This window comes from Cornus florida, unplaced genomic scaffold (genome assembly GCF_030987335.1).
Source record: "Cornus florida cultivar Cherokee Brave unplaced genomic scaffold, ASM3098733v1 CherokeeBrave_3.0.0_Hap2_Chr08, whole genome shotgun sequence".
Lineage (NCBI taxonomy): Eukaryota > Viridiplantae > Streptophyta > Magnoliopsida > Cornales > Cornaceae > Cornus > Cornus florida.
The window spans coordinates 51,856,386-51,928,474 of NW_026775578.1; the positions used below are offsets into that span (position 1 = coordinate 51,856,386).

The 72,089-nt window shown below is 36.5% G+C and overlaps 2 long non-coding RNA genes and 2 pseudogenes across 2 annotated transcripts; 1 reads left to right on the forward strand and 3 right to left on the reverse strand.

Annotated features, from left to right (window-relative positions):
• Positions 1-31,483: 31,483 nt before the first annotated feature.
• Positions 31,484-32,597, reverse strand: LOC132270248 (origin of replication complex subunit 6-like; annotated as a pseudogene).
• An 884-nt stretch (positions 32,598-33,481) lies between these two features.
• On the forward strand, positions 33,482-37,566 carry LOC132271706 (uncharacterized). The gene is made up of 3 exons (XR_009469773.1): positions 33,482-33,829; positions 34,726-34,773; positions 36,630-37,566. It is a non-coding gene; the product is annotated as an uncharacterized LOC132271706 (long non-coding RNA).
• A 3,268-nt stretch (positions 37,567-40,834) lies between these two features.
• LOC132271708 (S-adenosyl-L-methionine-dependent uroporphyrinogen III methyltransferase, chloroplastic-like) lies at positions 40,835-48,307 on the reverse strand (annotated as a pseudogene).
• A 7,379-nt stretch (positions 48,308-55,686) lies between these two features.
• Positions 55,687-56,134, reverse strand: LOC132268650 (uncharacterized). The gene is made up of 2 exons (XR_009469328.1): positions 56,000-56,134; positions 55,687-55,734 (listed from the first exon to the last, which is right to left on the reverse strand). It is a non-coding gene; the product is annotated as an uncharacterized LOC132268650 (long non-coding RNA).
• Positions 56,135-72,089: the final 15,955 nt, after the last annotated feature.

Here is a 72,089-nt window from a genome sequence, read left to right on the forward strand (position 1 = left end):
GCACAAACAAAACAACAACTAGCAACAAGCAAGTATCAATCACTTCTCCTCTGTAACAAATCAATCAACAACAATCCTCCACATACATTGATCCCATACCCCTATGCTTTCAACAATATGAAGAAAAGTAAATTGCCTCCACACGGGCTCACGATTTATCTAAGAATTTAAAGACTTGCTTCCATGTGGGCCGATAATTTAACTAGAGATAGAGTTAGAAAAGCTCACAAAGGGTCCTTAAGCAACTTCAATTTATTTTTCAATTTTTGCCTTGGCTTTGCTTTACAATTTTTTTTAGATTTTTAGCTTTTTATGCTTAACTTAGTTTGCTCATTTGCTTTGAATTTCCCTTTGCTTTACTTCCTTGGCTCAATGCACCTAGCCAATTAAGAACAAACATAATAAGGAACCAAAATAAAGTAAGATAAAGACAAGATCAAAAGAGTACTAATTCCTAATTGATTTCCAACATACGACGTTGCCAAAATCCCCGACAACGGCGCCAAAACATGGTGTGCCTCGTCGTTAATGTACCCAAAGTTACAATGAGGTGTGTAGTATGACCAAGTTTAAATTTATAGAATGCCACTACTACTACTAACTAAAATATAGCAAGAGTGAGTAGGGATCGTCCTAAGGGATATGAAGTATATTTTACTTGGAAAGTAGGTCGAATGATCAAAAGATGGTTTGATTGGTTAATTAAATTACAATTTAAGCTAAGTAAATGCAATGTAAGGCAACTAGAATAAATGGAGTGTAAAGAATATAAGGGAAAGGTCTTGAGACTTAGAGTTCACCACTAAGCATTAACTTTCTAGACATTCAATGTTTGATGGATTAGGGGGATTATATGTTGTAAAGGAGAGTGTGTGCCATTTGTTGAATTCTCAAGCATGGATGGCCAAGTAAGCATACATTGTCTAGCTAAACTAATGAATAGCACAACATATCAAATCAAGCCATTATTCCTTCCTTTAAGTCCACAATCAATGCACATCATCAAATTAGAGTAATATTCTACTTGCATTTATAAGCATGGAACATCAAACAACAAGTATGGATTGTCCTCCTATCTAAGAAAGTAAGTCCATTACACTACAACTAAGCTAGTGACATAAAAATTAAAAAAATTAAACTAAGGAGGAAGCACAATCCATCAAGAAATAAGTATGAACCATTAAACAAATCATAAGAGTAGTCTATATAAGCAACATGCCTTGACCATCACTAGATTCATAGTATCAACACACATAGACATATATCAATATCACAAAATTTAGAAACAAACACATGAACATTCATCCTAGTATACATAGACATATGGATAGAATTAAATGATCAATTAAAAGTATTAAACCACACAAATTATTGTAGAAACAAGATTCATATTTATAAAAGATGTCAAGACAAACATTACAACACAAATCCCCTTTAATTACAAAGCATTAATGTCTAGGAGGCATGCTTAGGGCTATCTCTTACCCCAAGAGAATAGTTTAACCACTCATTGATGTTGTCATCCAATCCTCAAGAGCTATCTCCATGGTAGAAATGGTCTTCTTCTCCTTGGTGGAAACCTTAAATGAGTGGAAAAGCTCTCTCAAATGGTGTGTATTTCTCTCTCTCTAATCTTTAGACTCCTCTAACCTCTCTCTTCTATCTATGGTTGTATATATGGTTCCAAATGGCTAAAATCTTTATATAGGTAGCTCAAATATTATACCCAATGGTCAGACCTCATGCACTAGGACCTCCAAATGATTGAACCACGAGCATACATTTTAATTGGCTGGAACTCTGTTTTTCTCGTACTTGAGGAGGTTCGATCGATCACAAGGTTGCTTTGATCGATCAAACTAAGGTGGCACCTTTTTGGAATAAAGACAAAGCTGAGATATTTTCAGGATATTTTGGGAAAATGACAAAAGTGGTAGGTGGGGATAAGATAAAAAATGTTCGATCGATCGAAGGAGTGTTGGATTGATCGAAAAGGGAAATTTTCTGAGGATAAGGACAAAAGGTATCCATCTTGGCATGGTTGGAACGATCACTATGTGATCGATTAGAGCTTGGTTCGATCGATTGAAGAATGCTGTTTTATACCATTTTGCCTCCACTTTACTTCTTTCTTCCACTGAGCTTGAGATTGCATCTTTTATGTTATAATTCAGCTAAATTGACTTATTTTGGGGATAAGTGCCTAAAAAGGAAAATAATATGAAATTAGACTAAAATGGGAAAAGAAGATAGAATAAGGTCTTAGAATGTTTAAGCTTAAGGGGTTTAAATGCACACTTTTCAGCGCTTATTAACAACCTATCGCAAATTAAGACTGGACTAGAACTCTTATTTTGTTGTCTTTTGTATAGAAACATGATCATGTACCTTTTATAGAAATAAAATAAAAAATAAAAATTAAGTGTAACTTGTATAGTGTTGTTATGGTAGAATTTGTGTAAATAAATATATTTCATAAACTGTAACTTAATGTAATTAAAGTATTTCCTTGGTTAGAGGAGATGTAAGAATGGGACATTTTGTATGTATGTGTTGATTTTAGGGATGTTGTATATTATTGTATTGTGCGTTGGGATAGGATAGATTAGTTTTGAGGTCAAGTGAGACCATTGCATTTTATATGTATTTCAGCAGGTTGTAGTAAGACTTTTTCTGTAGAAGTCATGCCGAAATTTTTATTTTTATTTTTTTTGGGTCATTACAAATTTGGTATCATAGCTTTAGGTTCAAAAACCTAACAATGACGGGTAGTGGCTTGCCTAGAAGAGTAGAAGGTTGACCTGCGTTGATTACGTGGTTGTGTTTATGTATTTACCATTTTATGATGCATGCTTACTTGCTACTTGTTTATACGTTTACAGTTTTGGAGGCATACCTATTTGTTAAGTGCTTACGTGTTTAAATACTAAAATTTTTGTTCCATGGCCATGCATGTGAAGTAGTTATATGATCCAACTATGAAAATGAAATGGGAATGTATTTGAAAGTATGTTATACGTGATAAGATGGCAAGCTATGAGCACGGTTTGTGCAAATGTGTCGTATATGAAATGATGATGAGGATGGAAGGAATACTTAATTTCACGTAATAATTTAATGGACTTATTGTTTAAACTTCTGTGATAGGACACAGTCGTGTCAAGGGTTATGCTTCGGTTATTGTATATATATACATATAAAAGTATGTCTCGTGTATATACCTATATTCTTATGTGTTTATGCGGTCGAGCATGGGATGGTTGTGTGAGTTTTGACCTGAGTAGACGAGGAGTTCGGTTGCGCCAGGGTTGTTGGGTGCCAGTTCTTATCGAACAAATGGCTTGGTTTTTTAGCTCGTGGATTGATTTATTTGGTGTGCAGCCATTTTGATTTTCTTGTTTCATTTGTGTAGTGCTTAGTGTATGACTTTAGAATGGGTTATATTTCATGGCATAGTGACTGTGTTGTGTGTGAGTTTTATGCATTGGTGCATGGGTTTCTTGTGATCGTGGGGGTCAGGTGTGCAAGTGATAAGTGTGAAATATTGCATATTTAAGCGCCCTTAATTACATTAGTTAAGTCCATTATTTGATCTGTGTAAATAGATTAACTACATTTTTATGTTTCTATGTCTTTGCAGGTCTTATTACTAAAAAGGAATAAGAATAAGGTTTTTTAGGTTTTTGGAGCACAAGTCATATCGGGCCTACATATCAAGTGGTTTTCAAGAAGAAATGACCTAAATAGGCGATGGAGGCAACCAGAGCTAAAGAAAGAAGAATCCAAAGAAGCATGCCTCGTGTCCTGATGCAAGAACTGGCTTCTGGACGCCACCTTTTAGTACCTTGTGTCCGGACGCCAAACCATCAGGACCTCGCATCCTGACGCCATTCTTCTCATTCGGATGCATGACCACGGGCCCCGATTTTGTTCTATCTTGAGCAAAAATTCAAATTTTAAACGAGTTATTTTATTCTGAAACTCATGTAAGGATAAAGGAGGGGCAAAGGCTTGGATCAAGCAGTTAGTTTTGGTCTTTGAAAGGCGATTATGAGGGAGAAGATTTTTTAGGGTTTTTGGCTAAGTTTTACAACAATTGTGAAAGGAGGGAATTTCTTTTCTTTTTTAATCCTTGAGATTACTCCCATATCCATGAGAGGCTAAATTCCTTACTAGGGAGTTGATGTAACCTAGACCAAGTAAACATATGTTAATTTGTATTTCAATTTGGAGATTTTTGTTATATATATTCAGTTTCATAAATTAGAAGTATTTACATTGAATTGATGTATTTTACATTGAATTGATGTATGCTGAATATATATTTGTGTTGATTTGTTATCTTGTCTTACAAATCACATTGATACAATTATACACTTGATTTCCTATAGTGACAATGGGAAAGAATTTATGGAATGGTTAAATTGACGTGTAATTAAGTATTTATATAGGTTATGGTTTAGGAAGATGGACTGTGCTACACCTTTAGATTAATGTAGTTAGGTAGATGGTCTATACCAACTGAAGATAATATATGATATTTAATTGATTTCATGTGCTGTAACATACCATTGAAGGACCTCGATAGGCCATGTCTAGGGAAGATGGTTCATACCACAACCTAGTTTAGGTAGATGAACCATGCTAACCAAAAATGGGTTATGCTTAGTCTTGAAATGTATGATCTTCTTGACGATGTTATGGTAGTTTTATGCTTCTATTCTTCATTTTATATATACAATTGTTTATTCCCAAGTTAAGTGCAATTTAACATGTTTATGAGGTTGAGGTGAAGTCAATTCCCTAGCCTCCTCTTTATAAGTTCAATCCATTCTAATCACATTATTTACTGTTTTATGAAATTTAAATTCATAACTTAAGTGACAAACCAATCGAATTGTCATCTCTGTTATCAAATTAGGAAGTAATTTTACAATTCTGTTTGCCATAAACTAGCAATCCTTATGGTTCGACAACCCCCTACTATAGCATTAATCTGTAATGATGAATGTGCTATTGTTATAAGTGGTATTTTTTAATTGATACACATTTGTGCACATCAACTTTTTGGCACCGTTGCCAGGGATTGCATACGGTTTTGTAATCAGAATTTAAAAATTACTTTATTGTTTGATTGTATATATATTTTCATGTTTTTGATGTTTTTGTGTTACTAGGGACTAAAGACTTTCCAGGAGATTTAATTGTGAATATTGAAGTCTTAAGGACTTTAGGTAAGTTTTTGAAGTTCCGCCCTTGTCGAGACTATTGCAATTTCTTGTTTTATTCAGAGCATAGGTCCTTTTTGTGGCCAATTTAATCTGTTTTCATTATTGTTGAATTGAGGGGAAAAGGGATCAATGTATGTGGATGTATTGGTGAAGGGTTCTTGTGATTGTTCTGATTATTGTGTTTGATAGTTGATGATAGTTCGTACATCATCATCTTTACTACATCTTGAGGAACCAATTGATATTGCTTTACTTGAAAGAACTCTTAGGCAACAAAGAAAGAACCTTAGGGATCTCGAAGCTATAAGAGAACTTGAAATTGAAGTAGACAAAATGGCTAACGAACATGATAATCTCGAAAATGTTAATGTTGAAAATGAAAATTTAGCACCAATGACTTTTAGGGACCACTTTGTACCCTTTACATACACATCTCCATCATGCATTGTCATACCCAATGTTGAGGCTTATCATTATGAGATCAAATCTACCACAATTCAAATGCTTCCAACATATCATGGGTTTGATAATGAGGATCCTTATAAACATCTTGATGAGTTTCTGGAAATCTACTCCACCGTCAAGATGAGGGACTTTCCCCAAGATGCATTTCGTATGCTTCTCTTCCCATTCTTTTTGAAAGATAGAGCAAAATGTTGGTTGAACTCTCTTATTGTAAATTCCATCACTTCATGGGTCCAATTGCAAAAATATTTTCTTAAAAAGTACTATCCAGCGAGTAAAACTAACCAAATGCGTCGATCCATTCTTAGCTTTTCCTAAATTGATGGGGAAAGATTCTATGAGACATGGGAGAGACTTCAAGATTTTCTGAAGAAGTGTCTGCACCCCTAAATTCCAAAGTGTGAATTGATGCAAGCCTTCTATGATGGTTTAACAGAATCACATAGACAATTAATCAATTTTCGTGTGGGGGCATGTTTATGTCCAAAAATTCAGATGATGCATGGATTTTACTTGAGAACATAAGTGAAAATTCTATGCAACATAGTTCTCGTAGAGTTTCTACATCTAATGTGGTTAAACCTTCAAATTCGTGTCAACCACGAATTCTTAGGGAAGAATCTTCTCAAGTGGATGCCATAGCCCACAAAGTTTTTCAGCTTGTGGCACCACACCTCGCATCTTCTCAAAATTCTTCATCTAGTGCTATGTGTGCACATTGCACAAACATTTTTCATAATGCAGAAGATTATCCCATACCAGAGCAATTTTATGAAGGTATGCCAAAATAGGTTAATGTTATATTCTCTCGCCCTGGAAATAATCCTTATTCCAATACATACAATCTGGGTTAGAGAGATCATCCAAATTTTTTGTGGAGGCAACAAGCCCAACAAAATTCATCATTTCAAAGTTATAGGCAATCAACTCAATCTAATTCTCAGTCCATGAACCAGCCATTTTAAGCTTCTTCAAGCTACCGTCCTCCTTTCTATAATGCAAATTTTTCTAATTAAAATCATGTTCCTTCTCAACAGTCCCAATTGGATAAGCTAGTAAACTCCAATAAGCAGATAATGGTTGCCATTAGTGGTAACTGTGCAATTGGTTAATACTCATTCCCAATCAATAGCCAATATTGAAACCCAACTGGGACAATTGGCTAATTCAATAAATAAGCTTCACAAGAAGGACACAGGAAAACTTCTAGCTCAACCTGTGGTGAACCTGAAAGGGCAATATATGATTAATGAAATCACTCCTCCGAGTGGATCAAATCTTGAGCAAGTTTAAGCAATCACCACACTTCGGAGTGGAAGAATTGTGGACAATAAGGTTGATGAAAAAGTTGAAACCCTTGCTCCCAAGGATTCAATTTCTTCATCTAAAAATCTGAAAGTTAGTCCAGAAATTACAAATTCGCTAATCCAAAATGTTGAGACATCTTATGAGCCTAAGGCTCTTATTCCTCAATGCCTAATAGAGTCCACACATTTTGGGAAAAAGGGCGATAAAATTCTGGAAATGTTTGAAGTCTTTAAGCAAGTAAAGATTAACATTCCTCTCCTTAATGCCATCAAGAAAATTCCACCTTATGCAAAATTTTTTAAAGATTTGTGTACTCAAAAACGCACTTCTAAGAGCAATATTCCTAAAAAGGTGAGGTTAACTAAGCAAGTAAGTACTATCATTCAACATAATACACCTCCAAAGTTTAAGGATCCGGGTGCCCTGACAATCTCATGTGTCATTGGAGATAATGAGATAGAAAAGGCCCTCCTTGAGTTAGGATCAAGTGTAAATCTGATTCCTTACTCAGTATACTTGCAACTTGGCTTAGGAGAACTCAAATCCACTTCGGTTGTCTTACAACTTGCGGATAGAACTGTAAAGCAACCTCGTAGTATCATTGAGGATGTATTTATCAAGGTTATCCTTGCTCGGCCTTTCTTAGCTACGGCTAATGCTTCAATTAATTGCTGAACGGAGGTGATGGATATTTCTTTTAGAAATATGAAGGTGAAGCTCAACATTTTTAGTGCTTCTCAACATCCTCAGGGGGAATATGAGTGTTTCTCTTTTGACATCATTGATGAAATGGTTCAAGAATCTCTCCTATTTATTTTAAGTTAAGATCTTCTTGAAACTTTCTTAGCTCATTTTGATTTCGAAAATTATGACATTGATCAATCTATTAGAGAAGTCAATTATTTGCTTGAAACCAATGCAATCTCAGACTTTCCTTCTTGGAAAGTACCAAAGGAACCTCTTTTATTAATTTCCAGCATTCCTCATGTCCCTTCATTGAAATCTCCACCTCAACTTGAGTTAAAGCCACTCCCAGTTAATCTCAAGTATGTATTTCTTGGTGTAAACAAAACTCTTCCGGTCATCATTCCAACAGATCTTTCCAAAGACCAAGAAAACAGTCTTTTAGAAGTGCTACAAGAGCACAAAGAAGCTATTGGCTAGTCGGTGGCTGATTTAAAAAGAATTGACCACTCTATTTACATGTACCACAATCTTTTGGAGGAGGATGCCAAACCTTCCCGAGAGATGCAGCGTCAGTTAAATCCTAACATGAAGGAAGTTATCATGAAAGAGGTAATAACGCTATTAGATGCGGGAATCATCTACCCCATCTCAGATAGCAACTGGATAAGTCCCACTCAAGTTGTTTTAAAGAAGTCCGGCCTCACTGTTGTTGAAAATTCAGCGGGAGAACTTGTGCCACAACGCACCACCACTAGTTGGCGTGTGTGCATAGATTATCGGAAACTAAACTCTGCAACTAAGAAAGATCATTTTTCACTTCCATTCATTGATCAAATCCTAGAAAGGTTAGTTGGCCAAAGTTACTATTATTTTCTTGATGGTTATTCTGGCTATAACCAAGTGGCTGTAGATCCTCAAGATCAAGAGAAGACTACCTTCACTTGTCCTTTTGGAACTTTTACTTATTGTTGCATACACTTTGGGTTATGTAATGCACCGGCCACTTTTCAGAGATGCATGATGTCCATATTTTATGATATGATTAAAAAATTTCTTGAAGTATTCATGGATGACTTTTTTGTCTTTGGATCTTCTTTTGACTCTTATCTACATAATCTATCACTTGTGCTTCAAAGATACAAAGATACCAATCTGATTTTAAGTTAGGAAAAGAGTCACTTCATGGTACAAGAATGGATTGTCTTGGAACACATTATCTCTAAAAGAGGGATTGAGGTCGAGAAGGCAAAAGTTGAATTAATTCATAACATTCTTCCTCCCTCTTCGGTGAGACAAATTCAATCTTTTCTTGGCCATGCTGGTTTTTATCACCGTTTCATCAAGGATTTTAGCAAGATATCTTAGCCTTTATGCCATTTTCTTGAAAAGGACACTAACTTCAACTTCGATGAAGCATATTTGGAAGCTTCGTTCACTACTCTCTTCTGCCCAAATCATGAAACCACCTAATTGGTCTCTTCCCTTTGAGCTCATGTGCTATGCATCCGATTATGCATTAGGTGCTGTTTTGGGCTAACATGTGGATAAAACTCCTCATGCTATTTACTACGCTAATAAGACCCTCTCAAATACTCTAATGAATTATACAATAATTGAAAAGAGTTGCTAGTAGTTGTTTATGCCTCGAATAAATTCCATTCATATCTTCTTGGATCCAAGGTCATTATTTTCACGGATCATGCCGCGTTAAGACATCTACTTGCAAAGAAAGAGACAAATCTTGATTCATTCATTAGATACTCTTACTCCAAGAGTTCAATATTGAGATTAAGGACAAGAAATGAATTAATAATGTGGTTACAAACCATTTCTCTAGGCTTCTTATTGAGAACACTTCTGATTTTTCTCCAGTTTATGATTCCATTCCGGATGAGTAACTGTTCCAGATTTCTAATATGTCGCCTCCTTTGTTTGCTGACATTGTTAACTATTTTGCGGTTAAAAAAATTCCATCAAAATAGTCTAAGCAAGAGAAAGACCGATTCTTCGCTCAAATAAAAAATTTCTTTTGGGAAGACCCGAAATTGTTCAAGTATTGCCTGGATCAAATAATCTAGAGATGCATTCCTGAATTTGAAATCCAAAATATCTTGAAATTATGCCATACTCTTGAATGTGGTGGACACTTCAGTGCCAAAAAGACTTCATCTAAAGTCCTTTAAAATGGATTTTGTTGGCCTTTATTATTCAGGGATGCTTACAACTTTTGCAAGTCTTGTACGCGATGTCAAAAGCTTGAGGCATGTCTAAAAGGGACATGATGCCATTGAACTCCATTCTAATTATTGAAATCTTTGATGTCTGGTGAATAGATTTTATGGGACCATTTCCATCTTCATATGACTATTTTTACATTCTCCTAGCGGTGGACTATGTATCTAAATGGATAGAGGCTAAGGCGACCATAACCAATGACCACAATGCAGTGGTCCAATTCATTCAAAGAACATATTCCGTCAGTTTGGTACACCTCGAGCACTTTTAAGTGATGGAGGATCTTATTTCTGCAATCGTTATCTTCGATTTGTTCTCGTTAAGTACTCTGTCAATCATAAGGTTGCCATGCCTTACCATCCTCAATCAAGTAGCCAAGTGAAAGTCTCAAATTGGGAAATCAAGCATATTCTTGAAAAGACGGTTCGACCGGACCGCAAAGATTGATCATTACGACTGAACGATGCGCTTTGGGCCTACCGAACTGTGTTTAAGACACCAATTGGCATGTCACCCTATCAGATGGTTTACGCTAAGGCATGTCACCTTCTGGTTGAATTAGAGCATTGAATGTTTTGGGCCATAAAGCAATTTAATTTTAATCTTGATTAGGCTGGCTCTAACAGAAAATTGCAGGTCAATGAGCTAGAAGAAATTTGGAATGAGGCTTATGAAAACGCCAAAATTTATAAAGCAAAGATTAAAGTATTCCATGATAAATATATCATTAATAAGTTTTTTGCTTCAGGTCAAAAAGTCTGGCTTTTCAATTCCCAATTGCAACTCTTTCCAAGGAAGCTTCGTTCACGCTGGGAAGGTCCTTTTTTAATCACTTCTGTATTCTCTTATGGTACAGTCGAGCTACAAGACCCAAAGAATGGGAATCTTTTTAAGGTCAATGGTTAGCAACTTAAGTGTTACATTGACAACCTAGTCCCGGTCAGATATGTGGATTCCATCATCTTGACAGATTCAATTTATGAGGACTAGAAAGATTCTCATATCATCTAACTATCGACGTTAAATTTAGCACTCCAAGAAAGCAATTCTTTCTATTCCAAGCTTCCTTATTTCCTTATTACTGTAAACCAAAAATCTCTAAATATGCCTATGTAGAAACTTCACTTTGCATTCTTCAAGAATCATTTAGGTTTCCATTCCAGTGGTCATCGTGGGTTTTTATAATCATAAAAAGGTTTTGGTAACATTTTTGGGAGTCTTCAAGCAACAATCCATTAAAAGAACTAGGCACATTCGCGTCCAGACACAGGAACTCCCATCCCGACGCTAACCCTTGAAGCATCTTGCGTCCGAACGTAGGAACTAGCGTTAGGACGCTAACCCCTGGAGCTCCCGCATCCGAATTCCAGCTCCGGTGTCCAGACGCCATTCCATACATAGTATCCCAACGGGCATACAAGTTAAAGAGAGCACTCCACTACAATTCGCGTCCGACCACTAGTTCTTGCGTCAGGACGTAAAGGCCCAATTGGAGGAACCCGAGCCCAGCTTTGTTTGTATAAATTGCCCCTTTCATTATATAATTGCACTTCCTCCCTTCCATCTTCACACCCTATGTATCCCACCTTCTAACCCTACTTTCCCCACTTTCTCAAACTTGTTTTTCACCTTCTCCATCTCTGTTAATTATCAAATCTTACTCTTCCATCATCATTAATCCATCAAAGAAGACAAGGTTTAAATCTCCAAATTGAGGTAAGTTCTTTTTTCTTCCATCCTTCAATTCTTGAATATTTTATAGAGATTAGAACTTGATTTTATGGGAGATTGATTTATTAACTGAGGAATTATTGTGCTTTAGTTCTAGATTCATGCATATTTGATTCAAATAATCTAATCTTCACAAGTGTTCTTTACTTTTCAGCCTTGCACATCTCATGTTCGACAAAAGTCTAGAACCAACTTCCTTCACTCAAATGGCCTCTAATTCTACTTCTAAGTGTCCTCGCAAATCCAAGGGGTCTTCTGAGGAAATTACTGATCCGGATTGGTTTAAATGGCCCCTTCAATTTGAAACTACATTTGATGTTTGGAATGTCTTTTTTAGGCATGCTGACATTGATTGGGCAGTCGAAAATCTCAGGAAATGTGGACTAGCATCCATATTTCAACCATGTCATAATGTGGTTAATCCTCGCTTAGTTCGTCAATTCTACCAAAATCTTTCATACGAACCTTAGGGACCAACTAAGCTTTCAACTGCAATTGATGGTACTATACTTTCGTTTATGTTGGATGATATTGCAGTTACAAATGGATGTCCAATCAACTCCCCAGTTGATGTGGACGGTCAGCCTCTTTATGCTTCCCTCCCGAATATTCTTGATTTATTGGATGACCTAACAAATGTTTTAAAAGAAGTAGCACATGGCAATCTCAAAAGCTTAGATAGCACCTCACCTAAAAGGTCCTTTGTGCCACCCCAGACTTGGTTCATTCAGGTTCGATTGGCTACGAATGTTCTTCTAATTGGCAAACCTACAGCACATAACAGTGTCCTCTTGGATTTTCTCTTTTCAGTAGAAAATGACTTTTGGATTTCTATTCTAACTTTGATTATGAATCAAATTTTAAAGATCTATACCAAATTGATTGTTCGCAAAAAGGAAAGCTCCTTAACTTGGTCATTTCCATTTCCTTATCTAATGACAAAGATGATTAAGGACCAAGGGTTTGTGATTCATGTAATGAGAAAAGAGAAACTTTAAAGAAGGTTTATAATTTCAAAGATTGGAAAGAGCAACTTCTTGCTCACACTGGTGCAATCACTGAATAATCATGCTCTTGGAAGAGCTGACACTTCACCCGCTATTTTATAGGGCGAACTAATTTTTTCTTTAGTTTTTATAGTTCATGCTATTTATTTATGCTTTGTGTGTTTTGAATAATGTTAGGATTTAGGCCATGTTTGGCATAATAATTGCGGGTGCACTTTTTGATGTGCACATATTTTGTTTTTCTTTCCCAATTTTGAATAAAGCATGACATATTACTTCATATTTATATCTTTATATATGTCTATGCTTTTACACTTGGTATCTAGTTTTTGTGCACAGATTATAAGGTCAAAGTTTGGGGGAGAGAAGTTTAGCTTTTTCATTGCGACTGGTTGCACTGAAGTTATTATCTCGCACTCGGTAGTTTCTCTCCTTTTACACTTCTTTGCATGCTTTATTTTTATACTTGTTTTCATTCATTGAGGACAATGTCTAATGTAAGTTTGGGGATGTTGAGAGTTAGCTATTCATAAGCATATTGTCATTATTGAGTATGGTTGAATTGTTTAGATATAGTTATAAAAAAAAAAAAATGTATGGTTAGGCAAATGATTTTTGGTGTTGTTGGAACTAAGTTTGGGGAGAATTTATGTAATTAATACAACTTGTATACTTATATATGATATCAAGGAAATATTGAAAGTTGCTAACATGATTGTTCAAATGAAAAAGGTCCATTGCATGATTTAAATGTTTTATTTTGGAGTCTTTCATCTTTAAGTGACTTCACAATGCACATTGAGCACACCGAAAATTGCATTCCCTTCCTTGTGGTTTTACTTAATTGGCTCCCTGAATTAATAGGTCATATGAATGAAATAATCCTTGGCATAAAAAATAAAAAAAATATAAAAAAAACTGCATTATGTCAACATGTCAACTAATTAAAAAGGAAGACAAGGAAAGAATGTAAGATGTATGATTAGTTTGAGTTCGAAGCCTAGACATTCCGAGTTATTATGCCCGTGGGAGTGTCTTTACACTTAACGCCCTAAGACTATCTGGTTTGGGAGTCGTTAGCTCAACGCTTGTTACATGGGGTGATTAGAGAGCTTAAGGAACTTGGACATTGCACATGGTCATACATAAAAAAATAATAATAATAATAATAAAATACAAAATGTGTTCAAATAAATGCATGCCTTGGATTATGATTTCAAAAGATAAATTAAGGATGGGAAAATGTTGAATGAGCCATAAAAGGGTTAGAAGTGCATTTTAAAAGAAAATGAAATTTCGGTTTACTTCTAAGGAACTTGAGATGAAATTCTATTATAAATGAGATGTTGAAGATCATGTATGTGGACTAGTTTGTTGATGCATGAATGCTGAAAATTGAATATTGTTTTAAGATGTCATTATATGCATACTAGTTGTAGTCTTCTTGATAGAGTCTTTCCCCAAAATCATATGTTTCAATGTATACTAAAATGAGCCTTGTTGCTTAGTGTTTATGGGTATCATTTCTGGTAAACCCTCATGAGCCTTCACTCGTCCTCTAGAGATACTTAAGTGTTTAAAAGGCTTGTTGCATATGCTAAATGTAATCGTCACTTCCACGAAAGAGGACAAGTCTGTGTTTTAATTTTGTTTTGCTAAGGGACTAGCAAAATTTAAGTTTGAGGGTCTGATAAGTGTCAAATATTGCATATTTAAGCGCCCTTAATTGCATTAGTTAAGTTCATTATTTGATCTGTGTATATAAATTAACTACATTTTTATGTTTTTGTGTCTTTGCAAGTCTTATTGCTAAAAAGGAATAAGAATAAGGTTTTAAAGGTTTTTAGAGCACAAGTCATATCGGGCCTACATATCAAGTGGTTTTCAAGGAAAAATAACCTGAATAGGTGATGGATGCAACCAGAGCTAAAGAAAGAAAAAGAAGCCAAAGATGCATGCCTCGCGTTCTGACGCAAGAATTGGCGTCCGGACGCTAACTTTTAGTACCTTACGTCCGGATGCAAGATTTGGCATCCAAATGCCATTCTTCACATCCGGACGCAAGACCACGGGCCCCCATTTTACTTAAGTCTAATTTTATTCTATCTTAAGCGGAAATTCAAATTTTGAACGAGTTATTTTATTCTGAAACTCATGTAAGGATAAATGAGGGGGAAAGGCTTGGATCAAGTAGTTAGTTTTGGTTTTTGAAAGGAGATTATGAGGGAGAGGATTTTCTTAGGATTCTTGGCTGAGTTTTGCAACAATAGTGAAAGGAGGGAATTTCTTCTCTCCTTCAATCCTGGAGGTTGCTGCCATATCCATAAGAGGCTAACTTCCTTTCTAGGGAGTTGATGTAACCTAGACCAAGTAAACATGTGTTGATTTGTATTTCAATTTGGGGATTCTTATTGTATATATTTAGTTTCATAAATTAGAAGCATATAAATTGAATTAATGTATTTTACATTGAATTGATGTATGTGATTATCATTTGAATATATATTTGTGTTAATTTGTTATCTTGTCTTAGAAATCACATTGACCCAATTATACACTTGATTTTCTATAGTGACAATGGGAAATTATAGAATGGTTATATTGGCATGCAATTGAGTAATTATATAGGTTATACTTAAAAAAGATGGACCATGCTACACCTTTAGATTAAATGTAGTTAGGTAGATGGTTCATACCAACTGAAGATAATCTATGATATTTAATTGATTTCATGTGCTGCAACATACCATTGAAGGACCTTGATAGGCCATGTGTAGGGAAGATTGTTCATACTATAACCTAGTTTAGGTGGATGAACCATGTTAACCAAAGATAGGTTATGCTTAGTCCTGAAATGTATGATCTTTTTGACGAGTTGTGGTAGTTTTATGCTTCTACTCATCATTTTATATATAAAATTGTTTATACCCAAGTTGAGTGTAATTTAACATGTTTATGAGGTTGAGGTGAAGTCAATTCCCTAGCCTCCTCTTTATAAGTTCAATATATTCTAATCATATTATTTAATGTTTTATGAAATTTAAATTCGTAGGTTAAGTGACAAACCAATCGAATTATCATCTCTGTTATCAAATTAGGAAGTAATTTTACAATTCTGTTTGCCATAAACTAGCAATTCTTGTGGTTCGACAACCCCCAACTATAGCATTAATCTGCAATGATGAATGTGTTATTGTTATAAGTGGTATTTTTTAATTGGTACACATTTGTTCACATCAGCGAGTGAGGGTTTTGTGAGAAAGGTATGATCTTAGGAGGTTAGCGTTTGTGACTTGGGTCACGGTTTGGTGCAGATGTTCTTTTTGAACTAGTTATGGCAGGTGTGATAGAGGTTATTTAAGTCACGAATGTAATATATGGGTTGTAAATGTGTATTGCAGGTATTCTGGTACGGTTTAGGAAGCATTTTGGTTATGGTTAGTCGAGAGGTGATTCCTATTCCTGGAAACTGCAGGAATGCGTTATGGGTAATTGACTCTCGGTAAGTTGATTGCATGGCTCAGTCGATGAGCAGGGTTCAGGGTTGGTACGGCTGTCTAGAGAGTCTCGAGGTGGTGTATAGTGGTTAGTTTTAGTCGTGTAGAGCAGGATTGCACTATAAGGTAGGTTGAATGAGGTCATTGAAGTGCTCGGTCATTTGCGGGTGAAGTGATTATTAGTAAGTATTATATTACCAAATGGACTATGTTTTGGAAGTTGAAAGTTATGGGTTGGAGTTGCAATTCAAGTTGTGTCTGAGGTATCAGGAGATAGTGCTTGGTGTTAAAGATCAAAAAAGGTAGACAGACGATTGGAATGATTGGGACCTGGGTGATTCCATAGGTTTAATTAGTAGCCTATTTGACTTTTTTCAGGGCCAAGGGTGTTCTGAGGAATGGTGCAAAGTAGAGATAATGATGTTGAACCTAGGGCATGAAGTTTTATTGTTTAGGCATGTAGATTGCCTTTGAAATAGTTGTTTGAGTAGCCGGTTAAACGTTAGTAATTGATTGCATCATTGATAGCTTTAAGGAGATAGTTGGGTGTTAAGTATTTTGGATTTTTGTGCTCATTTTGTTTTGAGGATTTGTCGGCACGGCATTGCTGTATGGATGTTCTTTTCTAGTGGTAAATAGTGGTCATTGTGGGGAGTATCGAGAGTAATGGTTATTTTCTTTTGTTATGATGGTAATATTTTAAGGATATTGGAAGAAATCTCGCTTAGTAGTGGCTTGATGGTCTGGTGGGATGATAGGTTTGAACCGTTGTTTTAAATAAGTAGCAGTGAAGGTGTTATGGTGTGATAATTAGTGTTGAGGAGCAGAACGGTTTAAGGTGTGATCTGAATGTGGCTTAGGGATTATGAGTTGTTTATTGTATATTTTCTAGTAAGTGATGGGATTGTGCGCCAATTAAGGCGATTGTGGTCAACTTAGTCTTTAGAACCCGAGAGAGAAGTGTTGCCATATAGGCATTTTTTTCTTTTGTAAATTCAGTGGGTTGCTATAACTGAGGTCACGGGTATTGTGAGCATGGTGTTCGAATAAGTGTCACCCAAAAAGGTAGAGATGGAATGGATGGTAAAATGTTATTTTATGGCATAGGGGTTTTCATAGGGGTTCTAGGTAATACGGGACGCGGTGTCCGAAGGGCTATGATAGTTTCTAGTGTTAGTATGTTGTGAGCATTTATGATCTTGTTTGATGGATGTGTTGTGAGTTGCATCTTAGTACTCGACGAATAGGTGCTCTTATCTGATTGGTTTTGGTTAACATGGGTATTACGACGTAGCATATACGAGGTTCCGTGTTAGTAGTGTTTGACGGTTCGTTGGTGGCGAGGTCGCTTGGAATTGAGGTCATAAATCTGTATGTGTTTCTAGTTGGTTCTTCTCCTTGTGTGTGAGGAGTTCACTTTATCTCAGGCGAGATTGGGTGTCCACGGTTGAACGATTGGTAAGTAACGTGTGATAGGGTGTCGAGTGCATTCAGGTGCAAGTCGTTAGTCCCTTGTGAGAGTGGGGTTTGTTACCCTTTCCATTTGTTCTAATTTTGGTAAGGGCGTTGTTTATCATAAGTTTTGTCCTCCATTTAGGGGTTGCGTGCGTCCGTGGAAGAACGGACTTAGGTGTGGTTTGTGATGCTATTAGAGTTCATCGGTAGAGGTTTTTTTAATTTAGTCGACTTACTCCCACGGAGGGAGATGAAGTCATTGGTTTTTAGTAGTGCTTGTTATGGGAGTGGTCTTGATTGGTGGAATGTGAGGCGCGGGTTACCAAATAGGATTGTATGTTTCTGGTGTGTAGTACTAGCGGTGATGGCTAGGTAATATGTCGTGAATGGCTGTTTGAGGATAATTAAGTAATGTGATATGAGTCATGTACTCGGATGTTTTTATAGGCGCTTGATTCGAGCAGTGTCTTGAGGACAAGTGTCGGTGTTGTCTTAGAATTACGTAGAGAAAGTGAATGTAGGACTATATTAAGGAATAATGGGATGATTGACTTTGGTTTTGAGGTTTTGGGCATTAGATGGTTGTAGTGTGTATTTTGACGAGGTAAGACATGAATCGAGTAATGTTATGAGTTGTTTACCTAGTATGGGTGTTATGAGGAAATTAGAGATCTCCCGTACTGGTTGATGAATGTGACATTTGGTTCTGTGTCATTTTTAGTTTATTATGAGTTGTATGATTGAAGAATTATTGAGATTCTTAGAGTTGGTATGTGACTGCATAGTTATTGAGGTTATGTACAGCAATGGATGGATAGTGAGTGGATCTCATGGTTATTTATGGACTGTGTGAGACTGTGTTTAAGGTTTAGACCTGAGGACATGAATGACGTCTGTGATGAGATCGGATTGAGGATGAGAATGGCCTGGCTAACCATTTCTCCTGAGTCAGTCCATCTTTAACACGATGTTGGTTCAAAGGTCCATGATTGTTTTAGTTTGTCAGGAATAGTGAGAGCACGAAATTACGGGTTATGTCGGTGTGACAGTGTGGATTCGGGTGGTTATCTCGGGTAACGAGCTGTGTTAGGTTAGACTAAGTGTCTGATAAAGGGTTTGTGATACGATCATTGATTATTAAGGATCTTGTTTTGAGGATTTGTGTCCAGGATATACAGGATAGTATGTTTTATTGTTCCAGTGACTCATGATTATGTAGTCATTGGGAAATCTGTTATTTTGTCTTCTTGAAGTTGTCTAGTGTAATGATTGCCAAATGGTGCGGTTGGTGGTTGCTTGTACTGATATGTGGTGGTGTAGCTGTGTGTTAAGTGGCAAGTGTTGGTCTGATAGAGATGTGTAGATCTGAGTTGAGCTTAATTGTGAGATAGACGGGGTTCCTCATTTGGAGTCTTGTGTGTTCTTTAGAGGATGAGTCGGGCTTAGATGTTGTCATGTTCGGTGGTTGGACGACCATTCTTCTTTCAGGCTTTGGAGCCTTTCGTGGTAGTGTTGAGTGGACCGATGTTCGTTTTGAATTGAGTATTGTGTAAAGCGTATCTGTTGGTTTTGTGTTACAAAGTTGTGAGAAATGAGTACCCTCATAGCGTGGAGAGCATTAGGTTTCAATGGTAATGGTTTCTAATTGCCTGGTTATGTCTGGTGTCAAAGATAATAATATTGGTGAGTTTATGGTCTTGGGGTTTTGTGAGGTTTCTTGGGAAGGTGTGCGGCTGTGAGCCTCTTTTTTTAAGTAGGGTAAATTTTGAGGATAAAATCTTTTAAGGAGGGTAGATTGTAATATTTATGTTTTTTTACCATTTTTCATTTTCCATTTTTTGAAATTTTCTGAATTTTTTAGGGTAATTTTGTTTTTTCTCGTTTTGCGTGCTAGACACCGTGGGGTGTGCCAGGTGTGTCCGAGAGTTGGTTGGGGCATTTCTTTGAGTTTAGAACTCTTGGACATGTAATGGTTGCCAATTCAGCATTTTTTTTGCTTTTCGGGACGGTCCAGGGTGGGACCCGCTACTAGGGTTATTGCGTACGGAAGTTTTGTTTGGACCCAGTTGCACCTCATTTATTTTATTTTACGTGTTTTATGTGGTATGTATATGGTTAGTGTATATATATATATATATATATATATATATACACACATTGTGATGGGAAATAAAAGTTAAAAAGAAAAAGAAAAAGAAAATCTTTTAATGGTGGGACCCACCATCATCACATTTGTGGCCAAGAGGCCAACTTTGGCCTCACATTTCTCTCTCTCATTCTCTCTCCCTGGCACTCTCTTCATCTCACACTTTCTTTTCTTTTTTTCTTCTTTTTTTTTTTTTTTTCTTTTTTTGCTTCAAAACTTCAATCTTTAATTCCCTCTTCAATTGTTGGAATTTTGGGGTGCCCTTTGCGGCAAAAGGGAGAGCACAGCGATATCTATGCATTGATGTAAGCATTCATCATTTGGCCAACCCTAGGAATTTTGAATTTATGGACCCATATGGGGGTTTTTGCATCTAAGTGAGGTAGGAGTTTTTAATGCATAATTTCTTGCTCCTTTATGAATTTTCCTTCTTGAATTATTGTCTAGCATGTTAATTATGTTGATTTTTCTTTTAAAATGATTAAATTGTTGTAAACAAAGTATGTGACTATATGTTTAGTTGAAATTACATGAAATAGCATGCTTGTATGAATTAATTTTATGTCCTAATGCTTACTATGCTTATTTATTTTTGAATGTAAGCATGTTGTATTTTTTTGGAAATTAATGTAAAGCATGCTAAGTGGTTTAAACTTGAATTAAATGCATGATTATGAGTATTGGCATGGTATAAAATGGTATAATGCATTTATGCATAAGCATTGGGAAGAAATGAGAAAATGATTTAAAAAGGAAAGAAAATGATTTTTGGGAAAAAGGTTTTTGACGAAAGGTTTTGTGAAAACTCGGATGCCAAGGGGGTACCGAAAGTCCGTGGCGTTAATGTGACCTAGAGGGAATTAGGGAAACCCCCTAGTGTGGTTGAGCTATCTGGCCCCAAATGACGCTGCGGGACTACCATGTGATGTTTCTGTTTTTTTTTTTTTTTTGCTATTTTTTTTTCTGGAATTTCTATTTTTTGCAAGGGCATTTTCGTCTTTTCTTGTTTGCATACCGAACACCGTGGGGTGTGCCAGGTGTGTTTGAGAGTTGGTTGGGACATTCCAATGAGTTCAGGACCATGGGAAATGCAAGGGCTAGCATTTTGGCATTTTTTCTTTTCTCCGGCTGGACGGTCCTGTGTGGGAACCGCCACCCGAATTGTTACGTATAGGGTTTTTGTTTGGGTCCATTTGCATCATAATCATTTTATTTAATGTGTTTTATATGGTTGTAATTTAATATGTGTATATACATATATAATTATATGTGTGGTGGTAATTAATGAGAAAAAAAAAATTCTTTTAAAAAGGGGTGGGACCCATATTTTTTTTTTTTAGAAATGGGCCAAGAGGCATTTTTTTTTCCTTTCTTTTTTTTTTTCTCTCTCGACGCAGGTTTTTTTCTCTATCTCTCACTTTCCTTTTTCTTTTTACTTTGGCTTCAAATTTTCAAACTTTGATTTCTCTCTTACCTTTGAGAGATTTTTGGTGCCGTTTACTGCAAATCGAAGAGCCCGGCGAGATCTATGAGTTAATATAAGCAATTCCTTGTTTGGTGCACTCTAGGGATTTCGAATTTTTGGACCCATTTTGGGGGTTTTCATCTTTCTTGAGGTAGGGGTATTTAATCTACAATATCTTGGATTTTAGTGAATTATTCTCTCATAATTTGTGCTATAACATGTTTAATTTGTGTATATTTCATGAAATATTTACTATATGTTGTATATGAGATATGATTATATGTTAGTTGGTGTGTAATGAAGAACCATGTTTAAGTGATAATAATTTCATGCCAATTGTATTTTAAGTGCTAAATTTTGTGACTTAGAAGCGTGATGTATATTTCTATGAATTTTCTGTAAGGCATATATGGTATAAATATTTGATTTGCAAGAAATAAATTTCTCTATTGGCTTAGCTTTGAAATGTATGAAAACACTCATGCACTCCTTGGGAAAGAAATGGGAAATAATGTTTGATTTGATGGGAAAAAAAAGGTGGTTTTTGGGTTGAAGTTTTGATGAAAGGTTTGCAAAAGCCTGGTTGCCTAGGATTTGCCTATGGGTCCGTGGCGTTAGTATGACCTAGAGGGAACTAGGGAGACTGCCCTAGCATGGTTGAGTTAATTGGCCCCAAATGACGCCTTAGAGTTGCCTTGTGGTCAGGGAAAGTAAGCCAATCCTTCTCTCGTGCCGCTATGGAGTTGCTATGGGACGGGTTGCATTAATGGTTTGGAAAAATGATGACGAAAAATGTTTTGAAAATGGGGAGTGACATTGCATGACACTATATCCCATAGTATGGCATATTTTATTCATGACTTGGATTATTAATGTTGCTATTGTGGTTATGTTTTCCTAGAAGTGGTATGATCCCAATTTCTTTATTCCTATTCCTTGTTTGGATTCACGGGGTCACAAGAGGTGTGCCTTAGGCACCTCCTACCGAGCTTTATGCTCATCCCTTATTTTTAACATTTTCAGGTCAAGAAAAATATGTGGCGGACGACGATCCACCACAAGTTTAGACGGGATTTGGAGATCTACTTACTTTGCTATCTTTTGTATTAGAACTTTAATATTTTGTAAATGTAATCTTAACTATTTTGTGAAACTTTAGTTTAATTAGTACAATGTTGTAAGTTATGGACTTTTAAATTTTAACTATATTTCATGGACTATAACTTGATGTAATTAAAAAACATTCCTTATAAAGGATTATAGGTCTAAGTAGTAAACTGATGATTCTATGTTTTGAAGGAATTGGAGGAACGGGACTATTTTTATATGTATGTAGTTATTTTGGAAATTGGTATATTATTTGCTTTGTGCGTTGGGACATGATAGATTAGTTTTAAGGCCTAGTGAGGCCATTGCATTTTTATGTATTTCAACAGGTTGTAGAAGAACTTTTTCTGCGAAGGTTATGCCGATTTTTTTTTTATTTATATATATATACTTTATTATTATTGTTATTATTATTATTATTATTATTATTATTATTTTGCTATCTTTTTGGGTCATTACAAAATTTGATATCATAGCGATGGTTCGAAAACCATTAGGACGACGGGTAGAGGCCTACCTAGAGTTGTGTGGGAAGTCATTTGCATTGTCTATGTGTTTTTATTTTAAAGTGCTTAGTTGCCTAAATAGCATGCTTATCTACTTACATACTTACGTGACTACGTGCTTATGTGTAAAAGTGCTTAACCGTTTGCGAAATGCACTTACTTGTTACATATTTAAATGTTTAATGTTTTGAAAGGCATGTCTATTTGCTAAGTGCTTACGTGTTTAGATGCTGGTATATGTAAATGAAGTGTATATGTTAAGTGAAAGCATGTTTATTTGTTATGTGCTTCCATGTTAGGAGACTATGACTTGATTACCCATTATAGGCTTAAGTTATGATGATGGTGTCGTACGTCATTTATGCTTAGAACTGGTTAGTATGCAACTTTATACACAATTTTGTGATGGGTGTACATGCTTGGGAAGGGTATAGTTATATAGGGTGAGTTGTTTGGTATGCTCTTAAGTGTTGTGTCTCAGTTTTGAGTTATGTAAGTGTCTAAAGCTTTGAGTTAGGGTCTCATGATTGTGTTGTATTTGACTTTTTCTTGCCATTTTTAGAGTCATGCCTCCGAAGAAACGTAGAGAAATAGATGATGATGGGAGCACGACGAGCTCTTTGATGGGACCTTTGGTTAAGAATTTGGTTGAGGCCATGACAAACTTTGTACGTGCAGTAGTCATAGAGACTCAGAGGTCGATGGTACAGTCGGAGAGAATAGAGGTTAGGGACAGTCCGGGAGATGGGGGCTCGTGGAATTAGGTTAAGGAGGTGGGGATGTTGTCCGAGAGTCATGTACGAAAGATGCTAAAGGGTGATTCATTTCATTCTCCCGTTGTTTTTACGTCACCACTGGAGATATTCCCTAAGGTCGAGAAGGCTTACAATAGGTACAAGCAATCAAGTCATTGGAGAGCAGAGTGCCTTTGGAGTCGGCCTAGTTCTGGAGTTTGTTTTATATGTGGTCAGCCTGATTATAGAAAGAAAGATTGTCCCAAAAGAGGTAGGACTCCAGTTGGTGGGGTAGGTTCAGGGCAAGGACTGACTCAACTTTCAGTATCACAGTCTAGCATTCCACTTGGAAAGTCACAGGAATGGAAGACTCAAGGTAGTATAGTCAGTCTGGTTGTTACTCCTGTTGAGTCACCAAAAGGATCCCCTGTAGTCAAAGGTATGTAATTGCATTTATTTCTAGCATTATATTGATATTTTCTTTTAGTCGGTGTTTGGTCTAACGGGTATCGGGGGTAGTGATGATAATGACGATAATGTTGGTATAGAGGAATCTGTCAATTTATCAAGATGGTCGTTTGGGATGTGTGACTCGAGTGTCCAGTTAGATACCAATGAGAGACCATTGTTTTGTAGTCGTCGTGGAGTGCAATTTGTGTGGTTGACCGTTTGGGTGTGGTGTCTGTTTCCTTCTTAGGGACTGTTTCTATAGATTACCATGTATAACTCTTATTCTTGTAGCGGGTTATTGATTATAGTGTCGGGTATCATGAATGATATGTGTTTTCATGTAGAGTTAGCGTCACTTTAGAGAGAAAGGTTGGTTAGTGGAGGCTTGTTGTTTCCAGGGGATTGGAGTTTGTGCAGTTATTTTGGGAAGGATAAGAATGGGAGTGTTGGAACGTAAGGTTCTTATATTAGCAGAGTGAGTCGGTTTAGGGGTGACCCTAATATTCGGGTAGGAAGTAGTGATTGGTTGTTGTCCATAGTAGGTTTGTAAGGTGGTTAAGCATTGTGGAAACAATTTTAGCTTGTCATTTTTCTTAGACTTGGTCAAGATAGTGCTGCCATGTCGGTGCACCACTCCTTGTGAGGAGTCGGTAGGTTGTGGTGATGATTATTAAAACGTTGTGCACTGTATAGGTGTTAAGGTTTCCTTGGGGAGTTGTAGTGGCATGGATTAACGGTAGGTCATCGTATTCACGTGATGGAGGTTGGGAGGACTTCTTCTTAGATTGAGTAGGATGGATATCCTGGGTAATATTAAGCATTATTATGTTGCATATGTTGATGTCTTTACATGGAGCATTTATTTTGTTTCGCTTTATACTGTATTATTTTCTTTTATTTTATTTGTGCATGGCATTCTTGGCATTTGGTGTGCACGTATTGTATATTGGGTTTGGTTCTTTTTGCATTAGCATTTTAGCATTTCATGTACAAGGTTCCAGTGTTGATTGTGTATGGCAGTCTGTTAGTGGTGAGATAGCCTAGAATTGAGTTCGCAGTTTTGTGCGGGTATCCAGTTGGTTCTTCTCCTGGTATGTAAGGAGTTTGGATCATCTCAAATGAGATTGAGTGTCCACGGTTAGACGATTGGTGAGTAGCGTGTGACAGGGTGTCAGGCGTATTTAAGTGCAAGTCGTCAGTCTCTTGTGGCAGTGGGGTTCGTTACCCTTTCCGTTTGTTCTAGTCTTAATAAGGACATCGTTTGTCGTAAATTTTGTTCTCTATTTAGGAATTGTGCGTGTCTGCGAATGGACGGACCTATATGTAGTTTGTTGTGCGGTTAGAGTTCACCAATAAAGGTTTGGTTGAATGGGTTGACTTGCTCCCATGGAGGGAGGTGGAGTCTTTGGTTTTTGTAGTGATTGTTCTGAGAATGGTCTTGACCAGTGGTGTGAGAGGCATGAGTTATCGAATAAGGATTGTGTGTTTTCAGTGCCTGGTAATAGCGGTGATGGCTAGGGGTGTGTCGTGAACTGTAAGTTTGAGGATGATTAGGTGATGTGATGTAAGTCATGTACTTGGCTGTTTTTTTTAGGCATTTAACTCGAGTAGTGTCTTGAGGACGAGTGTCGATTGTGCCTTAGAATTAGGTGATTAGAGAAAGTGAATGTGGGATTCCGTTGATGAATAATAGGAAATATTGACTTTGGTTTTGAGGTTTCAGGCATGAGATGGTCGTACTGTGTATTTGAATAAAGTAAGAATTGAATCGAATGATGTCATGGAGTTGTTTACCTGGTATGGGTGTTATGAGGAGATTAGAGATTTTTTATACTTGTTTAGGATTATAACGTTCGGTGCCGTGTTGTTTTTAGCTTTTTACGAGTTATATGATTGGGATTTTTTTTAGAATAGGTATGTGACTGTATAGCTGTTGGGGTTACATAGAGCGATTGATTGATAGTAAGTGAATCTCATGGTTATTTTGTGGACTGTGTGAGATTGTGTTTGAGGTTTAGACCTGAGGACGGGAATGACGTCTGTGTTAAGACTGGACCGATGATGAGAATGGTCTGGCCAACCATTTTTTCTAAATCAGTCCCTCTTTAGCACGATGTCGGGTCAAAAGTTAATGATTGTTTCAATTTTTTAGTGATAGTGATAGAATGGTACTGGGCGTTATGCTGGTGTTGTAGGGTGAATTCAGGAAGTTATCTCGAGTGACGAAGTATGTTAGGTAGGACCAAGTGTCTAATCCACTTAATTATTAAGGATTTTTAAGAATTTTTGTCCTGGGTACAGGATAGTGCGCTTTACTAATTTGGTGACCAATGTTTATGTGGGAATTGGGAGATTCATTATTTAGTCATCTTGAGGTTGTTAAGTGTAATGATTGTTGTATAGTGCAATTAGTAGTTGTTGGTGCGGTTATGTGATGGTGTGGCTACGTGTTAGACAACGAGTGCTTGGTCTGACAGAGATGTATAGAATTGGGATTTTGTGTATCCTTTAAAAGATGAGTCGTGATTGGATGTTATCTTATTCGGTGGTCTGGTGACCGTTTTTCTTTCAGGTTTTGAAGCCTTTCGTGGTAGTGTAGAGTGGACCGATGTCCGTTTTGAGTTAGGTGTAAGGTCTAGCTGGTCTTGTGTTCTGATGTTTTAAGTGATGAGTACCCTCATAGGGTGGTGAACATGGGTTTTTAATGGCAGTGGTTTCTAATTGCCTGGTGACGTTCGGTGTCAAAGGCAATAATGTTGGTGAGTTTATGGTCTTGTGGTTTTGTGAGGTGTTCTCAAGAAGGTTTGTAGGTATGAGCCTCCTTCCTTAAGGAGGGTAGATTTAGAGGAAGAAATCTTTTAAGGAGGGTAAAAAAGGGGTAGGACCCGCATTTTCTTTTAGAAATGGGCCAAAAGGCATTTTTTTTGCCCTCATTTCCTTTCTCTTTTTTCTCTCTCCATGCAGGTTTTTTTCTCTCCCTCTCTCTCTCACTTTCCTTTTTCTTTTTACTTTGGCTTCAAATTTTCAAACTTTGATTTCTCTCTCACCTTTGAGAGATTTTTGGTGCCGTTTGCGGCAAATCAAAGAGTCCAGCGAGATCTACGCGCTGATATAAGCAATTCCTTGTTTAGTGCACTCTAGGGATTTCAAATTTTTGGACCCATTTTGGGGTTTTTTATCCTTCTTGAGGTAAGGGTGTTTAGTCTACAATCTCTTAGATTTTAGTGAATTATTCTATCATAATTTGTACTATAACATGTTTAATTTGTGTATATTTTATGAAATATTTATTATATGTTGTATATGAGATGTGATTATATGTTAGTTGGTGGGTAATGAAGAATCATGTTTAAGTGATGATAATTTCATGCCAATTGTATTTTAAGTGCTGAATTTTGTGACTTAGAAGCATGATAGATATTTTCATGAATTTTTTATAAGGCATATATAGTGTAAATATTTGATTTGCAAGAATTAAATTTCTCTATTGGCATGGAATTGAAATGTATGAAAACACTCATGCACTCGTTGGGAAAAAAATGGGGAATGATGTTTGATTTGAAAGAAAAAAAAAAAAAAAAATGGTTTTGGAGGAAAAGTTTTGATGAAAGGTTTGCGAAAACCCAGTCGCCTAGGAGTTGCCTATGGGTCCGTGGCGTTAACTGGGCCCCAAATGACACCCTGGAGTTGCCTTGTGGTCAGGGACAGTTAGCCAATCCTTCTCTCGTGCCGCCATGGAGTTGCCATGGGACGGGTTGCATTAACGGTTTGGAAAAATGATGATAGAAAATGTTTTGAAAATGGGGAGCGACATTGCATGACACTACATCCCATAACACGGCATATTTCATTTATGACTTGGATTATTAATGTTGTTATTGTGGTTATGTTTTCTTGGAAGTGGTATAATTCTAATTTTTTTATTCCTATTCCTTGTTTGGATTGACTGGGTCATAAGAGGTGTGTCTTAGGCATCTCCTATTGAGCTTTATGTTCACCCTTTATTTTTAACATTTTCAAGTCATGGAAAAGAGGTGGTTGACGATGATCCACCACAAGTTTAGAAGGGATTTGGAGATCTACTTATTTTGCTATCTTTTGTATTAGAATTTTAATATTTTGTAAATGTAATCTTAACTATTTTGTGAAACTTTAGTTTAATTAGTATAATGTTGTAAGTTATGGACTTTTAAATTTTAACTATATTTCATCGATTATAAATTGATGTAATTAAAGTACGTTCCTTGTAAAGGATTATGGGACTAGGTAGTGAACTGGTGATTCCATGTTTTGAAGGAATTGGAGGAACGGGACTCTTTTTATATGTATGTAATTATTTTGGTAATTGGTATATTATTTGCATTGTGCGTTGGGAGAAGAAAGATTAGGTTTAAGGCCTAGTAAAGCCATTGCATTTTTATGTATTTCAATAGGTTATAGAGGAACTTTTTCTGCGGAGGTCATGCCGAATTTTTTTTAATACTTTATTATTATTATTATTATTATTTTGGTATCTTTTTGGGTCGTTACATACCGAGGGTCAGGGACAGTGGCCAATCCTTCTCTCGTGTCGTCAAAGGGGTATTGAGGAGTGGGTTACGTTAATGGTTTGAAAAGTGATGACTGGAAGTGATTCTGAAATGGTGAGTGACATAGCATGGCATTGCATTTCATGGCACGACATTATTTATTTTTAGCCTTGAAATTGTATTGTATTATTCCTCGATATAGCATGATCCCGTTTCCTTTTATTTCTATTCATTATTTGGATTCACGGGGTCACAAGAGGTGTGTTTTAGACATCTCCTATGAGCTTATGCTCACCTCATTGTTTTAACATTTTTTAGGTTTGGGGAAAGAAGTGGCGGGCGATAACCAATCGCAAATTAAGACTGGATTAGAATCCTTATTTTGTTATCTTTTGTATAGAAACATGATCATGTACTTTTTATAAAAAAAAAATAAATAAAAATTAATGTAACTTGTATAGTGTTGTAATGGTAGAATTTGTGTAAATAAATATATTTCATGGACTGTAACTTAACATAATTAAAGTAATTCCTTGGTTGGAGGAGATAGAGGAACGAGACATTTTGTATGTATGTATTGATTTTGGGGATATTGTATATTATTGTATTGTGCGTTGGGACATGATAGTTTAGTTTTATGGTCAAGTGAGACCATTGCATTTTACATGTATTTCAGAATGTCGTAGTAGGACTTTTTCATGCCGAAATTTTTATTTTTATTTTTTATTTTTTTTAATTTTTTATTTTTGGGTCGTTACATGTAATGAACCTGAGAAATAATCTCCGTACTCAACAACTCCTGTAGTGGGTCCCACCTAGGACCTCTTGGCCCGAAAAACAAAAAAATACTCAAATGACAATTATTGCATTTCCAAAAGTTCTGAAGTCAAGGAAATGCCCCAACCAACTCTTAAACACACCCAGTATACCCCACGTTGTTCGACATGTAAAACGAGACAAGATAATAGTAACCCCGAAAAATTAAAAAAATTCCAAAAAATAAAAAATGACAAAAATCATAAACATTACAAGAATGATGGTTTCTCTTTGTGGTTCTAGGCACTTCCTTAAAATCATACTAACTTAGATGCATGAATACTGATTCTAGCTACAAACCATCATTCTCTTTGAGAAGGACATGAGGTACAAAACAGTGAGACGAGTGTTTCTAGCTACAAACCATTTCATTCACTATAACAATTATGGTCTCTGCCAGTATTTTTATTTGTTGTCAAAAGTAAAAAAAAAAAAAAAAAAAATGATGCCATAACTACTTGACAGCATTTATGGCAGCATTTGTATTTTATGTAGTCATAACCTATGTTGCGATTAGACATGGCAGCAATTGTATCTACTGCCATATATGAAAAACATATGGCAACAAATATAAATGCTGCGAGAAATGACACTTATTTTTAAAGATTATAACAATATATTTAAATGAAGCAATTTTAAAAAAAAAAAAAATCAAATTTTTATAATCATCAATTCATTCATAAACCAAATTTACTAACTAAATAAACCCAATCCATAATAATGACACTTAATTTTAAAGGCTATAACCATATATTTAAATGAAGATAATATAATGTATGGACGGTAATTTGCATTCTGTACTTAACGCAGGGCTCTCAAATTTCTATAATCAAGTCACGTCCATAATCCGCCCAATACATAGAAATTGATAAAAGCACCATTAGAGCAAATTAATCAACCCTCAAAAAGTTTTGTTTTTTCAAAAGTATAGAAAAACCGGTGTACTTCCATCATTTCTCCTCTCCTTGTGAGCACTTGCAGCAAAAAAACGAACAAAAACTCAATAGCAGAAGAAGAACAATGCCCCTCACAAAGCATCCACTTCTTGGGTAACAGGAGCCTCCTTCGCAAAGTTGAGTCGAGCTTGCTTAGTGTGCTTACTAGGAACTGGAGAAAACAAATGAGATATAAGAATCAGTTATAGTGTCATTGACATATTGTGGCAATGGTAACGTGCAGATAAGAAAGAAGGAAAGAGCTTCACCATCTTTTGCTTTGCTTTTGCTATTAGATGAAAGTACAGTGGATTTCCAATCCTCATAAGCAACTTTCTCCACTCTAACACCATATTCAATCCAATTTCGGGAAGTTGTCCGCATCCTAGCAGGACATAATCCAATTTGACAGCTATGGGTGTTGACAAATGGCAATGCACATAGAAGAGAATAAGGGCCCTGAAGCGATAAAGGAGATGCTTTTGTCCTCAACTTTATTTGAAATGTTGGTTACTTTTGTCAAAAAGGAATTGGGCCATCTACGGAGGTAGTACAATATCTTAGTGTCATTGGTAATTTGTACGTGGTTTGGTTTACTGAAGCTTTTCACATGTTCAACTGAAGAAGACCTGAATCAGATATCACTATTTTCTAAACAATTTATGCCCGTGACCAACAACAATAACATATGTTTGCTTTCTTCATCTTGGCAAATTAATTCATTCAATTATGCTATTATTAATGAGGATTATTATAAAGATTTCACATATAAAATGTAGTTTTTTTTTTTTTTCCCCATTCCATCTTCTGTATTATATTTTTCTTTTTTATTACTAACATGACTAGATTACAGAGGATGGATTTATGGTTTCAAATAACACATTCTTCTTCTTTGTAGTTTGCTCCATCCATGGTCAGGCAATTGAGATTTCATATGATCCATGGTCAGGCAATTGAGATTTCATATGATGCCTTAGTCTTCTCTGTCACAACCTTAAATCATGATTAGTTAATGGTCATCAAAATGATCACACAACCACTTCACATAAAATCTTGTCATGTCATCAATCATGATTTCAATTTATCCCCAGTACCCCCACTTCAGTCAGTTCCTTCCCATCAATGACCTATTGTCCAAGGTCTCATTTTGTACTTATGTTATATATAGTTGGCATTTTTTTTTCCTTTTCTTTTCCCACTATTCTTGCCAGAAACCTGACACTAATTTGAACTGTTTATAAGCGGATAAATATGTCTGATACCATCTACTAACACCAAAAAGAAAATGCTTTATAAAATAAATGGCCAAAAGAAAAAAAAATGGAAAAAGTGCTTTAGCAAATAAATAATAAGAATCAAGATTAAAGATGCTGTGCTTGTGAAGTACCTCTTTTGCATCATTAGACAAATAACCACCATCCTCAAATGTTCTTTTCTCAGGCAATGCATCTAGCAATTCTGTGTAATTGATGAAAACGAGGTCTAAGTTTCCGAAAACACTATAAAGAGGTAATAATCATTACTAAATCACATAAATGAGCACTGGAATATGCATATGAAGGTTGTAAGCTTAAAGAAAACCAAAGCAAGTCATACCTCGGTTCCCTTTCACATCTCTTGGATCTTTCTTTTCCTTTGATATCCCAAAAACATCATGACACGGGTCCTTCATGGATGCAGAGAACAGCAGATCAAATTTGACAATAAAACATGATAAGAGAGCCAAGAAAAATATAGTGCAGAACAATAGATGACAAAAATGAAACTTAGAGTGCTTCTTACACTGGAAAATTCAGATTCTGATGTGCCACAGAGTTCGATTAACTTAATTTTGTCTACTTTGAGCTGAGTATTAAGAAACAAGTAAGTAAAAAATACTGAAAGGTTTTTCAATTGTTCTTTCCTCCACAGACACATACTAAACCAAAGAAGCAGATAGTATTAGCTACCCTTGTGTCTTTTTGCACACAAGTAGAATGCCATGCCAATTCTCTTATATCAAGCTGATTCCTACAAAACAACACCAAGCCTCATTTTACACAAATAATACAAACATCTATATATCTATATATATGTATGTGTATGTAACAGTAGTGATTGAGAATAAAATGAAGCACTGACTTGACACCAAGGCCATTCTGCAATGAATTGAAGGATCTAATGTAAGCCTTCTCAGACACACAATTCTGTACAAACAGATCCAGTTTGGTTCCAACTTTCAATACAAAACCAATGGAAACAAATGTAGTGTCACAGCTCTCAGTGATTATAGGATTGTCACAGTCTCACTCATCACTGTAGATTTTAATTGGGGAAGAAAATAAAAAGTTAACTCCACCTAAATTGTGTAGGGTTTCGCTGATCCAACAAACAGATGGGATTAGAGTATCCAAGCAATATTTAACATTTCTGAATTATGTGAATAACTATGATCTTTCCACCATGGAGCAAGAGAATGATGCGATCTGTTCTGAGGTTTATTATTTAACAACTTATTCTGTCACAATAAGGCCACTACCTGTGCTGGACTTGCCTACACATGATGCTTATGGGAGTGGATCATTGTTTGGAGCAACGTTGAACTCTTCAACTGACAAGCGCGAGAGCATCCACTTTGTGCAAAATAAAGTGCCTCACATTACTGTTTACAAACAGTTTACAATTCAATCACTATGTAATACAGACCTGATGGAACTCAAAATTACCGGCCAGGAAAAAAAAAACAATATTTATTAACACATTGATAGTAAAGAAAAATGCACATTTAACAGGTGAGATGCCGAAAGAGGGAGTAATGAAAACTAAACCAAAGTTAAAAGCATGCACCTACTTAAGTACTAAACCCATGTAAGAAACACATGTAATGACAATTGATAAGACATACTGAACCTGAAGCTTTATATGATTAGATATAAACAAATTGTGGCCATTGATGTGTGACAATAAATATATTCTCTGATCATTTCTCACCCCATGTTTCTCACAATGTCTTTGCATTGCAACCAAAAATGCAATATTTGTCAAATAAACATGAATGTCCTAGTTTAGATCTAAAATATATGGCACTGAGCATCATCTTCATCTTTCTTTGTGTGTGCAAGAGACTGTAATATTTGCAATATATATATATATATATATATATATATATATATATTTATATTATGGTGGAAAAAAAAAATTAAAAAGGGTGGATTTTCTTAGTGGTGGGACTCACCACTAAGATTTTTGTTGGCCATTAGACCATTATTTGGTCTCATTCTCTCCCTCTCTCCCCGGCAGTCAGCTGCTTCTCTCTTCCCCTTCTTTTTCTTTTTTCTTTTTTCTTTTTTCTTTTTCTTTCGATCAAGTTTTCAAAGCTTGATTTTTCCCACACCATTGAGAAATTGATAGTAGTACCTTAGGCAATGTTGAAGAGCTCGTTGTGGGCTTCTTATTGATCGGAGCAATTTTTAGTTTGGAACACTTGGGATTTCGAATTTCTTGGGTTTGAATTTCAAGATTTTGGAGCTTTTCTACAATTAAGAGGTAGGGGTATTCTAATTTGTAATTTCTTAGATTTTTGTGAATTAATTCCCTAAAATTGAAGTATAGCATGCTAGATTGTAAATTTTTCTTGAGAAATTGCCATGATGCTAGATATATCATGTGTATCTTTATGTGTGTTATGTGTAAATAATATATGTGTGTATGATTTGTTAATTGGATATGGAAAGTATGTTTTGTGATTATGTCCTTATTTTATATGTGTAATTGTCGAAAATTTGTTGACTTAAAGCATGTTATAAATTTATGAAAAAATTATTCTTTAGTATGAAATGTTGTTACGGTTTGATGATGTGAAAGTTATGGTAAATTATAAAACATAAAGCATTCATGCATCCATTGGGAAAGAAAAAAGGGAAGAGTATTTTTTTTAAAACCAATGGAATTGTTATGGGGAAACGTTTCGAAAGTGTTTGTGAAAAACCGGACGCCTAGGAGGCACCTAGTGGTCCGTGGTGTTAGTGTGGTCTAGAGGGGAGCTAGAGAGAGACTCTAGTGTGGTTGAGCTACCTAGGCCCAAACGACGCCATGGAGGTGCCATATAGTCGGGGAAAGCTAGCCAACCCTCCCTTCGTGACGCCTTGGAGGTGTTTTAGGTCGGATTGCACTAACGGTTTGGAAGTTGAAACGGTATTGTTTCGGAAATAGGGAGCAACATTGCATGGCATGGCATTGCATTGGCATACATTGTATATTTGGTGGTTATACGACTTGCGTATGTATTTGTTGATTAAATCGTTACTTTTCTTGTTTTTCCTAAGGCATGATCCCATTTACTTCTACTCTATTCCTTATATAGATTCACGGGGTCATAAGAGGTGTGCCTTAGACACTTCCTACTGAGCTTTATGCTCACTCCATCATTTTAACATTTTCAGGTCACGGGAAGGAAGTGGCGGATGACGTTCCTCCACAGGTTTTGACGGGTTAGTGGACTGTTTTGACATATTTTGTAACTATGATCTCATTTTATTATTATTATTATTATTATTTATAAACCCTGGGATGACACGTATATTATGTATTGACATATGAAATGACGGTAATGTTTTTAGTTGACCTCGGATTCGAGTAAGGACCCGGTTAACGATTCGGACCCTCGGGTTCGGGTCGTTACAAATTTGGTATCAGAACTTTAGGTTCGAAAACATAAGGACGATAGCTAGTGGCTTGCCTAAAGGGGTAGAAGGTTGACCTGCGTTGATTATGTGTTGGTGTTTATGTACTTGCTGTTTTATGAAGCATGCTTATTTGTTACTTGTTTATATGTTTACAGTTTTGAAGGCATGTCCATTTGCTAAGTGCCTACGTGTTTAAATTGCCGATATATGTAAATGAAGTGTTTATTGTTTTGAGAAGCATGTTTACTTATTACTTGCTTATGTATTACGGTGTTGAAAGACATGCTTTCTTGATAAGTGTTAACATATTTATGTGTTTAAATGCTAACATTTGTGTTACATGGCCATGTATGTGGAATAAATTGAATAATTATACATGATCCAACTATGTAAATGAAATGTGGAAGTATTTGAAAGCATGTTATACACGATAAGATGGAAAGTATGTGATACATGACGGTGGCAAGCAGTAAGCATGATTGGTGCAATTTTCTTTTATACTAATGTGACAAGTAATGAGCCTGATATATGCAAGCATGTTTCGTATAGTATTGCGGGTTTTATTCATTTTGCATATGTATATATCTATATTCCTATATGTTTATGCGGTTGAGCATTAGAGTGGTTGCTAGTACGGTAGAGTACTTGTCACGACGTTGAGGGTTGTGTAAGTTTTGACCTGAGTAAGAGAGGAGCTCGGTTGCTCCAAGGTTGTTGGGTATTGGTTCTTATCAAACTACAGGTGTTGACTTCTAGCTCGAGGATTGAGCTAGTCAGTGTGTAGTCATCCTGATTTTCTTGTTACATTTTGTGCAGTGCTTAGGGCACGACTTTAGAATGGGTTCATATTTCATGGCATGGTGTCTTTGTTGTGTGTGAGTTTCATGCATCAGTGGATGGTTTGTGTGACCGTGGAGGTTAGGTGTGCGAGTGAGGGTTTCGAGGGAGAAAGGTATGACCTTAGGAGGTTAGTGTTTGTGACTTGGGTTACGGTTTGGTGCGGAGGTTCTTTTTGAACCGATCGTGGTAGGTGTGACAGAAGTTGTTTGAGTCATGAATGTAGTCTATTGGTTGTAAATGTGTATTGCGGGTGTTCTGGTGCGGTCTAAGAAAGTGTGTTGGTTACGGTTGGTTGATGGGGGATTTTCCATTTTGAAAAGTTATGGGAGTGTGCTACGGGTAATCGACTCTTGGTGGGTCAATTGCATGGCTCGGTGGATGAGCGGAGTTATAAGTTGTCATCGTTGTTGAGAGAGTCTCAAGGTGATGTATAGTGGACAATTTTAGCTGTGTAGTATAAGATTGGACGATAAGGTAGGTATTATGTAATCATTGGTATGTTTGGTGGTTGCAAATGAAGTGATAGATGGTAGTTACTGTGTTACTAAATGAACTGTGTTTTAGGAATTGTAATCCGTGGACTAGAGTTGAACTTTACGTTGCGTATGGGGTATGAGGAGGTAGTTTTTTTTTTTTTAAGGATTTAAAGAGATAGACTGATGATTGGAATGATTGGGACGAGGGTGATCCCATAAATCTAGTTGGTAGCTGATAAGCGCCGAATACGGTATATTCAAGTGCCCTAAATTACATTAACAAAGTCCATTAATTGATTATTTTATATAGATTATCTCCATTTGCATGTTTTTGTACATTTTCAGGTTAAATTGCAAAAAGGAAGCAAAAATGATGCCTTGTGGAATTTTGAACAAAAAGGGTGCCAATTCTGAATTTCTGGCAGCAGTAGAACCTGACTTTTGTCGCCATTTTTGACCTAGAAAACTCAAGAACTGGACTTCGATCATAGCATAAAAGATTTAGAGCTCTGAATCAGCTTTCCAAATCTTCAAGCGGTTCGTCATTTGGAGTTCGGAGCAAAGAGTTATGATCTTCTTAACAGAGGTACGCAGAACTGCCTGGCAGCACTGAATTACTGCCTTTCTCCCCATTTTCGACCAACCAGACTTGAGAATTGGGTCTTCATCAAAACATGAAGTTTTTAAAGCACTGAATCAACTCTCCAAATCTTCAAACAGATCGTCATTCGGAGTTCGGGGCACAAAGTTATAGCCATTTTACCAAAGTAGGTCAGTGCTGAGCAAGAAGAGCATGTTGCACATTACACTAATTTAGAGTGCTCGAGACCACCCTTCGAGTGCTCGAAATTCTGGCAGATTGCACTCAGAAATGGCTCAATTTCAGCCACTTGCACATTGGTTTCCTCAATGCCATCTTCCTTCTTTATGAAGTGGTTGGAGGTGTTCCTTGGAGGAGAGAGAGCCTTGACTTGAGCTTGATAAGAGAGAGGGAGGACCACACATTATCAGGATCCTATATTCTAGCAAGATAGAGGAGAGAGAAGAGGGCAAAGAGGGGAGTTCTTCAAGCAAAGGAAGGAACACGAAAATGGAGTCTTGGATGGAGCTTCTTCCTTCTTCTAGCTTAGCAATGGGTAACTAACTCTTTCTCTAGGGAGGTGATGAAGTCCCTCCCTTGTAAGCATGTCCTAGGATAGTCTATTTTGGGGATTTGCCATGTATATTTTATGGTCTTTTCATAACCAAGAGCACCTCATTTGTTGTAATGAATGTTGATACATGTATGGATGATTTCTTTAAGTTGATTATCTTGTTTTAGATGATGTCTTAGAGTAATCATATTGCTTGAGTTTTCATGGTGAGAGTGGAAGTAAGGTTATGAAATGGTTTCATGGCATGTTGATAGGTGACTTTGATAGACCATTGCTTAGGAAATCCTTTGATGGTGTATGCTTAATCTCTAAATCCATGTGCTTTATCATTTTGTCAAGAACTTGATAATCTCTCATTTAAGTAAATGTGTATAAGCTACAATTTAGTTAGTTAGTCTAAGCATGTTTATCCTTTGATAGATTATACTTGTTTGAGAACTAATGTACCTCTTGATTACTTACATGGCAACCATGTGTTGCTATGTAAGTCTTGACCATCATATGTTGCTTTTCCCCCAATTTAGGTCTAATCTAGCATATGTATAGGGATGGAGGCGGATTCACTTCCCTAGTCTCCTCTTCTTAATCTTTTCATCCTAAATTCCTTGCAAATTAGTGTTTTATGCACTTTGAATTTCTAATTTAAGTGACAACAAACAAAACCTCTATGAACACCCCTTCATCATCCTAAGAATGACTCTAGACACTTAGGTTGCCTTAGACTAGCGCAGTCCCAGTGGTTCGACTTACCCGACCAATAGCCCTATTTTACAATGATTCGTGCTATTGCGAAGGTTGATGTTAATTGACCAACCGATCAGTAGCCCCATTTGACTTTCGTCAAGATCAAGAGTGTTCTGAGGAATGGTGAAGAGGAGAGGTAATGATGTTGAACCAATGGTGTGAAGTTATCTTACTTAGGCACGTAGATTGTCTTGTGAAGAATGGTTGGAGTAGTCGATTAAGTGTTAATGATTAATTGTGTTGTAGATGGTTTAAGAAGACATTTGGATGTTGAGCATTCTGGTTTTTGCGCTCATTTTTCCTTTGGGATTTGTCGGAATGGTATTGCTGTATAGAGATTCTTTTCTAGTAGTAAGTAGTGGCTGTTGTGGAAGGTATCGAGAGTAATACTATTTTTTTGTTATAATGGTGTCATAGGTTGAATTGCTTGGTGGTGACTTGGTGATCTGGTAAGATGAAAGGTTTGAGTTGTCATTCGAGGATGATGGTAGTAGAGGCGTTATGGCGTTATGTTTAGTATTGAAGAGCAGAATGGTTTGGGATATGATCAGAGGGTGAATTGGAGAGTATGAGTTATTGGATGTTGTCGGGTAGGTGATGGGATTGTGCGCCAGTTAAAGCAATTGTGGTCGACTTAGTCTTTGGAGCCAGAGAGGACGATGTTGCCAGATAGGCACCTTTTTCTTTTGACGAGTCAGTGGGTTATTGTGACTAAGGTCACGAGTGGGGTGGGCACGGTGATTGAGGCAGTATCGTCTGGGAAGATAGTGATGGAACAGGCAGTAAAGTGTCATTTTATGGCATTGGGGTTGTCATTTGGGAATGACGAGATGCAGTGTCTAATGGGTTGTGATCGTTTCTAGTGTTGGTCTGTTGTGAGCATTAATGCTCTTATCTGATGGTTGTGTCATAAGTTGTATTTTAGTACTCGACGAATGAGTGGTAGAGATCTGATTGGTTTTGGTTAGCATGGGCGTTACGGGGTATCATATGCGATGTTTCTGTGTTGATAGTGTATGATGATCCATTAGTGGCAAAGTCACCTAGAATTGAGTTCGTAGTTCCGTACGGGTATCCATTTGGTTCTTCTCTTTGTGTGAAAGTAGTTTAGTTCATCTCATGTGAGATTGGGTGTCCATGGTTGGACAGTTGGTATGTAGCATGTGACAAGGTGTCGGGTGCATTCAGGTGCGAGTCATCAGTCTCTTGTGAGAGCGAGATTTGTTACCCTTTCTGTTTGTTTTAGTCCTGACAAGGACGTCGTTTGTCGTAATTCTTGTTCTCCATTTAGGAGTTGTGCGCGTCCGCGGATGGACAGACCTATGTGTGGTTTGTTACGCTGTTAGAGTTCACTGGTAAAGGTTTGGTTGTAAGAGTTGACTCACTCCCACGGAGGGAGGTAGGGTCTTTGGTTTTGGTGGTGCTTATTTTGAAAGTGGTCTTGACTATTGGTGTGTGAGGCAGGAGTTGCTGAATAAGGATTGTGTGTTTCTAGTGTATGGTACTAGTGGTGATGGCTAGGGATGTGTTGTGAACTGTAAGTTCGAGGATGGTTAGGTGATGTGATGTGAGTCATGTACTCAGATGTTTTTATAGGCGTTTGATTCGAGCAGTGTCTTGAGGACAAGTGTTGATGTCGCTTTAGAACGTTTGGTGCTGTGTTATTACGAGCTTGTTGGGGTTGTATGATTAAAGCATGATTGGAATTTTTAGAGTAAGTATGTGACTGTTTAGCCGTTATGGTTACGTAGAATGATGGATTGATAGCGAGTGAATCTCATAATTGTCTTGTGGACTGCGTGAGAGTGTGTATAAGGTTTGGACCTGAGGACAGGAACGACATATGTGTTGAGACCGGATCGATGATTAGAATGGCATGGCAAACCATTTCTCCTGAATCAGTCCCTCTTAGCATGATGTCGAGTCAAACGTCAATGATTATTTCAATTTGTCAGGGATAGGGAGAGCACGATATTGCGCGTTGTGCCGGTGTGATAGTGTGGATTCAGATGATTTGTTTTGGGTGACGAAGCGTGTTTGGTAGTACCAAGTGTCTGGTATAGGGTTTGCAGTTCGATCATTAATTATTGAAGATTTTGTTTTGAGGATTTGTGACCTGAGTACAGGATAATTTGTTTTATTATTCTGGTGATTCATGATTATGTAGTCGTTGGGAGATTCATTATTTAGTCATCTTGAGGATGATAAGTTTAGTGATTGCCGCTTGGTGTGGTTGGTAGTCGTATAGGTATGTAATGTTGTAGTCAAATGTTAGGTAATGAATGTTTAGTTTAATAGAGATGTGTAAATTATAGTTGAGCTTGATTGCAAGATAGACGGGACTCTTTGCCTGGAGTTTTGTGTGTCATGTAACGACCCTAAAATGATACCAATTATATAAATAAATAAATAATCGGCATGACCTCTACTGAAAAGGGTCCTATTACAACTTGCTTAAATGCAAAAAAATGCAATGGCCTCTCTTCGACCTTCAAAACTTATCTAATATGTCCCAACACACAATACAAATAATATATTTCAACATCCCTTTCATCCATTCATTATGCCTCGACATAGTTCATCTCATGGTGGAACAACCACATACCATTTAATCCAAATATTATAATTACAGTTCCAAAAAAAATATGGTTAAGATCAAAAGTCCATGTCTTATAACATTTAGACAACTTATATTAAAGTTACAGCCCATGAATATAATTACAATAACAAGAGTCCATAAGTCTCCGTACAGAATACAATATGCTAAGTTTTACAAAAATAGTGAGACTTGATACAAAAACAACAAAATAATCTTCTAATCCATATTAAGCCTGTGGTGGAACGTCATCCGCCACTTCTTTCCCATATCCTGAAAAATGTTAAATAATAGGGTGAGCATAAAACTCAGTAGGTGGTACCTAAGACACCTCTTGTGACCCTGTGAATCCAAATAATGAATAGAAATATAGAAAATGGGATCATGCTATGCCATGAATAAATATAACAAATTACAAGGCCAAAATGGACAATGTGATGCTAAGGAATGCTATGCCATGCATGTCGCTCCCCATTTTCAAAATCATTTCCATTCTCCACTTTTCAAACTGTTAGCATAACCCATCCCTTAGTGACTCTTCGACGACACGAGAGAAGGATTGGCTATTGTCCCTGACCTTTGGTAACTCCGCGGCGTCATTTGGGGCCAGCTAGCTCAACTACGCTAGAGTGATTTTTCTAGTTCCCTCTAGGTTATATTAACGTCACGGCTAACTCCTCGGCGACCGGGTTTTTCAAAAAAAATTCTTTAATCAAAACTTTATCCTAAAACCCCTTTTTCATTCACTTCAAATCATTTTGCCCTTTTTCATGCCCAATGCTATGCATGAATATTACATGCGCCAATATTCTGAAAATGAAGAATTTATACTACACAAATTAACATGCTTTTTTATAGTAATTTCCAACAAGTTAATAAACACCATAGGCATGGAAATTTAACACTTAAACATATTTTTCATACAAATCAATTAATACACAGAATCATAGATTTCATACATAACAATTACATCATTTTAAAGGCAATCAACTCAAATTAAGCATGTTTGACAACAAATATTGAAAAAAATTCACAAAGGAACAAGAAATTGGGAATTAGAAACCCCTACCTCACTTAGATGCGAAACCTCCAATTTTGTGCCCTAAATTTCGAAATCCAAGGATGTTCTAAATTGAAATCAGCTCCAATCAAAATGAAGGACTCAACAAGCTTATCAAATTTGCCTTAAGTGGCAAAATCAAATTCCCAAAGTAGAAGAGAGATCAAGCTTAATTTGACGTGGAAAAGAAAAAGAAAAAAAAGAAACCAGTGTGAGAGAGAGAGCCTAACATGAGAAAGTGAAGAGAGAAATGAAATCAGCCCAAAGTGGCCTTAAGGCCATTAATCTAAATAGCTTGTGGGTCCCACCACAAAAAAAAAAAAAAAAAATCTCACCTAACATTAATATATATATATATATATATATATATATATATATATATATATATAATATAAACATTACATGTCCTTTTAGGGAGGAGTTGGGATTGGATATTGTCATGTTCGGTGGTCTAGAGACCGTTCTTCTTTCGAGTTTCAGAGTCTTGCATAGCAGTGTAAAGTAGACCGATGTCCGTTGAGAGTTGGATGTAGGGCCTAGTTGGTCTCGTATTCTGATGTCGTGAGTAATGAGTACCTTCATAGGATGGTGAGCATTGTGTTTTTGTGGCAGTGGTGTGTGATTGCCTGGTGACGTCCGGTGTCAAAGGTAATAATGTTGGCGAGTTCATGATTTTGGGGTTTTGTGAGGTGTTCTCGGGAAGGGGTGTGGTTGTGGGCCTCTTTTTTTAAAGAGGGTAGATTTCGAGGACGAAATCTTTTAAGGAGGGTAGATTGTAATATTTGTGATATATATGTGTATGTATGTATATATATATATATATATATATATATATATATATTGTGGTGGGAAAAAAAATTTAAAATGGTGAATTTTCTTAGTGGTGGGACCCACCACTAAGATTTTTGTTGGCCATTAGACCATTATTTGGTCTCATTCTCTCCCTCCCTCTCTCCCCGGCAGCCAGCTGCTTCTCTTTTCCTTTTCTTTTTCTTTTTTCTTGTTCTTTTAATCAAGTTTTCAAAGTTTGATTTTTCCCACACCATTGAGAAATTGATAGTAGTACCTTAAGCAATGTTAAAGAGCTCGTCGTGGGCTTCGTATTGATTGGAGCAATTTTCAGTTTGGAGCACTTGGGATTTCGAATTTCTTGGGTTTGAATTTAGGGATTTTGGGACTTTTCTACAATTAAGAGGTAGGGGTGTTCTAATTTGCAATCTCTTAAATTTTTGTGAATTAATTCCCAATAATTGAAGTATAGCATGCTAGATTATAAATTTTTCTTGAGAAATTGCCATGATGTTAGATATATGATCTGTATCTCTATGTGTGTTATGTGTAAATAATATATGTGTGTATGATTTGTTGATTGGATATGAAAAGCATGCCTTTGTGATTATGTCCTTGTTTAATATGTGTAATTGTCGAAAATTTATTGATTTAAAGCATGCTATAAATTCATGAGAAAATTCTTCTTTAGTATGAAATGTTGTTGCGGTTTGATGATGTGAAAATTATGATAAATTTTGAAGCATGAAGCATTCGTGCATCCATTGGGAAAGAAAAAGGGAAAAAGTATTTTTTAAAAACTAATGAAATTGTTTTGGGGAAATGTTTTCGAAAGTGTTTGTGAAAAACTGAACGCCTAAGAGGCGCCTAGTGGTCCGTAGTACTAGTGTGGTCAAGAGAGGAGCTAGAGAGAGTCTCTAGTGTGGTTGAGCTACTTAGGCCCAGACGACGCCATGGAGTCTAGGTGCCATGTGGTCGAGCAAAGCTAGCCAACCCTCCCTTCGTGACGCCTTGGCACTACAAGAAAAATGACTTTTAACCACGGTGGAAAAAACTTTCTATCACGGTTTTGAACCGTGGTGGAAATAGCCGTGGAAGTAAAGTAAAGACTTTCTACCACAGTTTTGCACCGTGGTAGAAAGTACCACGATTCCGCACCGTGGTAGAAAGTCGTTCTTTTTACCACGGTTATGCACCGTGGTAGAAAGTGTTATATAATTTTTTTTTTCCCCCCTACTACTAGCCTTGCAAGGACCCGAGAAACAAACCCTAAATAAATAAAAAATAGCATCATAACCAAAATAATTTACAACTAACCAATAACATCATACATATATATATATATATATATATAAAATTCCAAATCATTGTTTTATACAAAAATTAACCATATACAAATTTCAAAGAAGTACGTGATCCATACCTTATATATTGACTTAACCAAAATAAAACAAAAATTCTTCATATCTTCTTGCAACTTCTTCATGAGCCATACAAAAAATATAGTGGCAACAAAAAAAGTAACGGCAACCGCAACCTGCAATCCTAGCAAAGCAAGCATTATAATAAACGTACATTGAAAGATCTACTCTTCATATTAACTCAAGCAAAGCAAGTATTAACATGGTCTTAACTCAAGCAAAGCAAGTTTAGTGTGTCAATGAAATAATCCCAGGATTAAAGCTTAAGCATGGCTTATTTGGTCTGACTAAATATTGCATAGTTTGTCAGCACGTCAATGTTATTTCGCTGGAGAAGGTGATCAAGCACTTCATGCGTCTATCCACTGAGAAAGCTGAATTAGCTTGTAGGTAGGCTGAGGCACAAGCCTTATAAGATCTCGATGTTGATGCCCTTGAAGCTGATGAAAGGCCTGAATATCTGATGCTAAGCCATGTCAGTGGTGAGAAGGGAAAGGACAGATCTGACTGTGAGCTTGTGACCCCTTGGTTTAAGTTCTAATGGGAGACCCATAGAACAGTTCTTGAAATACTATGGAACAACTTAAAGTTGGAGGCATTTTATGCGGTAATTTCTGCTAAAAACAGATTCTTTTAGAAAGTTTAGTAGATCTATTGTTTTTTTATAACGTTTCTTCTCTTCTTTTCAAAAGGAAGCGCCTAGTTTAATTAAATGCTAATTTATGTTGCTATACCTATTTTAGGATATGCTACCAATAGTAATGGAATCAAATAAATGATCTAGGATGGTTTGTCAGCCATATTATATGGACTCAGGTACTTGTGTCTTGAGTTGGTAAATGTCAAAGCAGGTAACTGTCTAAGGTTAAATATATCAAATACCTAAATCTGAGGACACTGTTAAATAAGAATTATTATTGCCTTGGATGATACGTCTTTTATGTGACATTGAGATTTCAAAAAAATATATATTATATGATGAGAAAATTTTCATTTCTGTAAGAGAAACAGTTAAATTTGTGACTATCTACTGTAATCAAATCTGTAGCGAGTGCTCTAGCATGCTTTATTTATTTGTATTCATTATGTTGAAACAGTTGGATACTATGTCAAGGACTGATGTGGTTTCTTATTTAGCATGAAGCCATCCGAGTCATTTGAGGAATTCTGTTCTTTATTTACATAATCTTAATAGACTAATAAAAAATATATATAACCTGAATTGTTCCTGGGGAGGGAAATTGTTGCACTTGATGGAGTATATGGTCAATAATAAACGAGTACTTGTACTTTTTGCATCTCTCTTCTTCTTCTTCTTCTTTTTTTTTTTTTTTTTTTTTTTTTCCTCTTTCCCTCTATCCCTTACCCTTTATTCAAATGAGATTTATTATCTTGGGTCAGTTTGGCTGACTGAGACTCAATTAAAACACATAGCTTGGGATGGTATGACCTCACCGCTAAATCTAATTAAAGGGGTTATGGAGGAATGTGTCTTTTGTTGTAATAGTGACTGGGAAAGGTTGATATGATAATCATTCTTTAGCATGTTGTATTTATATATTTAGTCAATTCATGGCATGACAAGATTCTAAGAGTTAAATTAACTTCAAAATTTTGTTTATAGATGACAGCACACCGTGCCTTCCAGTTCTGCAAGCAATACAAATGCACAACAGAGTTTCGGAGGCTGTGTGAAATCATTAGGAATCACCTGGCAAACCTTAACAAATACAGGGACCAGAGGGATTGGCCGGACCATAGATAGGCTCACTATGTAAATAAAGGATTGAATTTCACAATTTAGACCAGTTTATTGGTCGCATATTATAGCAAGCTTATGAATGCAGCTATTTATTTTCCTCCAATTGTACCATTATCACTCCCTTTAACTCAAACTAGGCTTTCTCAGTTTTTTCTCAACCATGGAGACCATAATCCCATAGACTTGTGTTTTTAAGAGTTAGACTTGCACCAGATACATTGAAATATGCAATCAGATATGAAATTAAAATGAAAGACAGAAAGTTGAAATCTATGACATTTGGTGAAAAAAAATATAAAAATTTAGCAATTTAGCATTAAACACAGAAAAATTAACGTAGGTTGACGATTATGTTTGCTTACAATGCGTTGTTCAGGAGTGGTCCCTCGCTCAACTACAGCAGCTGGTATATTGGGTGGCAAACCGTGGTGTATCAACTTTTGTGCAAGAGAAGGGAGAGTTGACAAACCTATATAAACAACCAAAGTTGAATCAGGGTCCGCTGCATTTTCTGCAACAAACAGGGGGTCTGTTCCTCCATTTCTTGAGTGGCCCGTGAGAAATCTAACACTATTTGCAACACCACGGTGGTTAAAGGGATCCCCAGTTCTGCTGCTATTCCTGAAGCGGCAGTGATGCCTGCAAAGCATTAAGGATATGAATTATATAAATACCTCCCCAAGGCTAACCACATGGAATCAGGTATGTGTATCGAGTGTGGATGTGTATCTAAGTGTCAAACCTCCTCAATACTAAGTCTCACAATACAAGGACTTGGCTCTAAATGTGTTGCAAAGTTGGGTACCATTACATAAAGACATCCTAAATATTTGAATAAATTATATATTATGTAATACTATAATATATTATGTCCTTTAAGGATAAACTTAGTTAAAACTTAAATAGATGAATATAGATGAAGAAAGGGAATTCCATTTATCTCAAAAATATGAAACATTCTCCCACATCAAATTTGAGTTTTTTCTTCTTACATCACCACACATAAAAGTTAAGAGAAGGGCATCCCCTGTCTAATTGGACATTGTGTCAACACAAGTTCTATGGCCATATCCATACATGTGCAAAATCGTATTGACAAAGGTACAATGAAAGGTACAAGAGATTCCATGTAAATAAGAAAAGTAATTTAACAAAAGAAACAACACAAAATCAGCCAGAAGAAACAACAACGGCATTAGGAGGAATAGGAAGGCCATACTGAAAAATGTTTTGGGTATGATATAGTTTCATCCATCTTCTCCATCCTCGTATGGTGACATTGGGGTCGTATGGAGAATCTACTCTTATATATTTCATCGTAAAAAATGTTATGCATGTTGTGTGATGGCATTTACAAAGAGTATCAACTTCCATATACTTCTTTATTCTTGTACTCTCTTCACTTGGGATAACATGATGTGTCTTGTCTCTCATTTTTCTATTGATGGCAACATGATGCTACTTGTCAAAGAACAATGCACAGATTGTTTTGCACATGAGAACATAGAGAACGAAAATCTCAAGGCATCTTGAGAAAAGCGTATGTGGATATGTTTGCATAGTATATTTGATCATCGGTCACAACATCTTTCACTTTAATGAAGTCGTTCCTATATATTAATGTGACTCTTTCAAATTTGTTTGTTTTTCTGCCCATTTTATTTTCTTTCGCCCTTTTAGTCTGCTTCATGAACAACAAATTTTCTATGTGATAAAGGAAATCAAGGTATTCCATCACTCAATCTCTTCCAAACAATGCCAATCAAAGGACCTTAAAATCATCATCCCATTACAATGAAGGCTAAATATATTATGAGGAAATTTCATTGTCGAATTAAAATTGGAAAAACAAAGCCTAAAGAGTTTAATTCTAATGATGGACTTGTACTCTATCAAACAATTGTACCTGGAATAACTTGCACTTCAATCCCTTGTTGTTGCAAGAAATCCATCTCCTCCCCACCTCTCCCAAACACCTGATAGACCCACAGAAATTCAGGACAAAAAAACTAATTTTTATTATAAAAAAACAAAGTTGACATTTCTAAGGTACAGCTTGTTGAAGTATCTAAATATATATTTTTAATCCTGCTTGTTTAAGTTTCTTGCTAAGAAGTTTTTGTTCTAACAGTTTTCACATGAAAACTCACCAGTGGATCACCTCCTTTAAGTCTCACAACTGTGGCTCCAGCTTCAGCAAAACTCAGAAGCAACTCATGAATTTCCTCCTGCAAAAATCCAAGAATTACTTCTCTTGCAGAACAATAATCCATTAACGAGCTCCGAAAATATAGTGACAAAAAAATAAAATAAAATAAAATTTTAGAACTTAATTTGTTAATCATTCAAGACCTCATAGAACAATGAACTCCACAAACATAGTCCACTGGCCAATACAACTACTCAATTTTCTTTCAGTTTGTCCAAATAACATTCTGAATTTTTGTTTAATTTGTTTTCCTCCATTTGCTGAGCAGCAAAATTGGGAACCACATTCATGTAATCATATAATTTAATCTCCATTTCTGAAGTATGAAAATCTCCTAACCATTTTATTTATTTATTTTTTTTTTCATGCCCAGATTCAAATTTTCTTGTTGTAACGACCCAAATCCTCAAGGATCTGGATCATTAAACGGATCCTTACCCGACCCAAAATCATCCGAGGGTAAAATAGTCTTTTCATACTAAATTTAAATATCAAAGCCCGAAGAGGGCAAAATGGTAATTTATCACAATTCAATAAATTGAGACTCAAGGGTACAACGGTCATTAACTTGTATTACATAGTAAATAAAATAAGGTTCGGGGCAATATAGTCCTTTCGGGGGTTAAAATATAATTATGGCATTTTATTGGGTCATAAAATAATTACTTGCAACTTTAAATGGATGCCAAAGTGTAATTTGAGAATTTAAAATAGTAATTACATACAAAAGACAGAACCGGTCGACGTATATACACTATACGTCGACTGGTTTGGGCTATGAACAGTGGAAAAACCCACTGCCAAGATATACGTCGACTGGAACGTGATACCGGTCGACGTATGGGAAGCCATACGTCGACTGGTTTGGGATGTGTACAAGATTACCACACTGTAAGATACTGGTTTAGGTCATTCACGTTCAAAATGCATACAGTCAGGATACCGGTCGACGTATGGGATGCCCCACACGTCGACTGGTTTGGGTTATCCAAACTCGATTGCCACTGTTCAAGGAAAAACCAAACATTTGATGCTCAACCACCCACGCCATTACACTTGCGTACATAAATTAAGATATACTTCCACATCAAATTGTAATAACAACCACCACGTTGATAACATAATTTACAACACGTTACTTAGAATACACATACTGCTTTTGAATGAGTAAAACTTAATCACATTATCCAATGTCCATTTACATGATTAGTCCACATATTTTACATGTTGCCAAAAAAAATACAACACACTTCATGTCATGTACTTTACAAGGTAGTTTCAAGTTCTACAAAAATACATTCAAAAATGCTTTCACATTCCCTTAGCCCTGTGGTGGATTATCATCCGCCAAATCCTTGCCGTGACCTGAAAAATATTAATTATGTGGGGTGAGCAAATTACTCAGTAGGTGACGCTTAAGACACGTCTCTTGTGTCCCCGTGAATCCAACCAAAGAATAGGACAATAGGAATGGGGATCATACATTCTCGGAATAACACAACGTAACAACAAGTCTCATTATAAACAATAGAATGCTATGGGATGCAATGCATGCCGATGTCGCTCCCCATTTTCAAACCATCACTTCCAAACCGTTAATGTAACCCCCTTTGGTGACTCCGCAGCGCCGAGAGAAGGATTGGCTACTGTCCCTGACCTTTGGTAACTCTGTAGCGTCATTATGGGGCTCAGATAGTTCAACCACGCTAGGACAATCTCCCTAATTCCCTCTAGGTTACATTAACCTACTGGCCCGTTGGTGACTCCGCAGCGACCGGGTTTTAACAAAACACTTTCATCAATACATTCTTTCCCCAAAACTTCCCATTTTCATTTCAAAATCAATTCTTCCCATTTCATGCCCAATGTAAATGCATAGATGCATTTATGTCATGCCAATGTTCATCATCTCACAATTAGCTCAAATTTAATTAGCTAACACAATTCATAAGAACTTTTAAGGAAGCTACAACATGCTTTTACACAATAGAAACAACATAATGGAATTATAAATTCAACACTTAGACATGTCCTTCATACATCATTTATAGTATATTAGTAACACAATGAACACATAACTCAACATATAGCATGCTTCTATATACAATCAAGTTAACACATATTCATTCAAATTCACATATTCTCAATTAAGTAATGTTAAACTAAAATCAAAGTAATTAAGCATGCTAAGGCACAATTCAAGTAGATTAATTCACTAAAGCGCAAGAACTTCGTGGATTAAGAGCCCCTACCTCAAATTGACACAAAACCCTTGAAATGGGTCAAGGAATTCGAAAATCAAGGAGGGCACCAAATCTGAAATTGCTCGTATGAATGCGTAGAGCTCGTCGTACTCTTCGTTTTGCCTCAAATGGCTCTCAATTTCTTCAAGTATTGAGAGAGTTATCTTATTTCTAAGATTGGAAACCAAAATGAAAAAGAAAAACAAGGAGCAAGAGGGAGAGAGAGAGACGCACGGGAAAGAGAGAAGTAAGAGACCAAAAATATGGTCTCTAACTCAAATTTGGGATGGTGGTGGGTCCCGCACACTATTTCTTTTCTTTTTCCTTTTTCTTTTTGCTTCAATTTTACACCACATACACACACGAGTGCACCACATGCAAAAACTACTCAATCCACATAATTTAAAATGTACACAATGCAAATAGACCCAACCACAATCCCGTACACATAACGTGAAAAGATGAAAATGCCCTTGCGGCGACAAAATTCTGAAAAAATTAAAAATGGTGAAAATCGGAAACGTCACACTTGTAAACATAATTGACAACAAATAAAAAAATTAAAAAGATGGAGGAAATTGAGGAGTTTGTTTTTTTGAACAATCTGAAATGATATGCCAATATGGGTTTTGATATAGGTAATAGGTTTTGAAATTTTGATTCTTGTAGATTTTGTAGTTTGCGGTTGCAGAGAGAGAGAGAGAGAGAGAGAGAGAGAGGGCAAGTTCAGAGTGGAGAACGAGAATAGAGATGGAGGCGATTGGGGAGGCTGAAATGATTTGCCCTAAAAATATTTATATTGAATAAATGAAGAAATGACTTATCAGTTAGCAGTTACAGAGAGAGGGGCTTGAGAATTGAGAGTTGAGAGACAGCGGGCCAGCTGCTGAAGCTTGCGAAAGGCGAACCAGAACTGGAACAGTGGCCGGTGATGGAAACTAAAGGATATGGGTTTTGATTTTTTGAACAATCTGAAATGATATGCCGATATGGGTTTTTATATAGGTAATAGGTTTTGAAATTTTGATTCTTGCAGACAGATAGATAAACTGAATTATATGGGTTTTGAACTTCTGATTCTTGTAGATTTTGTAGTTTGTAGTTACAGAGACAGAGAGAGGGCAAGTTCAGAGTTGAGAACGAGAATAGAGATGGAGGCAATTAGGGAGGCTGAAATGATTAACCCTAAAATTATATGTGTGTGTCTGTACGTGTGTGAGTATATCTATTTTTGTATATAAATATTATTTTTTTATTTTTTTTAAAAAATAACTAGCAAGAATAAAACCCGCGTACGACTCAGTGAAAATATTTCACTTTCCACCGTGATAGAATAAATTACTACCACAGTTTTTCATTAACCGTGGTAGAAAGAGCGACAATAAGCCCCACATAAATCCAAGTGAAATAAATTCACTTTCTACCACAGTTATTTTAAAACCGTGGTAAAAAATATAATTGCTACCACGGTTTTCCTTTAACTGTGGTGAAATAAGTTCACTTTCTACCATGGTTATTTTATAACCATGGTAGAAATATATAATTACTACTACAGTTTTCCATTAACCGTGGTAGAAAGGCTCTTCTACCACGGTTTTAAAATAACCGTGGTAAAAAAATATGCTTTCTACCACAGTTATTTTAAAACCATGGTAGAAAGTGCGTAGTAAAAAATTGTTTTTCTTGTAGTGTAGAGGTGCCTTGGGTCGGATTGCACTAATGGTTTGGAAGTTGAAACAGTATTGTTTCGGAAATGGGGAGCGACATTGCCTAGCATGGCATTGCATTGGCATACATTGTATATTTGGTGATTATACGACTTGCGTATGTATTTGTTGATTATTATCATTACTTTACTTGTTTTCCCCGAGGTATGATCCCATTTACTTCTACTATATTCCTTATATAGATTAACGGGGTCATAAGAGGTGTGCCTTAAACACTTCCTACTGAGCTTTATGCTCACTCCATCAGTTTAACATTTTTAGGTAACGGGAAGGAAGCGGCGGATATGATACCCCCGGATTTCCGAATGCGTGGTGGCGAGGCCCACGCTCGAATACTCGAGGATATCAAAATAAATTGATAATAAACGAACACAGAGTACAAAAGAATAAAAGAGAATAAATAAAATGCTGACAAGAAACTAAAATGATAATCTAATAATAAACCTCAGAATATATTTCCATTAGTTAATAAACTCTTCTGATACAACTGATCCTTCAAAATACAACTCGGGAATCCAGACTGTGCGGACCCCTTGAAAATCCAAACTAAACAAATGACAACAATAACTGTCTAAATCAGGAAACTGAATCATAAAGGAACTCCTATGTAGCATCGGAAGAATGAAGTAAACTGATCCTCGCTCAGCACAAACAACCTCTACTCCTGACGAACACCTGAAAAATAATGGTGGGTCAAGCCCACAAACAAGTTCTACTCTACTACAGTTCAAGCAGAGATCCGATACACGTATACATCCTAGTCAATCCAACAGTAACTAATAGTCCGTATATATATATATATACACACACTAAAGGAACCTCACTAGACTATAGGATTGTCTCAACCTGAATAGTAGGCAACATGCAAAACGCACATATAGTGGGCATGAGTACCTAGACCTACCAGGGTACACAACTACACTTTATCTAGCTACACATCCCTGGCGATATACGCGCCCTAACCACTGATCCTGAGACTCAAGCTCATATCATGGCACCAAACTTATATATATATAATCTAGTAACCATCCTATCCAGTATAAATTAATCCTCCATAAGTCGTTCAACTTGTTCAGCTGACCTGACTTGAATATAAGTAGGACTTAACATTTTAGTTAATCCATTCCCTTATATAATAAATTAATCCTCCATAAGTCATTCAACTTGTTCAGCTGACCTGACTTGAATATAAGTAGGACTTAACATTTTAGTTAATCCATTCCCTTATATAAAATAGGTAGGACTTAACTGATAAGTTAATCTGTCCCTAGAATACCACCGTCCCATACCAGTGCATTAAACCACACAATCCAACAATTGATGTAACGATTAAGAAAATACATCAAACAATCCAGAAATAACTATAATGATATGATATCAAGTTATCACAAAATAGGAATGACTTATTATTTATTTAAGCTTCCTATATCATATGTCTTACACAAATTGAATCTTATACATGATGATATTTTATTATACCGTCAAATAAGCATTCTCCATATTCAATTCATCCTACACATTTAATCTCAATTACTAAAACATTTTAAAAGATTAAATCATTTCGTTTGTTTAAAACATTTAAATAGCAAACATTATTATGATTGAGTCTATTTAAATTTATTCAAACCCAAACCTCGTTCCTATTTAATGTTCAGAAATCCTAGGCATGTTTCTACGTTCCATCATTCCACAGATATAAAAAATACATAATGTAAACATATAAAAATTCACACCGAAAATCAAATCAAAATCATGCATTTATCAATTCAAAACACAAGAACATATATGAACCAATTTCATAAAACCTATGTTCTAATCCAATTAAACATGCATAATTATTTAATTTTATGTGGTTAATAAATCCTGAAATTTCCTAGGCATGCATAGAAACATGAATCAAAGGGAAAGAGATAGAAAAAGAACTTGCCTTAAACTTTCGGATCGAAAGTTAAACTTCTTCTTTCTTGATCTTCTCTCTACAGGGTTTTTTTTTCCTCCTTCCTTCATTTTCCTCCTTCCCTCTCTAACTCTCTCTCTTTAGAATATATCACGTGAATATTTCTAACTCCCTTTTACAACCTATAACTATATATTTATATGCTAAATAAAATAACCCTAACCATTTTCCCAATCCAAGTCAACTTAAAAAAAATAAATATTAAAATATTAAAAAGGTAAGTAAAATATGTTAAGTATATCATTTATGTATATCTTTATTAAATAACTAAATTATACACATCTTATTATTTATTAATGGATTATCTAATAATAGTTAAGTTACCATAATATTATAAGGTAACTTAAAACATAACATGTATCAAATCTATATATATTTTTATTATTTAAATATAAAACATATACATCATATTAAATATTACTATTACCATATAAGTAATTAATAAATTACTTTCCCTTTTATATATATTAAAAAGATAACTAAAATATGTTACGTATATAATTTATATATATGTTTATTAAATAAATAAATTATACATGCTCCATTATTTATTAATGGATTATCCAATAATACTTAAGTTACTATAATATTATAAACTAACTTAAAACATAACACGTATCAAATCTATGTATATTTTTATAATTTAAATATAAAACATATACATCAGATTAAATCTTACTACCCAAGTTACCATAAAAGTAATTAATAAGTTACTTTCCTTTTTTATATATGTATATAATATATATCTATATATATTCATACACAACTATTCATAGGTAATAATCCATACACATCCAACCTCCTATCCAAATAGTCCATGGGACCCAATTGGTTGATTATTACTAACCATAACCATAAAATAAAAATAAAATAAAATAATAAAAGAAAAAAAATATTTAATTTACAATTAATCAAAACACCATTTAAGCACATAATCTAATTAAACAATTAACAGATAGACAAATACAAATAATACATAGACATATAATCAAATAATCAAGTAATACCAAATTCAATTAAATCCATAAACAATTAGTCAAATAATCAATTAAATAATTAACAATACAATTAAAATACCGAGACTATCCTTTTAAAATTAGGGGTATTACAGCGGATGACTTTCCTTCACAGGTTTTGATGGGTTAGTGGACTATTTTGACCTATTTTGTAACTATGATCTCATTTATTATTATTATTATTATTTATAAACCCTGGGATGACACGTCTTTAGTTAACCTCGGGTTCGAGTAAGGACCCAGTTAGTGATTTGGACCCTCGGGTTCGGGTCGTTACAGAGACTGATAGGCATGTATATATGTATATGTACGCTCTATCAAAATTGAAGAGATAGATAGGCATGTATATATGTATATGTACTCTATCAAAATTGAAGTGAATGAAGTTCTCTGCATCACTACATACCAAATAGATCCAATGTGCTGGCAAGTTTTGCCCTTTCCCAAGTTCTCAGGAAATGCACAAAAAATTATGTAAGTGAGTCACATTTTGGAATGTTTGTATCTTACAAAGATCAACATAGGACTACAATGGATATTAACAACTCTTACTCGACACAATCTGACCAAAATTCAATCTTTTTATTAGACAATTTAATTACACTGAAACCAATGGATTGGGGACCAATTTTTTATTTCCATAATTCATATACGAGAAGTCTACTTAAACAATTATAGAGTTCGGGACAAGATTTAAATTCTACCAAACATATATAAATATATATGTAGGGTTTCGCTGATCCAACTGAAAGTCTCCCCAATTTCACTGAAACTGCAATTAGGTAATGAAAAGTAAACTAGCACTGAAATTAAAACGCTCTGGCTTCATAAAATCCCAATAATTGAACATGTATGAATTAAATTATGAACAAGTTGTGAAGGCATTAATTAGCTGATTGAACAGAATCATATCAAAATTAACCGTGCATTAAACTAAATCATACAGCTTTGAATGAAATATCACAGTCCACAAGTACATAAGGAGTAGTGAGATTCAAAGAGAAGGATAATGCGGTGCATATGAAGAGGAATCGTACCGTCGGATTCGTCGGACGAAGCAACGGAGAGACTCCGGCGATTCCTAGAGAAGAGATCCAAATTCTCGTCCGTATCCTTGGAGATTCCGTTGAGACTGAGACCTCACCGGAGCTGCGACCTCCCTCCGATCAGAGATTCCTCATACAGATCTAATGTTCGTAAACTAGTAAAGTTCCCAAAAGATTTTAGAATCCCACCTCCAAGATGATTGTAAGAGAGATCGAGATGGGTTAGGAAATTCAGGTTTCCAAGAGCATTTGGAATAAGACCTTGCAAGTTGTTAGTAGAATGATACACTTCAACAAGACTACTATTGAAGTTGCACAACCAGCTGAATATTGAAGATGTGAAAAAATTCATTGAGAGATCAAGGGAAGCAAGAGACAATGAAGAATTAATCAATGAAAGAGAGGAGGGAATGACAGCAGGCAGATCACAATGTAACAAGTGCAAGTTTGTTAAAAGAGGTAGATTACTAGTTGCCTCAATCCAATCGGTTGCTTCACTAAGGTCATTATAACTCATATCGGGTATCTCAATGAAGAAAGATGAGAAAGCCACTTAAGCATTTTTACACTCAGTCCATTACCACTGAGATCAAGAGAGCACAATTCTGAAAGGTTCCCAAACTGATAAGGAACTTTGCCGGAAAAGCCAGCCACTATAAAGTTGAGGTATTGTAATCTACTAAAGGAACCAATGAATTCTGGGATGCGGCTCCCTTCAAAATCATTGTAACTGAGGTTGAAATACTTTAAATGCTGCAATTCAAACAATGAACGACTAATCTTACCTCTCAAAGGCTGATAAGCACCATACAATTCGTAAATAGGGGGCGGGACATGAAGATCAAGCATAATGACATGACCAATGTTGTTGCTACATCGGACTCCTCTCCATTTGCAGCAGTCTTTCTTCTCTCCTGTTGTGCTCCCCCAAGAAGAGAGAAGACCATAATCATCGATGAGCTCCTGTTTAAAATGAAGGAGAGTTTGTTTCTCTCTTTCTACGCATCTCACATTAACATCATCTCCACCTCTTGAAGTGAATAACCCAGGAGCTGGTTTCATTTTCATTCTGTTTGGCTCGCGAAAAAGCGCTAGTTCCACTTTCCAAGTGAATGAAAAGTAAGAGTGGATGTCGGGCGTGCCAGGAACTGCTGTCGTTCCAAAGTGGATATCCGAACAACTATCCAGTAAGAGATTATAGGGATCAGGCAATTGAATGAAGGACTGGAATTACCACCTTCAAAGGTTCTTTTTGCCTTAAAAAAGGACTTTCAGACTGAACTATGGATAATGGAAAGGAAAGCGGTATTGAAAGTGCGGGACTTTAAAGTAAAGTCTTGGAAAGTTGGAATAATAAGTGCGGGACTTGAATTAAACATATTGAAATTGATTTACATGAATGTAAAGAAATTGAAGTGCTGTTGGTTATGTGTGTTGAATAGGGTTTGCAAACTAGCTCTAAGTGCTCTATTTATAGAGTTTACCATACATGCAGCAGCTTGATGTGGCAACTCCAACGACTTACACGTGGCCAGATCTTGGACTGCCAAGTGCCCCACGTTCTTTTGGCAGTTATAACTTCTTCTTCCTATCTCCTTCTTCCTCTATCGTAGACTTCTTCCTTCTTCAGACACGATTTAAACCACTTTCTTCAACAACTACTTCAGCTAGTAGTAGTTTCCTTAAGAAATTCCACCACTCTCAGCCGACGCTTTCTTGTTTGGCCAAGTGTCCCACATCTCCTAAGCTTTAGGTAACTTATTATGGTCTTGACTTTCCTTTCTGAATCATGGCATTGTGGCCCTCCTCACAATTTCAGCAACTTCTCCATCGTGGGCTGTATATCTGAGATATATATATATATATATATATATATGTATGTATGCATAAATATATATCATCCTCTACGTTCTTTTCTTCTGAGAATCCTTCTACCTGTATAATTCTATATACATCAGGCATGTATATAGAAGCATCGTGGGTTGGCATCCTCAATTCCTATAACTTCCCTTCTTCAGACTTTCCTTCTGAATTTAGAGTACATGACATCGTGGCTTCCAAAATTACAGCAGCTCCTTCTCATCGTGGGTGTGTATCTGATATAATGAATATATATATATATATATATATATATATATATATATATATATATCCATAAATATAAATCATTGCCCATGTTCCCTTGATTTTTTGCAATTTATCTCAACCAAACCTTCTTTTATGGGCTTAAAATTCATGACGTCATGGACTCCATCTTTACTTACGGTAGTTACCTCATCGTGGGTTGAAGTGATACATAAATATATACTCACACATATATTTATAGAAATAAATTAAACTCCCACGTCTCCTTCCTTTTAGCAATATGGTTTAACTTGGCTAAACAATTGAAATCTCCTAAAAATAAGGAGAGAATCCAGCCCCACGTTCTCTTGGTCAACTCTTGCCTTGACGTTATTGAAAACCTTCCTTTTAGGATTCTTTAAAAGCACGATCTTTTCATAAACCTTCCATAATACCAATTCTTAAAAGAATTGATCCAACGTGGTCAACACTGTGGTAAGCTCAGTAGAACTCGTCATGTGTGAAAAAACAATTGGTTGGATGAACTTTGACTTGGATAAGTGTATGAGGTTGAATATAGTATAGTATTTCCCTATAATCTCTTCATTCCAAATAGGAAGATGTGGACCCTTATTTTAAAGATGGCAAGTCCTAATAGGACTCACCTCTTTTCTTTCAAAATAGAAAAACCCCATATAGTAGGATTGTATTGGTCCACTTTCAATTACTACATAATATTACATAGTTTCCAATAAAATTTATTAGAGTTGCGATCCAGTGTGGTAAGTTCCATTGGAACTCGCCACATGTCACATTTCCATTGGGCCAAAAATAATGGAATAAACATATGCCCCCCAAATTCCATGCCTTGTGGAACAACTTGATGATAAGGCATGGGATTTGAATTCCGCCATCATGAAGAAGAATAAAAAGAAATTGAAGAAGAAGAAGTGGAAGTACTGGAAGAAGGAAATGATGTTTTTGTATAAAGCAAAAGGATAAGAAAGAATTCTTTGAGGTATTTTCAATATGGCTGGACTTAATTTGGAATTGCTAAAATTGAAATGCATGTATAAGCAAGATGAGTTATTTTCAGTATGAATACAACCTGGACCATGTAATGTAGCCTCTTTTCAATGAAATGCTCCATACTTAGGAAATTAGCTGATCTTGGAAATTTAGTTAAGTCTCCATTATTACTTTAGCCAATGTACTTTTCCAAGTACTTAGCTTTTCCTTCTTGGAATGGCCGAAGTATGGCCATTACGCTTCCTTTCCAACTTTCTGGTTCACTTGGAAAGGACAGCGCCAGCCACATTATGTGGCTGGCTAAATAACTATGGCTTTCTAGTCTTCATAGATGGAAGGATAATACTCTTTCAAGTATACCCCATTCACAGGATGCTTGTGGGATCCTCCATTAATCAAAATGTAATGTGGTGCCAAAAGTTGAACCCTTTTATCCACATTGGTACTAGGCACCTGCAAGAATTAGATAATTGGTGTTCTCCAATCTTCCAAGTCTAATACATCCATATCAACATTGAAAATCTCCCATGTCCTTTTGGCAGGCTTGATCTTTTTTGGCTTGTTAGTTTGGAAATGACCTGCCATCTCATGTCGTGACTCTACAGAAGGGAGAGTCCTTCTTTTGATTGTGATCATGGTCTCTTCTACACCCAGTGGGACTTTCACTTGAGAGGCTAGTTGTGCTAGATCATCAGTCTCTGTGTTCAAATGTTTTGGCCAATATTTTGGTTGGAAATCATTAAACTGGCAAAGTAGTTCCAAGGCCAAAGAATGGAAAGGCCTCAAATGCCAGTTGCAAGTAAATTCACCCGGAAGGCTCCCAAAATAGATCTTCTTTCTGCTGCTGAAATTATTGGAGATTTCTAAGTCTGTTTTATCTTTTGTAGGAGGGTCATCTGCAGTCAAGGAATTTCCAACCTCTGAAACCACATCCAATAAATCATCTAGATCTCTAACCCCTCTTTTAGTTGGAAGTTCAGATAAGTCTGATGGCTTAGTAGTCTTCTTTGGATAGTTTGACCAACCATGGTCTTTCTCCCATAATTTCCTTTTATTAGCCCTCTTCCTTTGCTGCCTTCGCTTTTGCATGCGGGTCATATAAGAGTCATCATGAATAGGGAACTTGGGATGATCAAGCCTTCTCCACCCTTCATCTTGCGAGGTAGGAAGTCTAACCATTCTTGGTCAGAGATGCTCACTCCCCCTTTTAACCCATACCTCTGAGGCTATCTTTGGCCTGGAATGCCTGTCACCTTCAGAACCTCTGTCTTGCCATCTACTCCTTTCAAACTTTTAGCTAGGAGGAGGCCCTACCTGATAGAAAATTATATTCCTTTCCAAACTCCTTGGAAGGAATTCTGATCTCCTTTCTGCTACCCTTCCTTCTGGATGGACTCGGCTTTCCTTCTCTAGAATGGTTACAGTAACTGTGTTTTCCACCTTTTGGAAAGTCAGCCGATCATGGACTTTCCTTTTTGGCCTCGGTCATCATTGGACAGCTTCTACTTTGGAACATCTCTATGACAGCCTTCATTTTGAATTTTACACTTGGGGTAACAACCTTACTGGATTAAGGCTAATTGAGCCTCACGGAGTTGCTTTCCCAACTCGACCACGGTTTTTTCCAAGGATGCTGCAGCTTCGGGACTTTCAAGTTTTCCACTAGCTCTTGAATTTGCCAAGTCCACCTTCTTCTTAGGGCGTTCCACGGCAAGGGAAGTAACATTTGTGGCAACAACCTTAGGGAAAGGATTTTCATCAACACCCATGACTTCTATTTTTTCTGGAAATTTTAACCTGCCATCTTCGATCGCCTTTTGCACTATATTATGGAAAATCACACAATTATTAGTGGAATGCCTCCATAAATTGTGAAATTTGCAATACTCTTTCTCGGCCATTTATGAGGCTGATGGCATCTTGTGGTCTGTTGTGAAAATCAGTTGCTTGTCAGCCATGAGTAAATCAAAAATTTGCTCAACTTTAGAGATGTCAAAAGAATAACTCTTGGAAGGGTCTGCTCCCTTCCACTTGGAACCAAAAGCAGCTTACAAGTTGGCCGTGGCTGACTTTGGTTTTGTCAAGGCCTCACAAGTATAATCCTTTTTTATGTTGAGCTCAATTACATTTACTTCAAACTCCCCTTCAGTTTCAGTGGTATACACCTCATAATTAGCATCACGATAGTAAGTGCCCTTAGAAGAACTCTACCGGTCTTGCTCCTCACGAAGGAGCTCTTCATACTTAACAACTCTGCCGGCCAAGTCAAATAAGTCATGAAATTGTACACCTTCAAACTTCTTGCGAAGTTCAAATTCTAGGCCATTCACAATCATCTTCACATATTCTTTTGGTGGCAAAGACAAATTACATTTGAACTTGGCCCGCCTGCATCTGGAAAGGAAACTCATCACAGACTCTCTAGGTAGTTGATGAAGTCTGGAAAGGTCTGCCATAGACACTTCAAGCTCAGCTCTATAGAACTGAGTATGGAATAAATTCTCAAATTGCTGCCAATTTTGAATGGAGTTGGCTGGCAAGTTGGAATACCACCTGAAAGTATATCCAATTAGTGTGTTTGGAAACAAGCGTAATTTTAGCCATGGATTGGCTGCTGCTTCTACATTGGATAGTGAACCGACTGATATTTTCCAAGGTAAACTGTTCGCCCTCTCTATTAAACGTTGCAAACTCTGGAATTCTGAAATTCCTTAGAAATTCAACTTCATCAATGAACTCTGGATAGGGCTTTCTGTAAGTTGGCCTTCTACCACTTCAAGTTAGGCCAAATTCCTGTTGAAGGAATTATGCAAATTGGCCTCTATCAAGCGCCATAGGTTGTGGAGGGTTGTTGTCTGGCCAACCTTGAGGTTGATTGGCCACCTGATGCCCCCCACCCACCATAAGTAAGGGGTTGGCATCTGTATAGTTGTTCCTACCACGGTTCCTTCCTCCTTGTCAAGAAGTGGCTCCCTTGGAAAAGGTTGCCCCCCAACCGCCATAGGAATAACCATAGGTGGCCTTGCAGGAATAGGTGCGACTGGCTGAATGTTCACAGGTGGAACATTCTGTTGTGCTTGAGGGTTATGGTACGGCCATGGTTGGCCAGGCTAATCATGCCAAGTCTACTGTGGAAATGCCACATGTGGGGAATTCTAAACTTGTTGAATGGTTGGCATGGGCGCAGCTTGTGGAACAGTCATCTGTGCCACTAGTGTAATACCCCGTACTTTTAAAGAGTTTTTTTAAATTAATTTTATATTGGGTTAATTATTTAGTGTGTAGATTTATTCACCTATTAATTGTGCATGTTGAATTATTTTTTATTTGTGCATGTAATATTAATTGTATGTTCTTTATATTATAATGTTAGTTTAAATATTTTATTGGTTATGTTTTATATTAAATAATATTAGTTAATTAAAGTATTACATTTGTATTGTAGTGTATTATTACATAAAATAAAAAAAATAAAGAAAATACATGTCATGACTTCCATTAGATATTAGTTTGGAATGATAGGATTGCATTTACGGTTATGTAAGGCTATGTCAACTAGGTTGACCAAGATTGCATTGCATTAAACTTGTTCTTGTCAAATAACTTGACTAAAGTTGCATTGCCTTAACTTAAATGTAGGTGGGAATGTTTGGATAGTTAATATAGGTTAGATATTTGTAATATTTATATTATATAAGTTAGTATATATATTAGTTAGCTTTGGTTGATGAGAACGGAAGATAGAAAAATAAAAATAACAGTGAGCCATTTTAGAAGATGGAGTGAAAGGAAAAGAGAGAGAAAGAAGCTTGGACCGGTGTAAGTGATTTTACCCGACTACGCACAACCAGTGGATTTGTTTCAAATCCATAAGGCAAGTTATTATCTACTTTTCCCCTTTGAATCCATAAATTAATTATTTAATTTATTTAGGTTATTTTGGAGTATGGAAAGCATGCTAGGATTTTAATAAATTATAATTTTAATTTATTAAATTAGTGAAATATTAATTATTTAGGGTGTTAGATAATTTATTATTGGCCTATGTAATTAATTAAAGCTTAGGAATAATTATTTAAAGCTTTAGGAATTTTTATAGAATTTTTTGGGATTTTCTGGGGATTTTCTATAAATTCCGGCGAGGTTTCTGGCCACCGGCAGTGAGGAAGGTGACCGGAGTAATCCGGTGTGATGCGGCGTACATTACTTTCCATGCGCGTGTATCAGTAGCCGTAGGATTACTTTAGGATAGTCAGATTAATCCAGTGCAACGCGTCCACGGAATTAGGATGCAACCACCGAATCAGGAAGCGTTACGTCAACAGGTACCATTAGTGCGCGCGTGGTAGCGCGTGCGCGCGCGTGGGGGCGCGTGGCAGCGCGTGGGGGCGCGTGTAAGCGCGTGCTCATGTGAGGAAGCTGGCGGCGCATGTGGGAAGCTCTGGGAGGCGCGTGAGGGGTCTCTGCAGCAGTTGGAAAAGTCCAGAATACCCCTAGGGACTGATTTGTAATTTCCAGAACCTTCAACTTGCATTTTTGGGCCTAGGGTTGGTAGTTACGGGTTTAACGGGACATTAAATTATTATTTTTATTACCCGTTAATTATTATTATGTCCGATTAATATTTCCATACATTAATTATATGGTTTACAGTACGTACCGCTACGAAACAGATGTAATTAATGTAATAACATATTTGAATATTAATTGTGTTGATTATTTAATGTTAAATGAAATGATTACATAATTTGATTCATATAAATTATACATTACAGGATTATTTATGCTGTTAATGATATATAAATCATTATTATTATGCTGTGTGCATTTCAGGTAATAAGTGGATTGCTTAATAAATTAAGTCGCATTTATATTATATGAATGTGTTGCCATATAGAACCATGTGAGCTGACTAATAAGTTGAGACTCATTTATACCTTATGCATTCGTTGCCATAGACAGATGTGTGGCTGTCGGGGTATGTGGTTTAATATTATTGGTATGTGTTGCCTAAGTGATATGCTCAGTATATTCATTAGTACCTTAAGATATGTTACCACTGTGTAGAACTTATAGTCTGTGTTGTCAGTACCATACACCATGTATTAATAGCTAATTTCCCAGGTAGGGAAAGAAGACATTTAACCACCTCGCGTGAGTCTAAGTGATCACCGTCTATTCTGGTTGAGGCCATATTATACATTGTGTAGTCTCATTAGGGTGTATACAGATATAGTATACTTCCGAATCTTAATGATTAATTTATTTGATTCTCTGATTTGGGTCATAGTAGAGAGGACTTGCTCGTGGGGTTGACCCACCATTGTTGTTATTTCAGGACACGGTCAGTACCCGTTTCAAGGTTGAGGCTTAACAGTGTGGGACCACCATCTGAACTCATCTACTCTTACGGTTTTGTTCAGGGTAGAAGTTTTATGTGTTATTTTGATTTCAGTTTTATGTACTTCCGACGTTGAACTTTCAGGTTTTATTTATGGATCCTTGACATAGGATTTCCAAGTTGTATAAAGGAGTATTGTATTTAATAAAGGATGTATGGATATTTTACTAATTATTTTTCCTTTCCTGTCTAAATTCTTCTATTATTATTTTGTATTCCATGCTTGTATATTACCAATTGTTTTTGATATCCCTCATTTTTCATGTATAAGCCTGATCAACTTATGCGTGGAAAGTGTGGGGGTGTCATAGTTGGTATCAGAGCATTCCAGATTTGAGTGTCTTAGGGATCTGTGGTTACTATACTTCCGCGTTGTGTATTCTGATAATTAGAGCCTAAGTCTTAGGGTTCTTTGTACTCTTTTAGTCGGTCCATTATAATGTACTGACGTTAGATTTTGCTAATACGACAGAAGGATGGTTAGACATGGGACAAGGAGTGCGAACAGAAATCGCAGTATTTCCCCAAATTAAGATGAGAATCAGGAGTTTTCTCCTCAAGTTGCTGATATCATTGCACGAGTTATAGCAGCAGGAGTAGCATCTGCTCTACAAAACCAACAACCTCCTCAGATGGCACCTGTTCCTGAACCAGTAGCACAACCAATTTCATGGGACAAAACTCGTCACTCGTTTATCAGAGGGAATCCACCATCATTTGCAGGGTCCATAGATGTCATGTTAGCATATCAGTGGAAACAGGAGAGCGAACGTCATCTTCAGATGGTAGTCTGTACCGAAGTGTAGAAACAGATGCTAGCTACTTTTATGCTAATAGGCAATGCGTTGTAGTGATGGGAGTCTATCACTACCATTGAAGAGAGGACCAGATTGATATATACTGAATTTCAGACTCACTTTGATAGCAAGTATTTTCTCTTGTCAGTAAGATCAGCAATGAAGACCAGATTTCTGGATCTACAGTAGGGGGATATGATTGTGGCCAAATATGAACAGAGGTTCATTAATTTGTCTTTATTCGCACCAGAGGAGGTGAATACTGAAGAAAAGAAGAGAGACCGTTTTGTTAAGGGGTTAATATGGCCAATTAAAATGGTGATCGTAGGTAGTCCTGCATATACTACTTACATACAGGTGGTTAATGCCGCTTTACAGCACTGCCAGATAAGGAGTGATTACCGGAAATCCAAGGGAGATAAGCGGACTGACTGAGACTTCACTCACCAAACAGTGGAGAGGGGAAACAGTAGTGGTACCAAGTCTAATGACCGGGGCAGAGTTCAAGGACATCAACCTTGGAAGAAAAATAAAGGAAACACAGATGTGCAGAGAGATGGGGTTTCTAATCAGGGTAGGCAAGTTGGGGTACCTCAGACTGGACAAGAACAGTTTTCAGGAAATCAACAGAGGAGGCAGACAGGTCCTTTTCAGGGATGTTGTTATCACTGTAGGGAGATTGGGCATCCAGCCAAGATGTGTCCCAAAGCTAAGCAGGGACAGTATGGGCAGCCGAGACCTAATCAACCCTTACCTTTATCGGCCCCACAGATATGGCCAAGTTTTGAACTTTCCGACACTTCCAGCACCACCACTTCCTTAGGGACAACCTCCACAACAGTTGCAGCATGGCAAGGTATATAACGTCATGCTATATAATGTGCAGTCTCCTCAGGCTATTAAGGGTATGTTTTCTATACATGGTAGATCTGCTCGTATACTGTTTGACACTGGTGCATCACATTCTTTTGTGTCTAGATCTTTTGTTATCTTATCTGGTATAGTGACTCAGTTTTATGACCAACCTCTCAATATTTATACACCATTGGGAGTTGGCGCAATTTTACAATAGTGTTGCGGTGATGTTCTTATAGATATGGGTCGGCTTCAATTTCTTGCAAATTTATTAGTTTTAGATATGCATTCTTATGATGTTATACTTGGGATGGATTGGTTATCTCAGTACAATGCTCAGGTTAACTGTTACAAAAAGTCTATTGTATTTGCTATACCAGGACAGGAGATGTATCTTCTTATTGTACCACAACCTGATAGAGGGCCTAGCACTTATTTATTCATTATTGAAGAGGACTCACAGGAAGAGACTGCGGTATCTCTTGATAGTATCCCAGTTGTGCAGGAATTTCAGGATGTATTCCAGGAAATTCCAAACTTGCCACCGAGTCGGGAGATAGACTTCGTCATCGATTTAGCTCCGGGCACTACGCCTATTGCTAAGGCGCCATATAGAATGGCACCAGTGGAAATGCGAGAGTTGAAAGATCAAATTCAGCAGTTGCTCAGCCAGGGATTTATTCGCAGGAGTACTTCACCATGGAGAGCACCAGTATTGTTTGTTAAGAAGAAGGATGGATCTCTTCGTCTTTGTATTAATTACAGAGAACTGAACAAGGTCACTATTCGCAACAAGTACCCGTTGCCTAGAATTGATGACCTGTTTGATTAGTTGAAGGGAGCTACGTACTTCTCAAAGATAGATTTGAGATCTGGTTATCATCAGCTACGAGTCAGAAAAAAAGATGTTCCAAAGACAGCATTTCTCACAAGGTACGGATCTTATGAGTTTCGTGTTATGCCTTTTGGCTTAACTAATGCCCCAGCTGTCTTTATGGACTTGATGAACTGAGTATTTAGAGAGTACTTAGATCAATTTGTCATTGTTTTCATCGATGATATTCTGGTTTACTCTAAGTCGGAGAAAGACCATGCCCGACATTTACGCACCGTCTTGCAGGCACTTCGAGAACATCAGTTGTTTGCAAAGTTTGAGAAGTGTGAATTTTGGCAGAAAGAAGTCAAATTTCTGGGCCATGTAGTGTTAGAAGAAGGGTTAGCAGTAGATCCAGCCAAGGTTGCGGCAGTTATGGAGTGGGGACTACCTACCTCACCGACAGAGATTCGCAGTTTTCTGGGATTGGCGGGGTATTACCGTAGGTTCATCCAAGGATTTTCCAAAATTGCGGGTCCACTTACTCATCTGACCAAGAAGAATGTACCATTCATATGGGATGATTCTTGTCAGACTGCTTTTGCTGAATTGAAGAGTGAGTTAACTTCTGCACCAGTCTTAGTCACACCTCAGAGCGGAATCGAGTATTTAGTATATACCGACACTTCTCTGAAGGGTTTGGGTTGTGTGTTGATGCAAGAAGAGTGACCGATTTCTTATGGGTCCCGGAAGCTTAAGCTTCATGAGCTTAATTACCCGACTCACGATTTGGAGTTAGCAGTATTGGTTTTTGCCTTACATATATGGAGGCATTACCTTTTGGGGGAGACTTTTCGATTGTTTAGTGATCATAAGAGTTTGCAGTATTTGTTCACCCAGAGGGAACTGAATATGAGATAGCGCAGATTGTTAGAGTTCGTGAAAGATTATCATTTCTCTATTCAATATCATCCAGGGAAAGCGAATGCAGTAGCAGATGCACTCAGCCGTCGACCCTATGTCAGCCTTTCAGCTTTGTTTGCAACAGAGTGGGATACTTTGAAAGCTACTGATGAGTTAGCAGAAGCTTTTATGGCATGTGTGGTAATAACTCCTTCTATCATTCACCAGGTCATTAAAGCTCAACTCACAGATCAACAGTGTATTGATCGGGTTTTGGAGTTAGCTTCAAGAGATGTTCCTTTTTATTCCATAGGTACCGATAGAGGATTGAGGTACAAGAGACGTTTAATTGTTCCTTCAGCTGACAATTTGAGAAATGTTGTGATGAGAGAGACATACACTTCTCAGTTCTCTGTACATCCAGGGGGAAACAAGATGTATCAGGACATGAAACGCCAGTTTTGGTGGGCCGGTATGAAGAAAGATATAGCTATCTTTGTCTCTAAATGCAGCACTTGTCAGATGGTTAAGATTGATCATCAGAGACCGCCAGGATCTTTACAGCCACTTCCCATACCAGAGTGGAAATGGGAGAGTATTTCTATGGACTTTATAGAGGGATTACCTATTTCACAATTCTATTTGGGTCATTGTTGATAGATTGACCAAGTCCGCTCATTTTCTGCCTGTTCGTTCAAACTTTACATCAGAACAGTATGTTAAGCTTTATATTGCAAGAATGGTGAAACTACGTGGCATGCCATTGTCCATCGTATCAGATAGAGATCCGAACTTTGTGTCAGGATTTTGGAGGAGCTTTCAGCAGGCTTTGGGTACAGAATTTTAACCTAGCACTGCCTATCATCCTCAGACAGATGGACAGACAGAGCGAGTTAATCAGATTTTAGAAGACATGTTGCGGGCATGTGTTCTTGATTTTAAGGGCAATTGGGAGGAATATTTGCCGCTTTCAGAGTTTTCTTATAACAATAGTTATCAGAAAACTATTGGTATGGCACCATTTGAGGCTTTGTACGGTAGACCGTGTAGGTCTCCTGTTTGTTGGCTTGGAGTTGGCGAGAAAAGCTTTTGGGGTCCTAAATTTATTAAGGACACATCAGAAAAGATCGCTATCATTAGGGATCGGATGCGTACAGCCCAAAGCAGACAGAAAAGTTATGCTGACCGTCGAACTCGTGTTTTGGAGTTTAAGGTTGGTGATCAGGTTTTACTTAAGGCTTCTCCCATGAAGGGAGTAATGCGGTTTGGGTCAAAGGGTAAGTTATCGCCTCGTTTTGTGGGTCCTTTTATGATTACAGATCGGATTGGGGCAGTAGCTTATCGTCTGGCTTTACCAGATAATCTTCAAAAGGTACATAATGTCTTTCATGTATCCATGCTATGAAAATTTCTATGGGAAGAAGACAGATATCAACACATTGATGTGGGTGAGATTGAGTTGCAACCCGATGCAACCTATTTAGAACAACCTTACTGTATTCTCGATCATAGGAATCAGATACTACGCACGAAGACTATTTCATTAGTATGTGTACAGTGGAGTCATCATAGTGAAACAGAGTCTACTTGAGAACGGGAAGATATTATCCGTGCCAAATATCCAAAACTCTTTCATACAGGTATGTAGTGAATTTCGGGGACAAAATTCCTTTATTAGGAGGGAAGAATGTAATACCCCGTACTTTTAAAGAGTTTTTTTAAATTAATTTTATATTGGGTTAATTATTTAATGTGTAGATTTATTCACCTATTAATTGTGTATGTTGAATTATTTTTTATTTGTGTATGTAATATTAATTGTATGTTCTTTATATTATAATATTAGTTTAAATATTTTATTGGTTATGTTTTATATTAAATAATATTAGTTAATTAAAGTATTACATTTGTATTGTAGTGTATTATTACATAAAATAAAATAAAAATAAAGAAAATATATGTCATGACTTCCATTAGATATTAGTTTGGAATGATAGGATTGCATTTACGGTTATGTAAGGTTATGTCAACTAGGTTGACCAAGATTGCATTGCATTAAACTTGTTTTTGTCAAATAACTTGACTAAAGTTGCATTGCCTTAACTTAAATGTAGGTGGGAATGTTTGGATAGTCAATATAGGTTAGATATTTGTAATATTTATATTATATAAGTTAGTATATATATTTGTTAGCTTTGGTTGATGAGAACGGAAGATAGAAAAATAAAAATAACAGTGAGCCATTTTAGAAGATGGAGTGAAAGGAAAAGAGAGAGAAAAAAGCTTGGACCGGTGTAAGTGATTTTACCCGACTACGCACAACCGGCGGATTTGTTTCAAATCCATAAGGCAAGTTATTATCTACTTTTCCCCTTTGAATCCATAAATTAATTATTTAATTTATTTAGGTTATTTTGGAGTATGGAAAGCATGCTAGGATTTCAATAAATTATAATTTTAGTTTATTAAATTAGTGAAATATTAATTATTTAGGGTGTTAGATAATTTATTATTGGCCTATGTAATTAATTAAAGCTTAGGAATAATTATTTAAAGCTTTAGGAATTTTTATAGAATTTTTCGGGATTTTTTGGGGATTTTCTATAAATTCCGGCGAGCCTCCGGCGAGGTTTCCGGCCATCGACAATGAGGAAGGTGACCGGAGTAATCCGGTGTGATGCGGCGTACATTACTTTCCATGCGCGTGTATCAGTAGCCATAGGATTACTTTAGGATAGTTAGATTAATCCAGTGCAACGCGTCCACGGAATTAGGATGCAACCACCGAATCAGGAAGCGCCATGTCATCAGGTACCATTAGCGCGCGCGTGGCAGCGCGTGGGGGCGCGTGTAAGCGCATACGCGTGTGAGGAAGCTGGCGGCGCGTGTGGGAAGCTCTGGGAGGTGCGTGAGGGCGCGTGGGGGGTCTCTGCAGCAGTTGGAAAAGTCCAAAATACCCCTAGGGACTGATTTGTAATTTCCAGAACCTTCAACTTGCATTTTTGGGCCTAGGGTTCGTAGTTACGGGTTTAACGGGACATTAAATTATTATTTTTATTACCCGTTAATTATTATTATGTCCGATTAATATTTCCATACATTAATTATATGGTTTACAGTACGTACCGCTACGAAATAGATGTAATTAATGTAATAACATATTTGAATATTAATTGTGTTGAATATTTAATGTTAAATGAAATGATTACATAATTTGATTCATATAAATTGTCCATTATACATTACAGGATTATTTATGTTGTTAATGATATATAAATCATTATTATTATGCTATGTGCATTTCAGGTAATAAGTGGACTGCGTAATAAATTAAGTCGCATTTATATTATATGGATGTGTTGCCATATAGAATCATGTGAGCTGATTAATAAGTTGAGACTCATTTATACCTTATGCATTCGTTGCCATAGACAGATGTGTGGCTGTCGGGGTATGTGGTTTAATATTATTAGCATGTGCTTCCTAAGTGATATGCTCAGTATATTCATTAGTACCTTGAGATATGCTACCACTGTGTAGAACTTATAGTCTGTGTTGTCAGTACCGTACACCATGTATTAATAGCTGATTTCCCAGGTAGGGAAAGGAGACACTTAACCACCTCGCGTGAGTCTAAGTGATCACCGTCTATTCTGGTTGAGGTCATATTATACATTGTGTAGTCTCATTAGGGTATATACAGATATAGTATACTTCTGAATCTTAATGATTAATTTATTTGATTCTCTGATTTGGGTCATAGTAGAGAGGACTTGCTCGTAGGGTTGACCCACCATTGTTGTTAATTTAGGACACGGTCAGTACCCGTTTCAAGGTTGAGGCTTAACAGTGTGGGACCACCATCCGAACTCATCTACTCTTACGGTCTTGTTCGGAGTAGAAGTTTTATGTGTTATTTTGATTTCAGTTTTATGTACTTCCGACGTTGAACTTTCAGGTTTTATTTAGGGATCCTTGACATAGGATTTCCAAGTTGTATAAAGGAGTATTGTATTTAATAAAGGATGGATGAATGTTTTACTAATTAGTTTTCCTTTCCTGTCTAAATTCTTCTATTATTATTTTGTATTCCATGCTTGTATATTACCAATTGTTTTTGATATCTCTCATTTTTCGTGTATAAGACTGATCAACTTATGCGTGGAAAGTATGGGGGTGTCTCAACTAGAGCAGTCACAGGTGCAACTGGAATGTAAG